Here is a 63,128-nt window from a genome sequence, read left to right as displayed (position 1 = left end):
TCGCAACTTCTGGAGCCAGCCACCTAGAAATTAAGCATCGTTTCTCACAATCCCAAAAATTCTAGTTCAAATCCACCAACACCACCCCCACCCACCACCATGCCACTATCTCTACCTCTGTGCACACATGATGGGCATTTCCTCTTTGAGTGGAAAGGAAGTACACTTTTGGGTAGACTGGTTTGACCAGAGGTAAGCAGTCATTGAGTTGACAGGAGAGAAATTATTTGCACTAAATGACTAAGAATCACTGCTCTTTCACAACTGGAAAGGATTGCTTATGTTTCTCACCAGACAGATTTATCAAACAATCTCAGTTATAAGAAGAAATCTTCCCAAAAAAATTGTGTATAAAGTTATTTCCAACACTTACTCTAAAAAGAAATATCAGAGTTATAAAACTTCCAGGATTTATTTACAATTTTGATAACTTTCTATTCTTGAGTTAAGAATGTTTTAGAGACATGAGAAAAACTCTACCATAAAGGATAGACTCACCAGGAAGAATGTCACTTGACAACGGCCCTAAGAAGTCAAGTCACTGTGAAGAGATATAAGGACATGGAAGTCACAAGTTCTACCATCAAGAAGTCTGTGTAAAAAATAAAACATAACCCTCATCCCCTAAAATGGGTATAAACAAGGAAAATTAGAACAGTGCCAAATTGAACACTATCACCCCAAGAAGAACCAATTTAAAGTATCAGAGTGATTGAGATTTGGTTTGAATTAATCATGAAGTGTGGATAAAAGAGTTAAAGGTGAATTCACAGAACATTAGGACTGAAGAGAAATGGCCAGAAAAATCAGTCAGATAAAAAAAGATGAGAGACTAAGCCCTCGAAAGGTTGACTGACTTACTTTGTAGTTGACTAAGTAATTAACTAGTTAACTACTTAGTCAACTGCAAAGTGTTGAGAGCGCCGAAGGATTGATGCTTTCAAACTGTGATGCTAGAGAAGGCTCTTGAGAGACCCTTGGACTGCAAGGAGATCAAACCAATAAATCCTAAAGGAAATCAACCCTGAGTATTCATTGGAAGGATGATGTTGAAGCTGAAGCTCCAATACTTTGACCACCTGATTCAAAGAGCCAACTCACTGGAAAAGACTCTGATGCTGGGAAAGATTGAGGACAGGAGAAGAAGGAGGCAGCAGAGGGTGAGATGGTTAGACAGCATCACCAACTCAATGGACATGAATTTGAACAAACTCTGAGGGATAATGGAAGACAAAGGAGCCTGGAGTGCTTCAGTCTATGGGGTCACAAAAAGTCAGACATGTGTACACCCATGGCTGAGTCATATTGATGTTTGACAGAAACAACGAAATTCTGTAAAGCAATTATCCTTCCATTAAAAAATAAATTAATTTTTAAAAAGTCAGACATAATTTAGTGACTGAACAACAGTAGCAAAGCTTAACTTTCAGTGACTTAGTAGTTGAAGTTGAGCCAACACTAGAAGTCAGTTTTGAGGCTCTCTGCCCATTTCTCCTTCCTCTACCTTCTCAAGCAGACTTAGGCAAGGAGGCTTTGAAAAGTTGGCACATAGGGTGAGTGGAAAAGGACCCCAGGCTTCCCTGAGGTGGCGGGAAAGACTAGAGGGGAACCTGAGCCAGGCTGCTTTGTTAACTTCTGATCCAAAGGGAATGACTGAGCCTCAGAGTCACTGGCTCAAATACCCGTGTGTTTTTTTGATTGGTTAGATGAGACTAGCTTGCATTAGATGGGCTTGCATAGAGTTGAATCAGCTTGACTGAGGGTCCCAGTTGTGCTGCATTTTCTCAGAAATGTGCTGCATCTTTCCCTTAATAAGAACCCACCTAATCAAACTATGGAAGAATCTGTCCTAAGTATTCATGACTTGACCTATAGGGCAAATCACCGCATGAAATCCATGTGTCTCTGAAAGGTTAACATATTTTTAAGGGACATTTATGGGGAATTCTTTTGAAAATGAAGGGCCCATCTACCAAAATAAAACATAAATTTGCCAAGTTGACAATGGGTATATTTTTTTAATCTTAAAGTGATATGAGCCTCTATTGGGGTTGACTGATTCTTAATGGAACCAGACATTTTCTATAAAAGTAGCAAAACAAATTCATAAAGCTCAAAATCAGAGCTTCTAGGGCTTCTTCCTTCCTTTGGATTCAATATCAGGTTGCAGAAGGAAGAGCCACAGAAATGTAAATGGAAGAGGGCTCCTCAACCTACTGGATTTGTATTTTTTTCTCTTTAAAAAAAAAAAATTGAGTCGGTCAAGACAGATCACAATGAATTGAATATCTGAGAGGAAGTCTTAGCCCAGAGAAGGCTGGATCCTTCACTCATAGACTGGTATGATATTCAATCCAAGACATTATCCAGTATGAAATGATCCAAAATATTTGGTCTATTTCAATTTTTATAAGTGAAACTCTACTAAAGAGAATGTTTTTGAAATTTATCCATTTCCATAACCCTAATACATCTATTATTTTCATTTCTCACATCATATTACTTTCTAATATTTATCTGTCTTTCATTCATACTGACAGGAGTAATTCACACTATTACCATAATTTTGTGTACAACTTCTTTCATTTGCTTTTATTTCCCAGCACTTCTGGTTTTTTCTCTTCTTTTTTATCTTTTAAATTATGAAAGTATGATAACACATTTACAGAAGACTTGGAAAATACAGAAAAAGGTTACATATAGTTCTACTCTATATTACAATTATTTTTAACGAGATAAATTAAGATTTTTAGTTGGAGTTTCAAGATCAAGCTCTCAAAAATTAATAGAATGAACATACAGAAAAGTAGAAGGATATAGTAGACCTGAAAAGCACCATGAACCAATTCAACATAATTAAGATCTGTACAATTTTCACACAACAATAAGGTACAAATTCAATTCAAGTTCCCATAGACTATAAACTAGGAGACACTGGAACATATCCAGGGACATAAAACAAGGTAAAAAATTTCATGATCTAAATGTATTGAAATCGATACAGAGTTGATTACATTAGAAATCATGATCAAAAGATATTTGAAAATAACCCATATATTTCCAAGCCAGCACTTCTGTTTTTGACTTAGATATTATCCTGATCATTTTGACAGATACACATCATTCTCTCTTATTGATAGTGTGTAATTTTACTTAGTCTTTTCCTTGTTGTTGGAACCCACGACCTGTGGCCTTGACTCAGGGTGGTCAGCTATGCTGGCGCACCGCTCTCCTTGAAAATCTGACTCAGAGACCATCACTGTGAGAATCTGTCTACTCTGGTTGGGGTATTTTGTCTCCAGGACAACAACTGGTCATGTCCTGACTTCAGCTGTTCTCTAATTGTTTCATATATGTTTATTTTGTTTCATTAAAATATTGCTAGCTTAAAAAAAATATTGCTAGCTTCTCAAGATCATGGGGCCACTTTTTTAGCCTCAAGGTCAATCAATAGCTAGCCCTCATGAGCAGAAAAAAATGTAAGTTATTATTTGACCCTAAGTGAACATTTTCGGAATGCCTAAGATGTGTCAAACACTTGCTAAGCAGGGCTACATCCTTTTTCTCATGTATTTAACACAACAATCCCATAAAGGAGGTATTACTATTCCTAAATTTAAAAAAAAAAAAAGGAGAATAAGACTCAAAGATTGATTTGACTTAGTCGCTCAGTCATTTCCAGCTCTGTGATCCCATGGGCTGCAGCCCACCAGGCTCCTATGTCCATGGGGATTCTCCAGGCAAGAATACTGGAGTAGGTTGCCATTTCCTTCTCCCAGGGATCTTCCCAACTCAGGGATTGAACCCAAGTCTCCCTCATTGCAGGCGAATTCTTTACCGACTAGGCCACCAGGGAAACCCGCCCTCCAAAAAAGAAGAATAAAACTCAACGATTGATTAGACCACCAGAAAAAATGCCATGGCTGTTTTATAAATATCCATTTCTTTTTTATAAACTTTTTATTTTGTATTGGGGTATAGCCTATTAACAATGTTTTCTGAGTTTCAGGTGGACAACAAAGGGACTCAGCCATCCATATATTAAGACATGTATCCATTCTCCCCCATATTACCCTCCCATCCAGGCTGCCACATAATATTGAGCAGAGTTCCACGTGTTCTAAGGTAGGTCCTTGTTGGTTTTCCATTTTAAATATAAGAGTATGTACATATCTAACCCAAACTCTCTAACTATCCTTTCCCCTCAACTTTCCCCTGGGATAATCACCAGTTCATTCTCTAAATCTATGAGTCTGTTTCTGTTTTGTAAGTATGTTCATTTGTATCACTTCTTTCTAGATTTCACATATAAGGGATGTCTTATGATATATAAATATCAATTTCTTAAAGTCTAATTTCTTAAGATTTACAAATTTTGAGAGTAATCTTTGACTCTTAAGTCAGAAAGGAAGAACCACTGTCATGGAAATAACCTTCCCTGATGTTAAATTAAATCATCCGTTGTTTTCTGTGATCCCACACATACACATGGAGATTTCTTCAAGGTTTTAAATGATGTTTGATCCTTGCTTTCCAGAGGGTTGCTGATACAGGGCAAGCGGGAAGACAAGATAATGAGATAACCTACTCTAACCACCAAGACTCATTTGCAGGCCCAGCTACTCCTGCTAGAATAATATTGCTGAGAAAATGAAACAAAATAAAGATGGTGAATTCTAAGATCTGGGCCCTCATCAGAAGCACGGGCACAGAATATCAAAGCTTGAAAGGGATCCTCAATGTTACCATGTATAAGCCCACTGTATTTAACAAGTGAAGATAGTAGAAATGTCCACTGATAAATGAAAGGTCTCAGAGAAGTTGAAAATGGCACAATGGAAAACAGATCATCATCATTTCATTAATCTGAACAACAGGTGAAGCAGCAAGGGGATTTCCATAGCACCACGTCAACATGGAACAAAGACTTTTATTTTAAGAGCCCAGCCCTGCACCTGTGCTATCCAGCTGGGCTTGGTAAAAGAAGAAATGAAAACAGGCTCTTTTCACTATTGAGCTGGAATGAGGGTCCACTCACAGGTTGCTTAAGCCACAATAGAAGAGCAAAGTGTTGCTGACATGTACCCCATGAGTGGGACCATTCCTCCTAAGATTCCCAATTTCAGTTACTACAAAGTTTGTCCTCTTAGTACCAAGGAAAAAGTAAGAAAAAGAGAAGTGAAGTATTAGTTGCTCAATGATGTCTGACTCTGCGATCCCGTGGACTGTAGCCCACCAGGCTCCTCTGTCCACAGAGTTCTCCAGGAAAGAATACTGGAGTGGGTTGGCAGCTGATCTTCCTGATCCAAGGATCAAACCTAGGTCTCCCACATTGCAGGCAGTTTCTTTACCATCTGAAGCACAGGGAAGCCAAGGAAAAGTCAGAGAAAGGGATTGTTTAATACCCTGGCTCCTGCAGAGTCCCCCTCTCCCACCCCCATGTGTGGATTAAGCAGGAGGAATGAGAAACAACAGAAGGTCTGGTCCAGCCCAGCCCAGCCATATGTCAGAGGCAGAGAAATTAAGAACCCACTTGTGTCCAGAAAAAGGAAATCATTCGATCTTGGAACAAATTGTCAAGAAAAGCAAAACAAAACAAAAAAAAACTTTAATCATAGTTTGCTCAGTATAATAATAAAAGTACAATGAAAAGATGATGGACTTCAGAGCAGGCAGACCTGACTTTGAATCCAACTCTGTTATAACTTGGGTGACTGGCTTTGAGCAAGTGAGTGACACTTTCAAAAGCTCAGTTTCTTAGTCTGTAATTTTAAGATATTAACAGACCACCTCTTTAAGGTTACTGTAAGAACAGTGACACCATGAAAGAACCGAGTCCAGGGCCTAGGTTAAAAGAAAGTAATCTTGTTCTTTTTATCAACCTACACACAAGCATTGCTTTACTATTTGCAAGTTTAGACAAAATACTTCCTGCAGTTTCTTCACTTTGGAACAGAAGCAATCAATCCCATCCTCAGAGCTCCACTAAGGATACAGCAGGATACACTCTACCATTCTCTTCCTCCTCCTCCCAAGAACCCGACACTCAAACTCAAAGGACTCCATAATTCTCAGTTTAAATCCTGTCATTAGACCTCCTGGTTCTATCAAAACCTGATGACTCAATATCTGTTGTGTGCCGTTATCAAAATCCACAAGCCCCATTTCTTTCACAGAAGTCGAAATTAAAACATCCAATGCAGGGCTAAGGAAATTGCCAAAATCTGTTAAGAAACCTCAGAAAATTCTCTTTTTGCTGCCTTACCTAACAGATGTGTTATTCTAGTTAAAATAAATTAAATAGATTTTAAAAGATCACGACTGAAATTAAATAAAACCAGGAAGGATAGGAAATCAGTAGATCTGGTTTCCTTTCTCTAGTAATTTTATTTCTTTGATAAAGCAAATGTCGCTTCAGAATCTCACAAAAGATTACTGTAGTACTATAAAGGGGCAAAATGTTGGCCAATTAAGAAACTATTTCATAAAATAGCAAATAAATTTGATTTTATGTATTCATACTTCTGAGTGTACAAGAGTTTTATAAACTATAAAGGGCTTCATTAGTAAGGGGTTCCTGTGATTTCTGAACTAGGGCATTTTTCTTTTTGTCTGCTCTCCTGTGATTCTGATGATTAGCTAAGATTAATACCAACCTAGTATAGTGGGTTGCCCACTCTAGTATTCTTGCCTGGAGAATCCCAGGGACAGTGGAGCCTGGTGGGCTGCTGTCTAAGGGGTCGCGCAGAGTCGGACACGACTGAAGCGACTTAGCAGCAGCAGTACAGTGGGTTAGTCACTCAGTCGTGTCTGACTCTTTGTGACCCCATAGACTCTAGCCCTCCAGGCTCCTCTATCCAAGGAATTCTCCAGACAAGAATACTGGAGTGGGTAGCCATTCCCTTCTCCAGGGGATTTTCCCAACTCAGGGATCAAATTCCGGTCTCCTGCATTGGCAGGCAGATTCTTTAGCATCTGGGCCACCAGAGAAGCCCATTCAAACGTACAATGTGTTCTGTGTGAAAATGCATGTGCCTACAAGCGAGGCTGGAAAACATGGACAAAACATTAAGCTGGTCTATTAAAGTGAAAATTTATGAACTTTCTTCCTTCAAAGTTTTTGTTATCAGAGTATCATTTTCCAATAAGTAATATTTAGCACAGGGGAAACATTGCTAAGATTGCACAGTGAAAGTCAGAAATAAACCATTGTTTTATTTTCCAATTTGGATAGATCAAAGGGCTTCCCAGGTGGCTCAGTGGTAAAGAATCCACCTGCCAATGTCGGAGACACAGAAAATATGGGTTCGATCCCTGGGTCTGGAAGATCCCCTGAAGAAGGAAATGGTAACCCACTTCAGTATTCTAGCCTGGAGAATTCCGAGGACAGAGAAGCCTGGTAGGCTATAGTCCATCAGGTCAAAAAGAGTTGGACACGCGCGCACACACACACACACACACACACACTCACGCACACAATCCCTCCTCTGTGTGAGGCCCTGGGCAGATCATTCTCCAGCCATGGAGACCCTGCCTAGAGTAAATACAGCACCATTATTTAACCTGACAAACATGGGAGTGTATTGCTTCCTAACAGTTTGAACTAAGTGATTTGAGAGGTTAAATTCTACCAGTTACAGAAATACTTTTCAGAATCCAAAATTATCTTTTATTATCAAGTGACACATGAACAATAAAAATAAGTTCAGCCATTCTGGATTGAAAGCTGAAAATACTTTACATTTAGACAATTGACTAAAATAAATTGCCATTGCATGCCTAGGGACAGATACATGCTTTAGTCAATTAAGTCACTTCTCCCTAACTTCTCACATTCATTTGCCTACTTCCACTCTGGAAAGTACTTAAAAAGGCAAAATTAGGTTAATGAAAAACACTGAAAGGCATTGAATATTTTACTGAAAATATTTCCACTTAAGTAACCCATGAACTTGGTAAAACGTTCATACAGTACAGAAGAAAAATCATGGGAAGTAAATCTCTCTTTACCACTCCATGTACCCCAGATTAAGAAATTTTTAACAAAGTGTTTTAGCTCTAAAGTACATTTTTAAATAAAAGTGGACTGAAACCAAAACCTGAAGTGTTAGAAAAACCATAACAAGAATCGAGACTTAGAGTTACACACTGTATAAGCTCTCCATATAGAGCAAAGTAATACTTCTACTTCCAAAACCAAAATTTTTAAAATTCTTTTAGAATTGTCCTTAACATAAAAATTCAAGTTATCAAAGTGTTAATTATTTAATTACAGAAAAGTATTCCAAAAATAAGTTCTAGAATTCAGTCTCTTATTTGGATAAATATTTGGGGTCATATATTTATTGCTGTCCAGATGGCTGGACATCATCACTGATGCAATGAACATGAACTTGGGCAAACTCCAGAAGATGGTGAGGGACAAGGAGGCCTGGCGTGCTGTAGTCCATGAGGTTACAAAGGGTCGGACACGACTGGGTGACTAAACAACAGTAGCAATTCATTGCCATTATTTATATCTGATATACATGAATGAGATGATCCACTGAGGTTCCTGTAGAAAGGGGCATGCAGAAAATATATTTTATCCTACTAAATGAATTTATAATTAATGAGAGGGGAGGAATAAATTAGGAATTTTGGATTAACAAGTACTATACATTACTATATATAAAACAATCAAGGACCAACTGTATAACACAGGGAACTAGATTCAATATTATGTGATACCTTCTAATGGAAAAAATCTGAAAAAGAATATATATATGTATTTGTGTATAACTGAACTAGTGTGCTATTCACCTGAAACACTGTAAATCAACTACACTTCAAATTTTAAAAAGAAAAAAATATAGAAGCAAAGAAAAAATTATAATTAACAAGTACTTGCCATAATTGAAAACAAAAGTCAATGAGATTCCTTAGAGAAAGAAGGAGTCCTCTTTTCTCCTCAAAACTTTTAAACTTAAATGTAAAGCTACTTATGGCCACATCTCACATAATAACCATCAATTTTAGGAAGATGAATTCATTGTGGTGAATTTTACTGCATGTGAATTATCTCAGTAAAAAATAAGAATGCATTAAATAAAACCCAAGAAATTGTACTTGAGGGAAAGAAGCTGATTTAAGCCATCAGCCCAAAGGACCCAGCTCTCAGCTCTGCAAAGGACCTCCAGAATTTCCCATGTCAAGGGGTATTTGGGGAAGAATGGAACATGTATATGTATGGCTGAGTCCCTTCACTGTTCACGTGAAACTATCACAACATTGTTAATTGACTATACCACAATACAAAATAAAAAGTTAAAAAAAAAAATAATTTCCAGATCCACATTTACAAGTGTTAGCAGCCTTGGTTCATGCTTATTCAGAGACTTAACTTTTCATGCTTAAAATAGTCTACTTTGATGAAACTATGCTTATTTTCTCCAATTAAAATTGCATCTACCTGTAAGGGAAAAGAATTTGAAAAATTATATATATATATATATATATATATATATATATATACACACTTGCTGTACATCTGAAACTAACATACTGTAAATCAACTTAAAACTTAATTTTAGTTGAAAATTTAGTTTTCAATTAAAATAAAACTAAAAAAAAAAAAAACTTGCATCTACCACCTCAACCCTTCCCAATTGTATTTTGCTTACACAATCTCTTTATTTCCACTTCACCAAAGCAATCTTTTCCTTACTCGTTTCCCAAATCAGAAAAGCATAAAGTTGTAAAGCATTCTGTACTCAATGAGGGAAAGAAAACCACACAAATGAAAGCACACTCTCTCAGCTGAGGAGTAAGTGGGAAAAGTAAGTGAATTGGAAAAGACCAACTACCCGGAATGATATGAAATATGTTTCCACCTCCCTGGGCTTCCTCTGGATTCTCCAGACCCACCCTCCCCCCCGCCCCGACCACCCACCCTCCCCACCACCACCCACCCCTCCCCCCCCACCCCTCCACACACACACAGCCTGGGTGAGACCCAGGGCCCAGCTCTTACCCGGGTTTCTGCACGGGCAGCAGATTGGCAGCACTCACTGTGGGAGCCCTAGTGGCAGCCCAGGGTGGCTCCTGCATGAGGCTGCAGGTGCCTTCTGTATCAGAGATTTGCTACACTTTACAGGGTCCACTATTCAGAGTTTGACTCTTTCTCCCCTAGTCAAGCTTCCCCACTCCCTAGAGCAATCTCCTGTGACCCCTGGGGACTTGTATGTAGCTGTCCAGGGAAGATGGTCTGCCTGAAGAGGTCATGGAGGAGTTTTGGCGAGATGGGAATTCCAGCCCAGCCCAGCCCAGCCTGCACTTCCAGTCATGGGAAAGCTCTGTGCATCCAGGGGAACAGATGGAGGTAAGGGTGAGATGAACAGAGGTACCTTTCTTGTCTTGACTGCAAAAAAAAAAAAAAAAAATCCCCTGCCACTCACTAATGCAGCTCAAATTACTTCTGACCCTTGGCTGGTTGGCTTGCCCAAGCTGGTTTATTAGCATCAGTCACTTTGGGTGAGATGGTTTGAAGAACCAGCAGAACCTGCACAATACAGAGGTTTGCACACAGCAATTTGAGATAAGGATTCAAGGAAAGCCTGAGATAGATTCAAACAGCATTTACTACTACGTGACACCTAGGACTGAGAACTCTAACCAGTGACTACTGGCACATCCGGGAAGGTCTCTTTAGGCCAGGCATTATCAGTACAGTGGGGCTCAAGCTTCAGTGGACACACGTGTCAAACACCTCAAAAGAAAAATTAAAGACCCTCCAGTTCCAGTGGGGCTTGCCTTGTCTTTCTCATGAATCCTGGCAATAACTTGTCTAAAATAGAAGGGACGGGCAGCTCTGAGATGGAGAACACCAGAGACAAACCTGTTGGGGCCAGGGATAATCAACAGGGCAAGCTCTCCCCTAGGGTCCCACTCAGCAAGGGCCACAGTGAATCCCAGTCGGCCAGCCAGCAGACAGAGCAAGCCTGGTGGGCTGGGCTGGAGCGCCCCCTGCTGGCTGTCATGAAGAGACAACACCCAGCTCTTGGCGACCCCATGGACTGTAGCCTCCTCTGTCCTAGGGACTTTGCAGGCAAGAATACTGGAGTGGGTTGCCATTTCCTCCTCCAGGAGGAATCCCCACCCAGGGATCGGACCCACGTCTCCTGCATTGGCAGGCAGATTCTTTACCACTGAGCCACCTGGGAAGCCCCAGGGCTTGGAGGATCACTCCCTAAACCCTAGAGATGAATGAAAGAGACTCTGTATCTAAAACCCCATTGTCTGGATGCGTCGCATCCATCCTTATATATGTATTACCTTTGTAAAAGTATTTGACATCTCCGCTGCACGTACTCACCATTTTTTTAGTTTAGTAATATTGTTTGGATTCTTTGGAAAATACAGAAAAACACTGGAATTCCCTGGCGGTCCAGTGATTAGGACCACTGCCAAGGGCTTGGGGTTCAATCTCTGGTTGGGGAGTTAATCCTACATGCCACACAGCATGGCAAAAAAAAAAAAAACACATGAAAATAAAACTCACATATGATCCCATCAGCAAAATAACTATTACTTTCAATACTATTTAATATGCATAATTTTCAATTGGTCGAGATCATGCTCCACCTACTCGAAGATGCATTTCTGCCCTTGGCACCATTGGTTAGTCGGCTGATGGGAGGCTCTGGCAAAAGGTTAGGGTGGGAAGAAGTCTTAAACCAAAGCGTTAGTTCCCCTCTGCTTTGGGGAGGAATTTTCCAGCAGTGGCTACATCTCCCTCGTGGTCCTAGCTTCCACCAAGTGCCCAGTTTCTGGGTTCTGATGACGCTACCTTTTCCTGCCCTGGGAGTGCAGTGGCTTGTGGCTGTCACTCATCTCTGGGTCGATTCAACACAAGGATTGCTTCTCTGCCCTTCCATTTCCTGTGAATCATTTCCCATAATAAATTTCCTTTGTTTGAAATGCCTAGAGTGGCAGGAAAATACCCTTTACATTCCTGACTAGGACTGACATATGTCACTCACACCTATATTTCTTGGTTAATTTATCACTCAGTATTATTCTATAAAGGTTTTTCAGTATCCTTTGTTCTTTAAAAATCTTTCTTAATGGCTGCATAATGTCTCATGACATCACACCTTAGTGGATTTGTATTGTTCAAATTTGTAATGTTTGCTAGATTATAACATTGGTATGAGCATCGTTGTAAATAAATTTTTATCTACATTGCTTTTTTCCTCTAAACATTCAGAACTAGGTTTTTTTTGGGGGGGGGGGGGGCTGTTGGTTTTTGGATTTTTTGGTTGCATCAGGTGATCTCTTAGTTGTGGAATGCAGGATCTTTCTTACATCACGTGGGGACCTTCCGTTGTGGTATGAGGATTCTCTAGTTATGGCAATCCGGCTCAGTAGTCGTGGCGTGCAAGTCTAGTTGCCCCTCAGCCCGGGGGGTCTTAGTTTCCCAACCAGGAATCAAACTAGAGTCACCTGCATTCCAAGGTGGACTCTTAACCACAGGACCACCAGAGAGGTGCCCCCTATCTACATTTCTAAGTACTTGATCAGACTAGATTCTTGAATGTAACTGGAAAAGATTGATTCAATTGAAGATTCTTGGTAAGTATTGCCTCCAAATCCCCAGAAAGATTAGACCAATTTACAATCCTACCAGAGGTCTAAATACAGTTTGTCTCACCTTGCCCTCTACAACATTGATTACATTATTTGCTAATTTTATAGATCAAAAAAAACGGCATCTGCTAGCTATTGTTTTAATTTAGGTGTGTTTTGTTTTCATTGTTAGTGAAGTAGAACTTTTTCTGGTGTTCACTAGCCACGTGCATTTTCTCTTTTGTAAATTATCTACTTTTAGATATCTATCTATCTTTTGTAAATTATCTACCATTTTACTGTACAGTCCGTAATGAGTCTCTTATTGACTGAGGTATCAGTCAAGGTTCTTAGATGCAAACAACAGAAATTGGTTCTGGCTAAATTAGGCAGAAATGGGATTTATCTAAAGGATACAATACATCTCCAAAATGGATCTCGAGGCTGGAAAGTTAGGTTTAGATAATAGTACGTCACTGGTGGTCCAGTGGTTAAGACCCCACCTTCTAACACTGGGGGTGCAGGTTTGATCTCTGGTCAGGGAGCGAAGATCCCACATTTCTCACGGCCAAAATACCAAAACATGTAGCAGAAGAAATATTGTAACAAAATTTAACAAAGACTTTAAAAAATGTCCATATTGAAAATAGAACCAAGAATACCTGCTAACAGTAAAATATGGCCAAGATCTAATCCTAAACTGATCTAAAAAGGTGCTGTATTATGGTTGCTTCCCTTAATGTCGTTCCTGGCCTTGCCGCCACCCATCACTGAATGTTGAATGCTACCACCAGCATGAACATGGTATGTATTTCTCCATCTCTGTGAATCTGGTCTGGCATTTTCATTTGCTTTGAGTAATATGAGTGAAAGAGATACTGTACAGTGTCTGAGAAAGGCTTCTAGCTTTCACAGAAATGCTCCTTCTTAGAATCCAGCCGTCATGCTGTTAGGAAGCCCAATATGGCCCACAGAGAGTGAGAGGCCCAGGTAAGCCCCAGACATGCCAACCTCTGCCACGTTTGCCCAGTTGAAGTCACACACTGTCATACGTGATGGTGCCGAGCCATTCCCAGCAAGCTCTGCCCAACTTGCAGGACTGTGAGCCAATGAATGCTGGTAATGGTCTTAAATTGAGGTGGTTTACTGCTGCTGCTGCTGCTGCTAAGTTGCTTCAGTCATGTCCAGCTCTGTGCAACCCCATAGACGGCAGCCCACCAAACCCCCCCCATCCCTGGGATTCTTCAGGCAAGAATACTGGAGTGGGTTGCCATTTCCTTCTCCAATGTGTGAAAGTAAAAAGTGAAAGTGAAGTTGTTCAGTTGTGTCCAACTCATAGCAACCGCATGGACTGCAGCCTACCAGGCTCCTCCGTCCATGGGATTTTCCAGGCAAGAGTACTGGAGTGGGTTGCCATTGCCTTCTCCAATGAGGTGGTTTACTACACAATAGATAACTTGAGATGTTCCCTTAAGGTTCACATCCTGGGCAGAAACAGCCCGTTGATCAACCATAGGTCCACACGCTGAGAACCAGGGAGCAGGAAGAAAGGACGCTTCAGGTGTAGTAGAAAGACATGCCTCACAGCAAGTTCCCACAGTGAGGAATTCCCCAGATAGAACTAGGGGGCTCAGATGCAGGAGAAGGGAAAAAAAAATCTGTTAAACTCAATACCTGCCTTTTATCTGCCTCTGCGTATCTGCCTTTTGTATATGGATCTCACTGGACAGACACTGATCAGTGTGCCTCCTCCCCCAAAATTCACTTTATATCTCACTGTGTGTGTGAGATTCCTAAACAATGGATTATTCTAATGGAAACACTTTGAAGGTTAACTGGATTTAGGAAGTGCCAAAGTTCCTGCCCCTAGAGTAACTAGTGGCACTCAGAAAAAGTACCCACATGAGAGAGTGTTTCCTAGCAGTAGAAGCAAGCATCTTTCACAACCCAGACTTGCTGTGTCCTGAAACTGAACATTCTACTAACTTTAAAAAAAAAAAAAAAGGCTTCAAATAAACTTTCTCAATCTTTTCTTTTTTTTTGCAACACTGTACGGAAGTGTTGCCAACACCCTCCCCTCTATATTTCTGAACCTTTTCCATAGACTTATAACTGATTTCTCTGGCCCACACTCTGCCTGATTCATCCCAGCCTCCTCCCTGCAGCTAGCGGTGGTGGATCATACCTCTCTACTGCCCAAAACCCCCACCATCAGGATTCAGACCAAAGTCCTTTGCTCTGATGAACATGGTCCTTCAGTAAGTGGTTCCTGCCTTTCCTTGTCTCAACTCCTCCTCAGAGTCACCACACCTTGTCCCCCAGTCACAGCTCCTCAGGGTTACCTGTACCCACCAGTTCCTCACTAACCCTTGCCTTTGCACATTGTTTCCCCTCCATGAAATGCTTGTCTCCACGTCTCCTTCCCCACCCACCCCTGCCTGCTGGTGGTCTTCTGCTCCTCCTTCAAGATTCAGCAGCTGGAGCAACCACCTTAGAAAGTCACTAAAATATAAACAGTAAAAAAGGAAACAAACAAACAAACAAAAAACCAGAAGAATTAGGACAGTATATTTTTAAATTTATTTAAATCAAAAAAAGGAAGTACAAACACACAAGGAGATAATGAAACCACATACATCCACACAGAGACTTGTGCATCAAGAGCAGCATTCGCCATAAAAAGTGGGAAAAACCCAAATGTCCATCAACTGAAGAATAAATAAAATGTGGCATATTCATACAATAGTATGAATAAGAAAAAATAAATATTGAGAAACTTTTCCCAAAGAGAAACTCCGTGTCTGTTAGCTGCCACTGCTAAGTCGCTTCAGTCATGTCTGACTCTGTGCGACCCCATAGACGGCAGCCCACCAGGCTCCCCCGTCCCTGGGATTCTCCAGGCAAGAACACTGGAGTGGGTTGCCATTTCCTTCTCCAATGCAGGAAAGAGAAAAGTGAAAGTGAAGTCGCTCAGTCGTGTCCGACTCTTCGAGAACCCATGGACTGCAGTCTACCAGGCTTCTCCGTCCATGGGATTTTCCAGGCAAGAGTACTGGAGTGGGGTGCCATTGCCTTCTCCGTGTCTGTTAGCAGTCACTCCCTATTTCCCCCCCAATGCCTCCCACCCCCAACCCCAAGTCCTAGGCAACCATGAATTCACTTTTTGTCTCTATAAATTTGCCTCATCTGGAATTTTACATAAATGCAGTCATACAATATATGATAACTTGTGTCTTTTATTTAGCATTATGTTTTCAATTTTCATTCATTCTTGTAAAATGGATCAATATTGATTCTTTTTATTAAAAAAGAATAAATTTTTTAATTAAAAATAATTTTTTTAAAGTTACAGCTAAATGACCACCTACACTACAAGGCTTTCCCTGCCTTTCCCAGGCAGAATACACACATATACTCACACATCTCAATAATCCTACATGGCACTTCAAAGGGGTATCTAAAATTACTGTAACAATTTTTTTTTCTTTCAGGAAATTCCAGAATAAAAGTTAGCAAGTCATTAAAAAAATTTTTTTATTACAGAAAATATCATACAAAAGCAGACAGCAGGGAACTCCCATTTACCTATGACTCAGTTCATGGTTTCCCCATCCAATGCCCCCCCCCAAAATTATTTTCAGCAAGGTTTTTTGCACATCCCAACAGTTCTTCATTTTTTGAGACCCAAGGAACTTCTATTTTCTAGAAGTCCACAGCAGTCAAATAAAAATATAAGATTGATTAGCATTTTATGTGCCAATAACTGCTCTAAGCACTTGGCATGAATTAGTTCATTTAATCCTCAAAATTACCTGAAATGCTAACATTTTTGCAGCCATTTTACACTGAGGAAATCAAGGCTTATGGGTGAAATAAACTTGTTTAAAAGTTAGCAACCAGAAGAATGGAATTCCAAACCAAGGTTACTAATCATACTTACCTCTCTCAGAAAAAATAGTGTACCTCAACTAAAATAGGGCTTCCCTGGTGGCTCAGAAAAGAATCTGCCTGCAATGCAGGAGACCCAGTTTCAATCCCTGCGTTGGGAAGATCCCCTGCAGAAGGGAATGACAACCCACTCCAGTATTCTTGCCTGGAGAATCCCATGGACAGAGAAGCCTGGTGGGTTAAGTCCATGGGATCTCAGAGAGTCAGACACGACTGAGTGACTAACACTTTCAGCTAAAATAATCATTTAACTTAGAAGCTGAAAGAATGGTTCTCTTTCCTAGAGTTAAGGCCACTTATAAGGTCAGAGAGACCATCTGCTTGAGACACAGACGCTCTCAGTTCAAATTAGGGCAACTAAAGAGAACCCCCTCGGAAGCCGCCTATTTGATTCCATGCTCTGTGGGTGTTAAGAAACATCTAGGGCCACAGTAGAAGCCAGGCTGGCTCCAGGAAATCAAAGGGGCTTTAAAAAGCAGAACAGGGATGTCCCTGGTGGTCCCCTGGTTAAGAATCCACCTTCCAAAGCAAGGGACATGGGTTGGATCCCTGGTCTGGGAACTAAGATCCCACATGCTGCAGGGCAACTAAGCCTGCACGTGGCAACTAAGATCCGACACAGCCATAAATAAATATTATTTTAAAAGCCAGAACAAGGACAACACCAGAGTTCCCCTTCAATTCTAGAACTGTGTTCCCCAATCCTGGGTCACTGACGAATGAGTACTTGGAAGATGCCTAGTCCAAAGCAAGACGTACTGAAATACAATACACACTGTATTATAAAGACTTAGGGCTTCCCCCCCCCAAAAAAAAACTTAGGGCTTCCCAGTCGGTGCTAGCGGTAAAGAACCCACCTGCCAACACAGGAGATGCAGGTGCGATCCCTGGGTTAGAAAGATCGCTTGGACAAGGGCATGGCAACCCATTCCAGTATCCTTGCCTAGAGAATCCTAAGGACCAGAGGAGCCTGGTGGTTTACAGTCCATGGGGTCACAAAGAGTCAGACATAAATAAAGCAACTTAGCACACACATGAAGCCTTAGTACCCCAAAAATGTAAACTATTGCTTGAATATAGTCAGAATAGTAATAATTTAGATCCGTTGGGTTAATTATTGAAATTAATTTGTTCGGTATTTTATCTTTTAACCTTTTCAGCGCAGCCTCTAGAATGCTTGAATTAGGTATGTGGCTCACAGTTCCATTGGGCGGTGCTATGCAGCCCTGGGTGCCAGCTCCCCGTGGGCTCTCACCTTGTGGCTGCCTCTCACAAGTTCACCAAGAAACCCGAGGCACACCACTGACCCGGGAACAGAGGCCAAGTGGAGCTAAACTCAGATCAGATCTGAACTGAAACCATCAGGGACTGGAGATTGGCCCAACACTCCACCAAGAACAGCTTCTGAAATAAAATGAGGATGAGTGCAACTCTACCTGCAACTCAGGTTGGAATACCCTTGAACCTGGGAACTCCCTCCAGTGTAGTTATGTAATCAGGAAGACATTTGGGGGGTGTCATGGCCAGTATGCTGAGGCGAACAGAGGTGCAGGTAGCCAGGGCTTCGTTTCCCAGGAGAAACTGCTTCTTCCACCTTGCTGCTAAAGCAGAGATGTTCTCAGTGAATGGAGTTCCAACACAGTTTATTTTATTCATCAGTAGTCTGCCTAATGTGCGTGCATGCTTAGTCGATTCAGTTGTGTCTGACTCTGTGCAACCCCAGAGACTGTAGCCCGCCAGGCTTCTCTATCCATAGGATTTTCCAGGCAAGAACACTGGAGTGGGTTGCCATGCTCTCCTCCAGGGGATCCTCCCGAACCAGGGATCGAACCCGTGTCTCTTAGGTCTCCTACATTGGTAGGTGGGTTCTTTACTACTAGCATAACCTGCATGGTGCACAGAACACTAGGGTGAACTTTCCCTTCCCCTTTGGGTTCCACCCCACCCCAAGACCCATATTAATCATCACATTTCCTTCCTTCTCAGAGCTTCGTTACAGATGTTTATCCGCAGAGGTCCACTAGGGCACAGTTGAATGCAAGACTATATTGGGGTGTTTTGCTGTCCTGCGCTAAAAACCTGGTTACTAAAAAAGCAAAGGCACTAAACCTCTCTCAAAAACATCATCTGATTACTGGATTAGTGGAGAGTGAAGATTGATGCAGTTCTAAATCTGGCTGCATCAGCTGCTAGGTGAGACAGGAAATAAGCCAACTACATGGAACCAGTGAAACCTTTGAAGGCCGGAGTCACAGCATAGGCTATCTGTGGCCTGACTCTGCCACCCCGGTGCCCAGCATACAGAAAGCGCTCAGTGCCTGTTAATCAAAGGAAAGGAAAGAGTAGATCATAGAACACTCAGGCCTCCAGTTCCTGGGGTCAGAGATTCTGAGAAAGAAATGACAGCCAGAAACTGGCCTGGCTCCATAGCCCAACTTTGGTGTTGCTACAAGCTAGCCTGGCACCCACGGCGAGACTACTGTGCTCTCCTGTGGATAATAAACAATCTCACAGACCATCACCAGACAGGGGCACTCTGTGTTATTTTTGTTCAGTTGCTAAGCTGTATCCAACTCTTCGTGACCCCATAGAATTGCAGCATGCCAGGCTTCCCTGTCCTTCACTATTTTCCAGAATTTACTCATACTCAGGTCGAGTCAATAATGCCATCCAACCATTTCATCCTCTGTTGCCCCCTTCTCCTCTTGCCCTCAGTCTTTCCCAGAATCAGGGTCTTGTCCAATGAGTTGACTCTTCACATCAGGTGGCCAAAGTATTGGAGCTTCACCTTCAGCATCAGTCTTTCCAATGAATATTCAGGGTTCATTAACTTCAGGAGTGACTGGCTTGATCTCCTTGCAGTCCAAGGGACTCTTAAGAGTCTTCTCTGGAACAATTTGAAAGCATCAATTCTTCTGTACTCAGCCTTCTTTATGGTCCAGTTCTCACATCTGGTCCAGTACATGACTACTAGAAAAACCAATGGCTCAAGAGGTAAAGAATCCACTTGCAATGCAGGAAATGCAGACGACTCAGGTTTGATCTCTGGGTCAGGAAGATTCCCTAGAGAAGAAAATGGCAACCCAGTTCAGTATTCTTACCTGGGAAATCCCATGGACAGAGGAGCCTGGTGAGCTTGTCCATAGGGTCACAAAGAGTCGGACACAACTGAGCACACACATGCAACCCTAACCTTGACTATATGAATCTTTGTAGACAAAGTGATGTCTGGGTCTCTGCTTTTTAATATGCTGTCAAGGTTTGTCACAGCTTCCGTTCCAAGAAGCGTCTTAATTTCATGGCTGCTGTGTGATGGTGATACAAACACCAGATGACTCTATGATCATTTTGTCTCCATAAAACAGACAAAACATGAACGTCATCCAAACCACAAATAGGACCAGACACCTCCCTTCCCTGGCTGTTGAGTGACTGCTGCTTCTTTACAATCCCAGCTTTACAGCCTTACTTTCTCAGTGAAAATTAGGATGCTGGGTCACAGAATTCTCCTGCTTCTTGATGACATCCAATCCAGAACAAAGCCATCCCCAAAGTCCCAGATAGACACTTAAGTCCTCTAAAGTCCTAAAGACCTTGGGCTGAGACTCCCCATGGCATGTGACTTCCTTCATTCAATGAATCAGTCAAACCAAGTTTGGGGTTTGCCTGGCGGCTCAGTGGTAAAGAATCTGCAGGCCAATGCAGGAGACACAGGTTTGATCACTGGTCCGGGAAGATTCCACATGCTGCAAAGCAACTAAGCCTGTGTACCACAACTTCTGAGCCTGTGCTTTAGAGCCCAGAAGCCACGACTACTGAAGCCCTCTTGCCCCAGAGCTGGTGCTCCACATCAAGAGAAGTCACCGCAATGAGAAGCCTGAGGACTGCAACTGGAGAGCAGTTCCCGTTCATCACAACTTGAGAAAAGCCTGAACAGCAACAAAGACTCAGCACCATCAAAAAGAAAAATAAATAAAAAATAAAAAAAACAAATAAAATCAACTTTGTTCAGTTATGTGTTCTGAAGGGTCTTTGACTACAGGCAACTAACAACCCTTAGCCATGAACATCCTTCCCAGGCTAGCAATGCCAATGGTTGCCACTGTGCCTGTATCCTGGAAAGCAGAGACAGGAAATAGGCACAGCAGGGGAGAAAATCGGTGGCAGCTAAAGGCTGACTCCTGCAGAGGGCCTTCCCACGGCCAGTCCTAGATTGTGCAATGTTCTGTTCCTTTCTCCCACTAAAAGAAAGCTCATTAGAAAAGAGAAATTTATTAATATTATAGGATTACCCATGAGCCTACACACATATACAATAAACCCGTTCACTAACTTCAGTACTTTAAAAATTACAAATTACTTGCGATTCAAGTTACAAATGATGGACACAGCATTAAAGAATGCAAACTCTTCAGAGTCCTACAACCAGCTGGAATGATGAGCCAGAAAAGTCTGTCCTGTTTTTCAGTGTCTGACCTGAAAAAGTTACTTAAACTGAGCCTGTTTCCCACAGGCTCCACAATAGACACCATCAAACTCCTGTGAGATAACAGACTAAAGGCCCGGTACACAACCTGCACACAGTTAAGTGGTGATGGGTAGGGCTCGGTCACCAGTCACTTGGTAACGTTTCCCACCTCACAGCCCCTCTTCCCTACTGAACTGACAACTCCTCTGTCACTCCGTCTCACCCAAAAGGCTGGAAACATCTGGAGCCCAGGAGGTGTCTTACTGTTCTCTGCTCTCTACCCTCTACTAGTCCCCACTAAGAACTGGCACATGACGGGGACTCGGCAAAGGCTTGATGATTGAAAAATATCAAAACTCGAGCGCTGGGGCCTCCCTGGTGGCTCGGTGGTAAAAGAGTCGGCCTGCCAATGCAGAGACAGAGGTTCGATCCCTGGTCAGGGAAGATCCCACACGCCGCAGAGCAATTCAGCTCTGTCACAACTACTGAGCCTGTGCTCCACAGTCCAAGTTCCGCTACAGAGAAGCCAGCGCAATGAGAAGCCCACACAGCAATGAAGACCCAAGACAACCAAAAATTAATAAAACTTAAAAAAACTTCTCAGCTGAAATCAAAATTGAATAGATTCAAATTCAAGTGATTTTTTTCCTCCCCTTTGATGCCTCCCAGATATGCAGCAGCTTAATTTGGATATAAACCTTTCCTAAACACCAGGTTTGCAGCTTGTCCTGTGCCCCTGGGACTGACCACAAGCCTGCAAATGGGATCCATCCAACAAGACCATATTTACTAATGACTTTATTGAAGAAACTTTAATCAACATTTACTTCTAGAACAAACTGCTGTATGTGTACCTGAAGCACAGCAGGTGTTTAAAGAAGGAAAACCTCACATTCACACTTAAGGGAACTGCTTGGCTCACAGGTGTGAAGGCCTATGAAACCGAGCATTTACTTGTGCTGTGGAACATGCAGGTGTTTTTCAGAAACGTACTTTAACTTTGTTGCTTATATTTATCCCTGAATTTAACCTAAGAGCTTTCAAGGATCATATCAAGAAGCAGTTTTATCAAGTTTTCTCAGCTAAGACCTAGTGCCCAGTTTGTGTAAAAACTATGTACCATCCAGACCAAAATAGTCTTGGAGAAAAATAAAGCACTCCTAACAGCAGGTTTCCCAACAATGTGTGAGCCAACTATTTTTAAAGAGCACCTTGAGAGCGAAAAAGAAGAGCAGGAATTCAGCAAGGAAAAGAAAGTCTCTTCAATGCTCAGTCCTGATTGACTGACTTTGATCCTGAAACTTGATTTAGCAGGAATTCTGACGCCTCTAGGTTTGGTAGCTATAATCCAAGCTTCAAAACAGAGGGCAAGGCAAGTGACATGACCGTCTGAGGATTGTGCGAAGTCAGCACTGGGGGATTAGGGCTCTCAACACAAACACCTTTACAGCAGGATGGATTCATGAGTCCCATCTAGAATCATCACTGAGTTGATCACGGCCTTTCTATTGCCATCTGTGAAGCTTTCTGGATGGTTCACTGCTCACTGGGCACACTGTGAAGATTACACACTGGGAGAATACAGGAAAGTCAGGTGACCCATTTTACTGCTTGTCAGCTTCCATGACTGGGGGTCTGACTAGCATAAAACTTGGGGATAATCTGTGACTTTTGTTCAGCTGTGTTAGTCTCCATAAGAAAATCGATGTCTTGTTTGACAAAAGTTCTATGAAATAAAGCTGCTATCAAGCTCTCTCAGAAATAAAGGAAATATTTATCTACTCTTTGGCTCAAGATTTGAGTGAATTCCACCCTTGATCAAAGATCCAATGTAAATTAAGTGAGCAAAACCGATTCCTATTTTACTGTAAAACTGACACAAATTCTGTAACAAAGACAAAGAGCCAAAATGGCACCATACTGTTTTATTTCAACCTTCAAACAATATAAAGAGGTAACAACTTCTGATGCCAAACCATGCAAAGGAACAATAAAGGAACGAAAAAAATATTCACAACAAAAGGACAGTCATTGAAAGGTGCTTCACAGCAGTGCTTTGGCAGTTCTGGCAAGTATTTCTATTCAATGGTTTCAACACAAATGGTCTGAATGAACCCATGACCTCAGCTGAAGAACTCCCACATCCTCCCTCTGGTAGTTTACAGATTCTGAGTCATCACACACCACACCCTATACTTGCCAGACTTTTATATTTTTATAGTTCACCTCTTAGAACACAGAACTACGTATTGTGCGTAATTGCAACAAAAACTAAAAAACAAAACAGTGTGGTAGAAAAGTAAACAAACTCCATGTTTCCAGTAAGGCATCAGGGAATCGCTGCTGGCTGTGCCCTTCATTTCACCAGTCTGAAGAAAAGTTTGACTTATATTCCTCAGCAAACCCAATATTCAGAAGCTTAACCAGCAGGCTCAAGTTAAAAGTTTAAAAGACAGTCCTTTTTTTTTTTTTTTTTTTTTTTGGTAAATGTTTCATATAAAACATGAAATCAAGTTCCACTTTATTTAAAAAAAAACTGAGCATTTTTAATAGTAAAAATATATATATGTTTATATCTCTCTTTTTAAAAAGACATTTAATAACAATACTTCAGAAGACTAGATTTAACCCTCAACCCCTCACCCTGCCAAGCTGTCCCCCTGGCAGATACATTAAGGCAAAGGCTCAGAGAGGCGCAGCCACCTTGGCGGTGGGCTGGGGACACGAGAGGAACACACTCCGCTCCTGCAGGACCCGTTCAGAATGGCTTCTCCCTCATGTTCACGGAGCCGTCCTGCATCCCAAAGTAGACTCTCTCCGCCATGTTGATGAACAGCCCGGTGTCCACCACGCCTGTGGGACGAAGGGCAGAAGGAAGTGTTAAGTTTCAGCCTCCCGAGGCAGTAAGAAAACCAGGATCACTGGGTCCATAGAAGTGACCACCGTCAACAGCACCAGACAAATGATACATCTTAAGACTTCCCTCCTGCATGGTGATGAAAACACATTCTGGTTATTTTTATTTCCTCTTGCAATCTCTCCCCCTCTGGGATCCTAGATTTCTCTCTGTACTCAAATGTGCAAGATTTTTCCTGCCTCAGGGCTTTTCCTCACGCGGTTGCCTTTATCTGGACCAGTCATCTTCTTAGAGAGGCCCTCCACCATGACTCTAAGTGCTCCCATTCCCAGTGATCCTCAATCACACCATCAGCCTTAGAAGCTTTTCCCACAAAGGGCTGAAAGATACTTGCAATGCATATACTATGTCAAAATGAATAAACTCTCCAGATCAGTAAGACAACAGACAATCTAGTGGAAAAATGGGCAAAAGACTTAAGAGATACTTCACAAAAGAGGTTCTTCAAAACGGCCAATAAACATAGAAAACGGTGCTCAAACTAGTCAATAGAGAATGCAGGGACTTCCCCAGCAGCCCAATGGTTAAGACTCTGCTCTGCCAATGCAGGGGACATGGGTTCTGTCCCTAGTCAAGGAACTAAGGTCCCACACGCTGCAAGGTATGGCAAAAAAATTGGAAAAAATAAATAAAAAGAATAAAATAAAGGGTACATTTAAAAAAAGAGAGAGAATGCAAATCAAGACACCACTACACACTCAATAGGATGAGTATAATAAAATTTGATTGGAACGTAAAGACACTCCCACACATTGACTATAGAAGTAAATTGGCAAAAAATCATGTTGGAAAATGTTTCTCAGTGTATCTTCTAAAGCTGAACATATTCATACCTGATGATCCAGCAACTCTACTCCTCAGTATATATCAGGTATATATATATGATCCTCACAAGATATGTAAGAGAATGTGCCCAACAGCTAAAAACTAGAAACACCCAAATGCCCATAAGAGTGGAATGGATACAGACGTTTTTCCACACACAAAAATGATGGTCTACTATTCAACAGTGTAAATTAATTACAACTGTTAGCAACCTTTACTGAAAATAGTTAATATACACACATACTCCAGTGAGATAATACTGTTCAAGTACTGACGGACCCAGTGTGTAGGGAAGCACACTGGCATGCACTTTGAGCAGAAGGTAAACTAACGCCATCCGTGGAAGGCAATTCCGCACTATCTGGCAAAATCAGATACACTTATTCTTTCAACTGGTAATCCCCTTCTAAGAAAGGATTGGAAACGAAAATCTGCTCACGCGGATCTGCCTAAATAAACCACGTGAGAGTCACAAGATGGAATGCCATATTATTATTAAGGGGAAAAAAAAGAATGAGGAAGTTCTTTTGTGAACCATTATATAATAACCTTCAAAGTGGGGAAAAAACAGGAAAATAGGAAGACAGAGAAAAAACAGGAAGCAAAACATGTGCCAAGTATGCTGTCAATTGTGTAAACAAAGAGATGGGGGTGGGGGAGTTGACTTGTATTTATGCAAGATCAACTCAAGGACACACACACACACACACACACACACACACACACACACACACACACACAAGGGCACACAACTCTGGAAGCACTGGCTGTCTTCAGACAAGGGGAAAGTGGAGGGGTGGAAGACAGAGACTTTTCACTGTTTATTCTTAACATTTAAGTATGTAAATTCAAAAGGATAAAAAAATTTTCAGACAGCCCCCCATACATAAATAAAATCATCTACCAGCACTGCACCTACACGACAGGGGCCTCCCAAAGACATGCCCAGTGGCCACTCAAGACCCAGGCTTCTCAAAAATTCTACTGAGTCAAAAAGTTCCTAAGAGTTTTTCCATAACATTTCAAGGAAAAATCTGAACAAACTTTTGGGCCAACCCAATATAAGGTGACAGTTTCCACCTGATTCAAGAGAAAGCCAAACTGAGTTCAGAAAAGTCTTGCAACGATTTAAGAGTACAGATGCAGGGCAGCTGTCAAAGGTCTGATCTCAAGAGCCACCTCTCTTCAGGTTATTGGGATGCTGGGAGTGACTAACCCATTCCTACACCCATCCCCAGATTAGTGGAAAGGGGAGAGGTGGCTTGGTGTGAACAAGCGGGAAAGCACCCCGCTGACTTTGGCCCTTCTCTGCTCCAGGTGCAGCAGTGGAACACCCAAGGCTGTGGGCAGCCAGGGGCCAGTTCTGCTGCCCTCTAGGTGTCCACATAAATGGACGTGCATGGGACACAGGCAGGTTGACAGAGAGAGACAGGGAAACTAACTTGCCCTCCTCTCCCCCCTTGACCCAGGTCCAGCACCATGTATTACAACAGACCAAAGAGGAAGAGAAAAAGAGAAGGAGAGAACAAACCACATGGATGACCCTGGAGGCACTGCGCTAAATAATTCAGCATCTAGCTTCTCTGTTTACACTGTCTTCACTTTAAGTTCCTAATGAAGCTCTGAACTTCTCTAGGATGTAGCTTCTGCTGACTGAGGTGGAGACCAAAGTATGGGAGAAATCTGCTCACAAAGGACATCTCAGTGTCTCAAATAGCCTCGAAAGGTCTGAGCAGGTGCACCAGAGCCCCCTAGTGGGCACTGCAAGTAATCCTCCCTCAGAGGAACAGCGCCCTCACTGGTGGGCGGTTTCCTACAGGGTCCTCTGCATTTGCTCTATCACTGGGGCTAATTCTTCCAGATTATCAAGTGATCTGGCAGAAGAACTCCCTGTAACACATGGCACATCACCTCGCCCACGGCAGGAATCTAATGAGCGTGGGTGAACTGAGTCATTCTTCTCCAGAGACAGGCCAGAATCAAAGAAGTGGCAGTCAAGCTCTTTGCAGAGAGGGTGGGTTTATTTCAAGGCAAGCCCCCTGACACTCCCATGCCTGCCCCAATTGAAACGGGTTGTGAAATGCCAACTAACAAAGCTCCTAGGTGAGCAGTAACTGTTTTCAGAAGGAAAAGGCAAAGGCATGAAGTTAGAAATTCCAAACATGTTATAAAGCAAATTCTTCCCACCCAAGTCTCAAAGCCACAGCCATTATGCCTCCCATGGCCAGAGGCAGGGGACAGCTATGAAGAGCCTGGGTGTCTACATTCAAGAATATATGTTACCTGGGATCATTTTGATGGCTGTGTTCACATCACTCCATTTGTGGACCCGGTCAAACTTCCAGTCCAGGATAAAGTTCCCATTATCTGTCACCACAGGACCCTAGAAGATAATTGTCCACACTGAGGAGGTGATGTAGATTCAGGCAGACAGAGGGGACAGGAGACTGGAGGTGATAACCAAGAACAAGTATCTTAAGCAACCCGCTCCAACCAGTACTCCCACCTGATGCTTTCTATTGCTAGAAGGCAGTGCTATGAAGCAGTAATGAGCAGCAGTCCTGAAGCCACCGAGGCAGACATCTCACAGGAGCCATTTTCCTCTGTGAGCCTCAGATTCCTCTATGGCAAGGAAGGGATAATGAAACCTACCTCCTTCGGCAGCTTATGCGTAAACCACATGGGTAAGCATTTACCACAGTGAGGGCACAGTGATGCTTAGCCATCATTAGAGTGAAAAACTACAGCAAGAAAACAGGCAACCGACACGGCTCAGTGCTCCCAGAGCTTCACACTGAGGACCATCAGTGATGCAACGAAAGACAACATTCCCCCCAGATCAGGCAGACCCAGCGAAAAGATGGAGCAGTGAGGGGTCCTGGGGTCACAGGGGCTGGGGGCAGTTTTGGTTAATTAACCCAGAATTCCACAGCAGCTTTGGGCACTAGAGAGCATATAGGACCACAAATGTTGCCAGAACACAAAGACTGCTCTGCAAAATGGAGGAGTGGGAGCCCAGTAAGAACACCCAAAGGCAAGATACTGGGCTCTTGTGTGGAGGAACCCCAGCTCTGAGAGAGAACCCTGACAATCTCCTCTTGAATCCTCAGCTACTCAGGGAGCCAGAGTCGGAGCTCGGTACAGATGGAGCTCCGGACAACGACTATGATTAAGACTGTGGTTTTTTTAAAAAGTCACAAAACGCCAGGAAGAAAACACATTAAAACAGAGAACTTCCGTGGTGGCACAGTGGATTAAGAATCTTCCTGCCAATGCAGGGGACTAGGGTTCTATCCCTGGTCTGCAAAGATTCCACACACCACAGGGCAACTAAGCACTTGTGCCACAACTACTGAGCCTCAGTGCTGCAACTACTGAAGCCCACGCACTTGGAGCCTATGCTGTGCAATAAGAGAAGTCACCACAATGAGAAGCCCACACTTCTAAAGTAGCCCTGACTTGCCAAAACTAGAGAAAGCCCTTGTGCAGCAATGAAGACACAGTGCAGCCAATAAATAAATAATGAACAGAAGCCACCTGCCCAGTCTGGGTACAGAAGACCTAACGGAAGCAGGAGGACAGGCCCTGAGAGCCGGGGACACCTTCCAGAAACCCAGCCACTCACTGCCTTGTTGACGGCCATGCGAAGTTCAATTGCACCCCCAAACTTCTGGGTAACAGTTCGGCTCACTGGGACATAGGCCATAGGGATGACCTCAATGGGGATGCCCTTGTGCCACTGATCCCCGAGGTTCTTTGAATCTTTCCTGGAAAGAAAAGAGTCAGAAGTATAACAGATGTCAATAAGCTCAACGGTGTAGACACGCCAAATTCAGGCACGGAGTCACTAACGAGGTGAGAGGGCAAGGGAAGCGAGCAGGGCCAAGTGTATAGGCTTCAAACGGACTGGCTGTGTTTGACTGTTTTAAAAAAACCTATGTGCAGTAAATATGACAACAATGTTAAAAGCTGGATATGACTGGCTTGTGGTTAAACAGGTGTGAGGAACATAATCATTTATGCTCTTCCTACAGCTGTAATATTTTTTTTAAATTAACATGCTGAGCACAAGTGCCTTCTAGTAGACTCTGAGAGTGGTCAGAGTGGTCAGTGTAGTGGTCAAAGACTGTCCACTACACAATCACAAGTGACACAGGGGAAGCAGGGGTGCTGGGTCACTGTCCAGGGCAGGCTTGACCTGCTTCCTCTGAGACTCCTTGCAGGGAGCGAAAGGAGTGAATGAGTGATAAATAAGGACATGCTCTGTTAACGAGTGTGACATCTGTTTCTTCCTTCCAGCGGACACAAGAAAGAGCAGTATCTTCCTTCAGCACCAAAGCAGAACATAATTGTCCAAGGCACTCTCCTGAGTCACAGGAAGGAGGAGCGCCCCTCCCTCCAGCTCTGTTTTCTCCTCCATAAAATGCGGGCTGGCGTCTGAGGCACCTCCTCAGTGGGCAGTTCAGAAACACTGAACATCATACCTGAAATCAGCAATCACGATGAAGCGACTGGCATTGCCGGCCACAATCTTCTCCTGGGTCAGGCAGCCTCTGGGGAATGGGGAAGAAGCAAAGGAACAAACACAGGGCTAAGTAAGACAAAATCTGAATTTGGGAACTAAAGTCAGATACAGGAAACCAAAATCCATTCAGTTCTGACACTTAGAAATTTAATTTTTAATTCTTAAAAGAACAGCCCCCCTAACTCTATCACACTGTGCAATAGACTAAATTGTGTCTCCCTACCCTCAGGCCCCCCAAATTCATCTGTTGAAGGCCTAACCCCTAACATGACTGTATGTGAAAGATGAGGTCTCTAAGGAAGTAACTGTGGTTCAATGAGGTTACTGAAGTGGGGCTCTGCTCTGATTAGGATGGGTATCCTTCTAAGATGATACCAAAAAGCTCTTACTCTCTCTCCCTCCACCACAGGAGGCTACACTGGGAAGGCAGCCATCTGCAAGCCCAGGGCTTCAGAACTGTGACAAACAAATTTTCCCCTTGAAGTCACCACGTCTAAGACTTTTGTTATGGCACCTGGGCTAAGACCTGCTGCTTCCAGTAAATGGACTATGGAAACAGGAGTCTGTGTCTGGGAGAAAGGGTTCCCAGTGGGGCCACAGGCATAACCCAACTAAGATGCATCTGCCAGGGAGCACGGTGCCTGGGGGAGGTCATGTGGCTGTGGCATGAAGGGGAGGATTAAGGACAAGCTTTGAACAACCTGCCCTCTCTGCCATTTGACAGCCAGAGTTATGAAGCAGAGAGAGCACAGTGAGACTTTAAGCCCATTTTGTGTCACTGCAGAGTCTGGTTGATTATAAGAACGAGGAGACAAGGACTTCACCTTCTTCAACCCACCACTTCCTAACTCCCCAAAATTAACACTTAAGAAACACCTAATAAATGTTTCCCAAAGGAACGAATACACACATCGTTCCCTGCTCAGAGCCCACAGACCTAGTAATCTAGTCCCAGTAATGTGTTTGCTTTAGGCTGTGCAATTTTTTTTTGTGGCTGTACAATTTTTAAAGTTGGAATCAGCAGAAGGCAGCAGACAGAGAACCCATTAAGATGAATCATTTCATTGACCAGGCTTGGGTCCCTGTCACCAGACTGCTACTAACAACCAAAAATGTCCAGCTGGCTCTACAGTCTTATGCTATCAACATCCGAGAAGAAAGACAAACTCGTGTGTATCACAGCGGCACTGTGCTTATCCTGCATTCCACTTGGCTTTGCTAAGGATTAACTGGCAGATACTTGGCAAAAAAAGGCCCCACAACTCACCCACCACCCTTGATGAGGTTGAGGTCAGCATCAACTTCATCAGCACCATCGATGGCAAGATCGATCTGCATTGAAGAAAGATACAAAAACCACTGAGACCCTTGTGAGGGCAGGCTCTGTGCTAAGCATGAACCTGCAACAGCTCATCAGACCCCAGCTGCCCTATTAGCCAAGCACAGTTATTATTCCTATTTAACCAGTTAGGAAACTAAGACTCTCAGTGGTTAAGTTATTCCACTAGGGTCATGAGGAAACACATATGGACCACACGTGGGTGCAGCTCTCATCCACCACTTTATAATTCCTCTACTCTTTGATGGGCTTCTCTCTGGACAAGCTGGAATTACTGAGCATGCAATCTCAGTGTAAGTAACTTCACCTCCAAGTATAGAAAGAGATATATAGTATATCTGTGGGATTAAAATTTCCTTGGAAGCAGGAAATAATGGAAAAAAAGTCTGAGAAGCACTGATTCAGAAATGTATGAACTAATATGGCAAAAACACAGGCATGCTGACACACATCTGATGTGATTTAAAATTGGAAAATTTCTGAGATCCTGCCCCCATGATCCCACTAAAGCACCTGTCTGGGCTTGCCCACTGCCTTTAACAGAAAGTTCCACTGCCAGCCCAAAAGCAGTGAAGGAGGAGAATAGGTTCATTCATGTTTCAAAATTTGAAATTAAGGAAGAGATATATTGATACTTCTCATCACTCCTGGTACTCTGCATGGACCATATGGGAGCCTCAGGAATGGGTTTTCTAAAAACATCAGTACAAAGAAGGAAATTGTAACCCACTCTAGTATTCTTGCCTGGAAAATCCCATAGACAGAGGAGCCTGGTGGGTTACAGTCCATGGGGCCACAAAGAGTTAGACAGGACTGAGCGACTGAGCACACATAAAACCTCAGGGTGCAAATTCAGTTCAAGCTGCAAGTCACAAGTTGCCTGATACGGAGCCACCAAAACTTCAGCGAGGCAGGCTCACTTCCGCCTTTTTACAAGGATGAAGTGACAGCCCACGATGCTCCTCTCCACCCTGCACTGACCCCAGCTGCACCACAGCCAGCTCTCTGGGGACTGGAGGGAGGCAATCTTTTCTGCGTGGGTCCCATGTCCACCTTCAGCCCAAAGTATTCTATCACTTGATCCTAGACACCCCAACCAGTCTGGGCATTGCCCGCTTATGCCCACATGCTAGCCTGGAGCTGTTCCCAGGGTTCCCATCCTCGCTGGAATGCTCTCTCCTGCCACCTAGCCATCACAGCTCTGCTCAAATTTTCACCTCTTCCCACAAAACCCCTCTAAGCAGCAGCACTCTAGAGTTGGAAGCACCTGAATTCATCCTCAGGCTCTGCCATTTATAAGAAGCAAGCCTCAGGCAAACACCTTGCCTTCTCCATGCTTTCTCACATTTGTAAAATTGGATGGTAACAGGATGGTAATAGTTCCTACCTTCCAGACTACAGGAGCTTAAATACAAGTGATCCTGAACAACAGGGTCGGGTTCGAACCGTGCAGGTCCACTTAGAGGCAGATTCTGTCCACCGCATATGCACTGCGGTACTACGTGACCCATGGTTGGCTAAATACACAGACACAGAACCACGAATACAGAAGGCCAACTATGGCATGCAAGCATCTGTGGATTCTGGTTTTCACAGTGGGTCCTGGAACCAAGCCCCTTGGACACTGAGGGATGACTGTGGTTTAATACAGACCAGCACTTAGTAGAATAACTAAGCCCTCACACAGTGAGGGCTCGGGAAATGCCAGCTATGAGGATGCTCCACACTCTCCTCAACTTCAGTCTCTGGATTGCTTGTGCGTTCAATCGTCTTAATCATAAAACTTCATTTTAATCTGTTTTCAAAGGCCCAGGCTTGCCTCAGACAATTGCTTCTTATCTCCATTTAGCGGTAAACTCCAAGGGCCAGCCTGCTCATATTACATGTCTGTGTGAGGGCTGCAGGAAGTCCTGGGTCCCTGAGCCCCGTCATTTAAACCACAGGGAATGTCCTGGAAATTAACAGCCTTCCCACTTGTGACCTCAGCCAGGATTAATATCTAAAGTCCCAGGAGAAGAGGTAGTATGGCTGGTTGACTTTCCTCCTAGATTTGATCAGATATCCTGAGCCCACGAACAAGTGACAGTCATAAAAAAGGAGGCAGAAAAACCCAGCAGCCTCTCTTACCTCTGGGTGTCGGTCCAGGTCACTGAGAGTTAAGCCATGCTGCAGGATGAGCTGACGGGCCTGTGGAGAACAGGAAAAAGCACCCGTAATCATCATCTCTGAGCGAGGGTGAGGATTCTCAGAAGCCACTTGGATCTAAGGGTCAGACACTCAGTGCCACCAAGGCCCCTCCCAAATCCAACCTGTACCACCAAGAGATAGGGATCCAGTACCGAGAATGGCAAAAGTTGGCCCATCCCAGGAACTGGAAGAAGGCAAACAGCACCTACTGAACATTCTGCTCCAGAGCTAGACAGAGTCCCTCCTCTGTGACCTGTTACTTAAGATGATGTCACGGCCTCTGAAAGCCTCTGTAATACACTACAGTTGTTGCTGTTTTCCTCTCTGAGTTGCGTCTGACTCCGGGCGACTCCACGGACTGTAGCCCACCAGGTTCCTCTGACCACGAGATGGATTCTCCAGGCAAGAATACTGGAGTGGGTTACCATCCCCTTCTCTAGGGGATCTTCCTGACCCAGGGATCGAACCTGAGTCTCCTGCATTGGCAGGCAGTCTTTACTGCTGAGCCACCCCGGAAGCCCAATACAGTACAGAGGTAGCCCTCATCTATGGTTGCAGTTACCCACGGGCAACCTCAATCCAAAAATTTTACATGTGACATTCCAGCAATCATGAGTTTTAAACCGCACACCATTCTGAGTATAGCACGATGAGACCTCTGCTATCTGCTCCATCTGGTCCAGGATGTGGATCATCCCTTTCTTCAGCACACCCCACCTGGTAGTCACTGAACAGCCATCTCAGCTATCAGCCTGATGTCACAGTATCACAGTGCCTGTGTTCAACCGGCCCTCACCGCACTTCACACAGGCATTCCTCGGTTTACTGCGCTTCGCTTTATCGTGCTTTGTTACCAGCTGAAGGCTGCGGCCACCCTGCCCCCAGGGAGCCTAAGGGCGCAATTTCTCCAACAGCGTTTGCTCACGTTGTGCGTCACATTTTGGTAGTTCTCACAGTATTTCAAACTTTTTCATTATCGTTACTACATTTGTTATGGCAGCCTGTGACCAGTGAGCTTTCATGTTACTACTGTAACTGCTTTTTTCAGCAATATTTTTTAACTAAGGTATGTCCATTGCTTTTTTAGACATAATGCTATTGCACACTTACTAGAATATAATGGAGTGTAGACATAATTTCTATATGCACTGGGAAATTCAAGCAGCTCACTCTGTATCATACTATACTATGGTGGAATGGAACCAAACCTGGAATATCTCCAAGGTAAAGCTCCAAAGCACAATAGTGACGCTGGCAATTCAGATACACCAAAGACAAGCCATAAAATGCTTTCTTAAGCACAACAGGAAAAGTTGTTAACTTAGTAAGGAATGGAAAAATGTTATACACTAAGGCTGCTAAGATCTAAGACTCTAAAGAACAAATCTTCCATCCATAAAACTGTAAAGAAGGAAAAAGAAATTTGTGCCACTTTCACTGTTGCAACCCAAACTGCAAAAGTTATGACTACAGTGCGTAAATGCCTAGTTAAGATGGAAAAGGAATTAAATTTTACAATAGTGTATTTTGAGAGAGAAACCATGACCACATAACTTTTATCAGTGTCTTGTTACAATTGTCCTATTATTAGTTGTTGTTAATCTCTTACCATGCCTAATTTACCAACTGAATGTCATCACAGGTATCTATGTATATGAAAAAATATACATCACATTCAGTTGTATCTGCTGTTTCAGGCAGCCACTGGGGATCTAGGAATGTATTCACGGATGAGGGGGCAGGGGAAGGGGGAAGACTATCATTACTTTTTAAAACTTCCTAAACTAAGATTTTGGGCTCCTAAATCACTGCAGATGGTGACTGCAGCCATGAATATAAAAAGACGCTTGCTCCTTGGAAGAAAAGCTATGACAAACCTAGACAGCATATTAAAAAGCACAGACATCACTTTGCCGACAAGGGTAAAGCTATGGTTTTTCCAGTAGTCATGTATGGATTTGAGAGTTGAACCATAAAGAAAACAGAACGCTGAAGAATTGATGCTTTTGAACTGTGGTGTTGGAGAAGACTCTTGAGAGTCCCTTGGACTGCAAGGAAATCAAACCAGTCAATCCTAAAGGAAATCAGGCCTGAATATTCATTGAAAGGACTGATGCTGACGCTTCAATACTTTGGCAACCTGATGTGAAGAACTGACTCACTGGAAAAGACCTTGATGCTGGGAAAGACTGAATTTGAATCCTGGGTTTTTATTTGATCCTATGAAAGATTACTGCTTAATTTTTAAAGTACTGTGGAGATGTTTAAAAGTCTCCCTACTTTTCACAGAGACATAATGAAATACAAACAATGAAATCATATTATGCCTAGGATTCACTTCAAAATAACACAGACAGAGGAGGAGAAGGGGACAACAGAGGATGAGATGGTTGGATGGCATCACCGACTCAATGGACATGAGTTTGAGCAAGCTCCAGGAGTTTGTGATGGACAGGGAAGCCTGGCATGCTGCAGTCCATGGGGTCACAAAGAGTAGGACACAACTGAGCAACTGAACTGAACTGAAACTAAGAGCCAAATCTACAAAACATAAGAAAAGTTTTTTGTCTTAAATAATGTTGTAAAAAAAAAATGACAGAAGAAGATCACTATAAATTGATACACAATGACAATTTCCAGGCCACACTGTTGAATAAAAATAAGCAAGAGAATACCTACACTCAGAAGAGGATATAAAAGCAGGACACCAGAACGGCTGCTAATGAGAAGCATGGCAAACTGAGAGAACAGACTGGGAAAAAATCAGGATGTTTGTGGCCAAGTCAGCACCACTGACTATATGCTTACAATATATGGAGCAACCAAATATGGAAACCTTTTTACCAAAAGCCAGGTCTAGAAAATATCTTCTGCCTAAAGTCAAAACTACCTGAGATTAAGAATGAGAAGGTCTTGGTTCTAATCTTAATTAAACCAGTCACATGACCCCTAGCAAGTTTTCTCACCTATAAAAAGATGAGGACAGATAATGACCAATGTCAATCTTCAAATCCTAAGACTCTAACAATAAAACACAAACACCCTAGACTTTGCAATGTATGGGACCTATTTGGATCCTGATTCAAACAAACTGTAGAAAAATATTCTTAAAGGATAAGACAATAGGGGAAATTTGAATCCTAGATTTTTACTTCATCCTATGAAAGATTACTGCTTAATTTTTTAAGTATTGTGGAGATGTTTTAAAGACTCCCTACTTTTCAGAGAGACATAATGAAATACATACAGTGAAATCATATTATGTCTGGGATTCACTTCAAAACAACACAGGTAGAGGAGAACAGGGTACAGATGAAAGAAAACTGGCCATGAATTGATCACCGTAGAACCTGGGCGATGGGTACACAGAAGTTCACTGCATTATTTAGTATCTTTTTTGAAGTTTGAAATTTTCCATAATAAAAAGGTAAAATAAAATGCTGAGTGAATCAAGTTCAAAAGAAAAAAAACCATGATTCTGAAAGAGAAATACATAATGAAGGGAGAAAACAACAAGAAAAAAGGTATTGCTGGTTCATTGCTCAGTTCCTAGGTTTCTCCCAACATGATATTGGAGAAACAATACTAATCACAGACCCTTAGGCTATAAAAACATTTGGAAGATGAACCCCCAAAGCCCCCCACACATTGTGGTATTCATGCCTTTGGGGAATCCCTGTCCATGACATCCCGAAGTTGTCCTATGTTACCAACTGCACATAGTAGAGGTGATGGCAAGCCCCAGCTGAGATTAGTTTATAAAGAAGAAAGGGTGTGCTCCCCAAAAGATTCCTCCCTCCCTTCCTCCACTCACCCTATCACACACACTAGGGAAAACCTGCTGCCAAGCCCTGAAGACACTAAGAGCCCTGGGGACAAGGCCCACTTCACAGCCTGTGAAGAAGTGAGGCCACAACATCCACGTGACAGAGCAGGGAAGCAGATCCTTCAAGCAGAGCTGAGATGCCTGCAGGCCTGTCCAACATTCAGCTGCAACCTCACCAGAGACTCAAGGCCAGAAAAACCCAGCTCAACCATTCCAGATTCCTGACCCCTGGAATCTATGAGCTTACAAATGTTTGTTGTTCTAAGCTGCTAAGTTTCGGGGTAATCTGTTCCAGCAACAGATATCTAATACAGATGCTGCTGGAATAATGATATGAACTGAGCCAGAAACACCCAGCTCAACCATTCCAGATTCCTGACCCCTGGAATCTATGAGCTTACAAATGTTTGTTGTTCTAAGCTGCTAAGTTTCGGGGTAATCTGTTCCAGCAACAGATATCTAATACAGATGCTGCTGGAATAATGATATGAACTGAATGCAGTTCAGTGTGATATCTATCATATATAAAACTGTGTTACATACTATTGGTGCCCAGTTCCTCAGCTGTGTCCAACTCTTGCAACCCTATGGACTGCAACCTGCCAGGCTCCTCTGTCCATGTCCATTTTTCAGGCAAGAATACCAGGCTGGGTTGCCATTTCCTCCTCCAGGAGATCTTCTCAACCCAGGGACTGAACCTGTGTCTCCTGCATCTCCTGCACTGGCAGGAGGATTCTTAACCACTGAGCCACCTGGGAAGCCCATTATATAACTGTATACTTTGGGTTGGCCAAAAAGTTCGTTCAGGTTCTTCCATAAGATGATACATGTGATGTAAACCTGAACAAACTTTTTGGCCAACCCACTAGTTAGAAACAATACTAAACTACACTCAAATGTATTACATGAAAGCTGATGGAAGGAAACAATTCTATCATGATTCCTATGGGGGAAAGAAATCTGTATAAAATATATCATTTTCATTTAACCCGAAGTTTAAAAACTGCCTACACCACTTGCCAGTGTTACTGTTTCATGAGGCTTTTCTGTTTGTCCACCTAGATGGTAATCAAAGTATGCGAGAGCACATTTTATATACACTTTTCACCAGTAGTTAGGATGAGCTGAGCCAATAGTTGAGTAAGTAACTATTCTGAGTTCATTCGGAAAGGAGTGACCGAGTACAAACTCCTGCTTTAAGAAAAAAAATGATGAGACTTCCCCGGTGGTTCTGTGGCTAGGACTCCATGCCCCCAATGCAGGGGACCTGGGGTTCGACCCCTTGTTGAGGAACTAGATCCCACACGCCTCTTCACCACTGCCGCCAGCTGCCTGAATCAATGCCTGTCCAGAGTCTGCATGTGAAAAGAGCCCAGCAGGTAAGTTCAGCCTGTGTTATGTGGCTGGGAGGCCAACTGCTCTCCCTTTAAACAGTCTGAATCCCCAGTCACAACATGAAGGGCCCTGTACAATGACCCAAGGATTCCACTCAGAAAGGACCCTTCAGGCCTGCTTCCATCAGCAGGTTCTCCAACACTCGCTTCTCCCCATATCTGACTGGACTCCCACACAAGGCCTCTGTGCACAACCCTGCACATGGACAGAAGCATCATCATGGGTGGCATGAAATCCTTCCTCCCTGGGTGTGATGCGTTGTACTGTGCTCCCCTCAGAAACAGATATATTGGGGCTTCCCTAGTGGCTCAGTGGTAAAGAATCCGTCTGCCAATGCAGGAGACACAGGTTCAATTCCTGGGCCAGGAGATCCCACATGCTGTGGAGCAACTAAGCCCATCCTCCACAACTATGGAGCCTGTGCTCTACAGCCCAGTGGCTGCAGCTATGGAGCCTGTGCACCCTAGAGCCCATGCTCCACAAGAAAAGCCAAGGTAGTGAGAAGCCTCCACGTCAGAATCAGAGAGTAGCTCCCGCTCTCCGAAACTAGAGAAAAGGCCCATGTAGCAACAAAGACTCAGCACAGCCAAAAATAAAAAAAATTTTTTTTAAAAAAGGAAACATATGTTGGAGTCCTAACCCCCAGTACTTCTGGCTGTGACTTTACTTGGAGATTGGGCTTTTACAGAGGTAATCAAGTCAGTCATGAGAAGTGAGCCCTAATCCAACACAAGTGGTGTCCTTAGAAGAGGAATTTGTGCACACACAGAGAGGCACACAGGTAGAACGCCAAGTGAACATGAAGACTGAGAGTGAGGACACGCACCGCAAAGCCAAGTAATGCCAAAGACTGCTAGGAAACCACCAGAAGTTAGGAGAAGACAGCATAGTTTCTCTTTCACAGCCTCTGAAGGAATCAACATCTAGCCTCCAGAACCTAGAGACAATGAATTTCTGTTTTTTAAGCTGCTCAATCTGTGCTTCCTTGTCACGGCAACCCTGAGAAACCAATGCAGTGAATCCAGCACCACAGCCCCACTGTGGGGATACGGACCCATGGCTGGCTCAGCCACAGGTGCTCAACTGAGATTGGTATCTATTGACACCATATACTCCAGGCTCATGTGCTGAGAGGCTCCTGAGAGTGTAATGAAACAACTCCCCTGGCTGTCTCTTCCAGCTCTTAAAAGTGCTGGGAACAGGAAAGCTAATGATTAGTTTACACTTCTGGAAAAAAGACAGGAAGCAATGCCTTCTCAATGCAGTTCCACAGCTGGTGCCTGCAATGCCTCATGTGATCAAGGACAGTGGCATGTGGCAGGCAAGCATTCCTGTTTTTCATCAGTTTTACAATAAAACCTGAAAACGTTGCATCTTCCTTTCTATCACCTAACAGAGGGGGACTAAAGGCCATTGTGAATAAACGCTTTTTTTGCTTAGACCAGATCTAGCTTTTAAATACAATTTTTATTTTCTTCTCCCCAAATCTTTTAACTTTGAAGGGAAAATCTATAAAAATCCTTTAAGTCCCTATAGGTTTACTTTTTTAAAGGATAGAGCACAAAATATTTTGGCTTCCTTTCAGTCATTTCAGGAGACTACAGCTGGCTAAATGTAACACAAAATAAGTTTGAATTTAAGGGAGGGAAAAAAACAAACCTCTGAACAAGTTTATTTTTTAAAGTCCTGCGAACTGTGAATGACTTTTCTAACCGATCAACTGGAACTGGCCATCATTTTCCAGCTTGCTATTAATTACCATCATGACACACAGGTGCGCTGGGAGGCTGCTATCTGAAAAACACAGATCACACTTCCTTCCAATTAAAGAAGTTTAATTGGAACTTCTTGAACATGAACACCTGTATTTAGCTCAGCTCTTTCCCCAAACCTCTCTAAATTTATGATAAAGGAATTTTTCTTAACGGCATAAACCAAAAAGAAGAGAAAAGAGCAATCAGTTTTTAAAAGTTAGACCACTGACGGACAGTGGTAAGTGGCAGAAATGAGGAAGAGAAATCCTAAACCTGTACTGGAGAGAGCTAAGAAGCAACCTCCCAAAAGGTTCCAGGACTCAGTGACACTGTGAACTTCAGAAACAGACGCAACAGTGGGAGTGAGAAGGGAAAGCTGGTTGAAAGGCTATTTGAGAAGCTGTTACAGCTTCTCATCTTTCTCCACTTCTTCCAAAGTAGCATGTTTGTTCTCTGAAGAAGGTCAAACAGCAGGGCTCAGGACTGGGCTGCCAGGTAGAGCTGAAGATGGGGTACTCCATCAGTGAGCTTTTGCTGTGGAGTAGTTACCCTAAGACTCAGAGGCTTAAACGAGCAAATGTTTTCTCATGATTTCATGGACAGACTGAAAAGTCTCTAGTATGACCTCACTCACATGCCTCTTACCCTGCAGGGGAGTTAGCTGAGGCCTGTTCACAAGGCAACAGGAAAGGTTTCAGGAGCAAAAAGGCCGAGCCCCCAAAGCAAAAGCACTTTTCAACCCACTGATGACACGTTCCATTGGCAAAACAAGTAATATGATCAAGCCCAGAGTCAAAGACACACTGCACAATGTAGCAGGCACTTCTCTTCCATCTAGCACAAGAGCAACACTGAAAATGGGAGAAATCAGAAGCAGGTTTATGTCTTGAATAACAACAGATGTCTTCTCACCCTCTTCTCCTATTTGGTTCCCGGGACATGGCAGCTATGCATACCCCTCCTAAAAGGGCACTGGGCAGTCTACTCTGGGAAACCTGACCAGTCAAAGGAAAGGAAAATGATCTGACTCCAGAAGTTTCCCCCAAGATAAGGGCTTGGCAGACTAGTCGAGAGCAAGGACTACCCTCACCCTGAGAGCTGCTTTCCAATCAGCTTCTTAGTCTACTAGTGTTCAAAACAAGCAGAAAGGTAAAGAACGCCAGAATTAAAAAAAGAAAAGACCAAGCATTCTAACAATATTTGTCTGTGTTGGTTGTGACTTGACTATATCAGTCAAAACTCAGAATTACATGCTAAAAAAGGGTAATTTTTCTTTTTTTTTGACCGCACCACATGACATGCAAGATCTGAGTTACCCAACCAGGGATCAAACTCATGCTTCCTGAAGTGTAAGTGGCTTCTTAATCTTAACCACTGGACCATCAGGGAAGTACCAGAAAAAGAGTAAATTTTACTGTATGTAAATTATACTTCCAACAAACTGTAAACAACAGCAACAAAAAAGTTCTGAGGAAAGATAAGAGGGAGAAGATACCTTAGAACAAAAACAAAAGCATTAATATCCTCAGGGAGCTTAGAGAAAAAACTGGAAAAATTGAACCCATAAAACAAACAAACAAAAACCTACTCAAGAGAACAACAAAAAGAGTTCTTACATGAAATTAAACATATGAAAGCAAAGAAAGCTCAATAGAAGGGTTAGAAAAAGATAAAGCCGAAAAGACAAAAGGACAAAACAGGCCATGAGCACCAAGAACTGAACAAGGGTCCCAAAAGAAAGAACAGAGAAAACAAAAGAAAATCAAAGGAATAATAGGGAAAAGGAAAAATCCCCCAAATTGAAGATCGTGAATTTGTAGAATGACATGTCCCAGCAAGCGCCCAGCACAGTGGACAAAAATAAACCCACACCAAAGTGAAATTTCAGAACACTGGAGATAAAGATAACATAAGGGTGTAAGAGTTCAGAGAGAATGAAAAATAGACTTCATACAAAGGATCAAGAATCAATGGCACCGAGCTCCTCAATAGCAAATTGAAAGCCAGCAGACAGACAGAACCAAGAACTAAGAAATGATTTAGCATAGATGTCTATACCCAAGTACCTGAGTTCCAGAGAGGCTAGAATAAAGACATTTTCAGACATCCAAAGCGCCGACAAGTTTGCACCCCATGCACTTGGGTAGCTACCTGAAGCAGCAGTCCCCAACCTTTTTGGCACCAGGATGGTTTTTGTGGAAGACGATTTTTCCACAAGGGTGGGGAGGTGGTTTGGGGATGATTCAAGCACATTACATTTACTGTGCATTTTGATTACAATGTGATATATAATGAAATAATTATACAACTCACCATAATGCCGCCACTGATCTAACAGGAGGAGAAGCTCAGGTGTAATGCAAGCAATGGGGAGCAGCTATAAATAAAGATGAAGCTTCCCCAGTTCGTAACTGGCCACAGACAGGAACCAGTCCATGGCCCAGGTGTTGGGGACCCCTGATATGACAGATGTGTTTCACTAAAATTGAAGGAAACAAAACTAAAGGATATGGGGGAGTAGTGAGGAAGAACAAGACCAAGGAACTAGATGATCCAAAACGAGACAGAATAGGTTAAGTTCCTGAGCATGAAGGGAGACACCTCCAAATCCACAGCAGGGTACAGCTGCTAGCAACCAGAGAACTCAGGCAAAAAGATGAAAGTCACAGAGTAGAATATCCACTGGCCAGACAGGTGAGACTTTCCATGTAGCTAAGAGTTTGAGGCTGAATTAGTAAGAAGTATGTAGATAACCTGGCAAATGAAAAAAAAAAACCAAAGGCATGATTTACTTAACTTTTGGCAGAACAAAACAATGGGCAGGTAAGGAAGCGTAAGCACAGCACACTGCACAGCTCAGCTGTGGTTTGGTCATCACCTTCCTGTAAGCACTCAGTAAGCCTCACCAGAATATGACTGTCCTGAAGACTGGGAGAAGGATGTGTAAACTGTGGGAACAAGGAGGGAAGAGATAATCAAATGCTCATCTTCCTTTCACCCATTCAGTGTAGAATTATTACCTAAAGTTGAAAATAAAATGTAAATAGCAAGAAAGTATGTAGTTTCCAGATTCTGGAGCAAACATCCAATGAACTAAAGTAGTTTTAAAAGTATGTCCACCTATGGGACTTCTCTGGCAGTCCAGTGGCTAAGACTACGAGCTCCCAATGCAGGGAGTCTGGATTCAATCCGTGGTCAGAGAATTAGATCTTGCATGCCACAAAGATCCTGCATGCTGCATTGAAGATCAAGGATCCCGACTGCCACAACTGAAACCCAGAACAGCCAAATAAATAACTATTAAGAAAAAAAAAAAATTCTTGCTTAAAGAGCAAGAAAAAAAAAAATTCTTGCTTAAAGAGCAAGAAACAGTTGTGGTCAGAGCGGTGGGGGGGGGGGGGGGGGGGGCAGGTGGGGATTAAGGGAGTGTTTTGCTTTCTAATAAAAAAACAAACAATTATTTGACTCTTCAATCTACATGCATGTGTAACCATGGGCTTCCCCGGTAGTTCAGATGGTACAGAATCTGCCTGCAATGCAGGAGACGCAGGTTCGATCCCTGGGTTGGGAAGATCCCCGGGAGAAGGAAATGGCAACCCACTCCAGTTTTCTTGCCTGGAGAATCCCATGACAGAGGAGCCTGGCAGGCTACAGTCCATGGGGTCACAAAAAGTTGGACACGACTGAGCAACTAATGTCATATACAACTTTAAAAATGAACACCAGTATCAAATAACTTATTAAATAAGAAAAATGCTAGATGATCAATCCACTTGGAAAAACGACACACTTAGACGTTTTCAAAAGATCAAGGCAACCCATCACAACCCTTCTGACTCAGAGTATCTCCTCAGGACAGCCAGATTTCAAAAGCAAGAAAGGCCAGGTAAAACCACTTCCTTCCCAACCCGACATAAGAATTATGGTACTGTCTTCAGTCCCCTGGGTGCCCACCTAGCTGGTCAGAGTCTCCAAGAGATTTAACTTCAAGGAAGCTCTGGCAGGACACACTATCCTAACTTCCTATCCTGTCTCCTCCTCCATTCCCCACTGACAGGCAGGGGCACACACCTGACTTAGAAGGAAACTTTTGCTGTTTAATCGCTCAGTCATGTCCAACTCTGAAACCCTGTGCACTGTAACCCACCAGGCTCCTTTGTCCATGTGACTCTCCAGGCAAGAATACCAGAGTTGGTAGTCATTCCCTTCTGCAGGGGATCTTCCTGAGCCAGGGATCAAACCTGAGTATCCCACATTGGCAAATGCATTCTTTACTACTAAGCCACAAGGGAAGCCCAAAAGGATATCGTCCTCTACTTCAGCTCTGTCCCTTCACCAGAGCTACCTGCAGTGCTGAGCCTCCAGGATTGACAGTTTCTTTACCCAAGTCCACAATGTCACAGGAGCACCAACCGCCAGCAATGCCAACCTTTAACCCCAGCTCACAGTACCTCCTCAATGAATTCAATGAGAGATAATACACAACCTCCCCACAACGGCCAGGTGAGGAAAGGGGCTCTATCTGGACACCTCCTTCCCCTCCCTTCCTGAAGCCTTCTTCCCATATCTTTCCCTATATTTAATTGGCTCTGTTGCTTTCCTTCACCTACCCCTACTATTTTATGGTCAAACAGCATTAGACATGGACTCAAAATACTATCCCTGTATTACTAACACATCAGTTAATGCCCCATAGCCTGTTTTTTCATCTATAAATGGAGATAATACTTCTTGAGGATGGAGACCATGTGGTTATCTCTATATACTCCACAATATACTAAAGATATGCTAAAATATTCAGAATAAATAAAGGAACACCTCTAAAACCATGCTTCTGAGGAACAATCTCCCATCAATTGACTACCCTCCTGCTCCTGGCTCTCTCACCCGGAACCACCCTAGTGCACAACCCAGAGCCACACCCCCTGTCCTCAGCAACCTGTGTGATTCAGTGAAATGCCAAGATGGAGAAGGGAAAGCAGGACATACCTGGAAGGAGGTGGGAATACAGACGAGGTTCAGATTCTCTTGTTTCACTCTTTCAGCTGTGAAGACAAAAGCCATGTCAGTGGTTTTTCACTCTCCTCCCTTTATCTTCCTTGTCATACACACACTTGCTCAAAGCCAACAGTAAACGTCTAATCCCCACCACTGACAGGTGCCTTTCATTCCATGTCCCCTCCCTTGGTGACAAGTTGGTAAACAGACTTTGCATGTCACCAGACAAGGACAAAAAATGCCTAAAGAGGTTAAGTACTAATCACGGAAAGAGAAACATCAGTGTTTGCTAGAATGTGTTTGGCATTATTCAAAGAACTTTGTACATATGAACTCTTTTAATCCAGGAACCCAAAGGTAACTTACAATTATTATTCCCACTTTACAGATGAGGAAACAGGTGCAGAGAGACAAAAATAACTGGTAAGCAACTAACAAACAACAGAACTAAGATCTGATCCCAGGCAGTCTAGTGCCACAGTCTTAACTACTTCCCTATATTGCCTTTTACAGAGAAAAGCTAAAACTTGACTTCTGCATTTAGTAAAAAAAATATAATCATTTATAGACCCCAGAGGGCAGTTAAAAGAGGGTTTATTTATTCACTTAAAATTTGCACCTTTCCAGAAAGTTTGATTTAAACAAAAGGAAAAGTCTTAAGAACTCCGTGGTGGTCCAGTGGTTAAGACTTGGCGCTCTCACTGATGGGGCCCAGGGTTCAGTCCCTAGTTGGGGAACTGAGATCCTACAAGCCACATGGGATGGCCAAAAACCAAAAAATCTCAAGGGATGCAGACAAAGAATGCCTCCTCTCATTTCAGTAAACAAAGGATGTCATCAAGTCATGAGTCACTGCACCCACCCTAGGCAGTGCACCCTGAGAGGATTCAGGATGGAGAAAAACAGGACACTGGCCCCAGATTAAGGTGCACATCAAAGGGGTAATTTCATTAAGCCCAGACTCTTGCATCTTCCCATACACAGAAGAGCACTAAATTTATTAACTTGTGATGTCTGGTTTTTCTTTAAATAGCAGTAATCTTTTGACGTTCGACTACTGGAGTTTTGTGTTGTTGTTTTTTTTTTGCAAAAACTCCTCCATGTCCTGGCTTCTCAACAGTCCCTCAGAGCTATCTGAAAAGCTGTATCCCGGGCTTAAGTCCTCAGTAATGCCCCAACAGGGGAAAACTGTCTTATGAAAAATATCAAATCTCTTCAGTCACTGAATGTGCACCTAGGGAGGTTTAGATGCCACTAGTACAAACTCTACAGTAATCCTGTGCCCTAAAAGCCCCCCACACGCACACAGTGCTGAGGCACAAGGGTGTACCACGCTGAGGCCCTGTTAGGCTAATGAGAAGGCTTCCAGAAGCCAGCATGCCTGCACCACAATCATTCCTTCAAGACAGAGCATTCCTGGGCTTTGTCCCCTGAGCACAGCCCCTTGGCACCGGGCAGAGGAGAGCAGCATTCAGGAAAGCCTCTCCTCTGGGCTGTTCTCACAAACAAGTGCAGGGCCGTCAAACCTGTTGAGCAGCCACCGGGGTTGATAGTTCCTGAGCCTTTCCTGAGCCCAGAGACACCCAAAGCCAAATGAAGTCAGCACCTGCGGAGCCAGCAGCCACCAACTGCAAGGTCACATCCATGCCATGATCACAAATAGGACAAGCCTGGTCTGACCTCTATTTGTGTGCCTGAGGGACCTCCAGCTTGAAAGGGCTTGCCTGCCTCAGGATCCATGAGGCCACACACACATACACATACACCCCAATGATGACAATTAAGGTTCCATGGAGAACACACACAGAGACACAGACACCTGACCTCAAGTCAGCTCCTCAGCTCCTCACCTGCAGCTCAGCAGAGCAAAGAAAGCCAGGGTAACCCCCAGAGTTGGGTGACAGGGCCTAAGAATAGCACTTAGAGGAGGACAGAAATACTCACCTGACTGCAGGCTCCACACAGCTGGCACCAAGCAGGGCAGATGCCAAGCCAGTGCCCGCTTCCTACTTCTCCTCTATATCCCCTCCCCCACTGTCCTACACAAAACATTGAGTTGGCCCTTAGAACATACCTATTCGCTGCACGGCGTGGACAATTGTAGAACCGCTCCCGATTCCCAGCACTTGGTTATTCTGCAAAGATAAAAAAAGAAGAGGGAAACTTTATTAATACTGTATTTTACTCCCTCTCCAGCGCCCTTTCTAGAGCTATAAAATTATAAGGAATAGCAATTCACTGACATGGCACAAAGCAGGTACTGTGCCCACAGAAATACAATCACCGAACCTCCAAGCTGGACTCTGTTCTGGTGCCTAGTGGCAACTTATCAGCAGAGCCCTCCTCCTTCCATCCTTGACAATGCCGCTACCATTTCCTCCTCTTCGAAGATAAACTGAGGCAGATTAAAAGTTTAGGATTTTATTTCCGCAAAAATCAACTCGAACTGGGCAGGATTCAACCTAGCAAACAGAAAGGATCTCTAAGAAGCTGTATAAAATTAAAGACTTTTATAGCAGGAAGGGAGCAGGAAATAAAGAAGCTACTGTGGGCTGAAAGGGAGTTGGTTTCTGTCAGGTGAACTCCCTGCAGGGGATGGCAGGGGTCCCCCCCGGCAGACGGCCTCACTAGTGCTGACCAGGCGAGCCTGGATTGGGTGGGCTAAGATTCCATTTCTGGGGGAGCCAAAAGCATAATTAAGTATCAGTTTGGTGATGTGGGGCTTGGCATAAGCAACTCCCTTTGGGGCCTGTTATCTTATTTTTAACACTCCTCATATTCTACCACACAGAAATGGCCTAAAGATGAACACTGGAGGATTTTTGGTCAATTCCAGGAGAGGAATCAGAAAGACCCTAGGGAAAAACAGAGCCTCGCTGTACATTAAGAGCAGAAAACAGAGGTTTCTGACTTCAGTGACTTTTCATACATCTCCCCACATTGTAGATGCCAAGTTTTAACATCCACAAGGAAGGGGGCTGTCCTTCAAGTTGGTGGCATCACAGCAAACCTCAGAGACACATCAAGTCTACCATCCAGAGCTCCAACCAAAGCTAACAGAAGAGAGGAGAGTCTGACGCAACCTTGAATATCAAATCACATCAAGGGATCCTCATTTGATACAAGTTTGTTTCAGAGAATATGGGGGAAGGGGGAAGGCTGAGCTGGGAACATGAGAAACAGTCTTCATCTGGTGGCCATGTCGGAAATCATGCATGAGTACAAAGGAGGAGAACCAGGCATCACACTCCCGAGCCTGGCATAGTAAGAAAGGGGGAAGGGAACTGAGATATAGCAGGGGCCCAGCCGAGGTCGGTTAGACCACAGACAGCAGAACGAGGCCAGGGTACTAGCAGGAACTAATGTGGAGTTTGGTTCCTAAGCAACTTCCTGGGAGTAATCTCTCCCCTGTTTAGGGCAGAACAGCTACAGGCCAAAGCAGCAGCTATCATCTACTAGGCACCTACAAAGATTTACAAATGTTGATAAAAGGTGAATCTCACAACAATCCCTTGTGATCTCAAAGGCCTTCAGAGGTAATTCAACACCCCAAGGGAAAATAGATGGGCAAAGAGTGGAAACAGTGGCAGACTTTATTTTGGGGGGCTCCAAAAATCACTGCAGATAGTGACCGCAGCCATGAAATTAAAAGACACTTGCTCTTTGGAAGAAAAGCTATGACCAACCTAGACAGCATATTAAAAAGCAGAGACATTACTTTGCCAACAAAGGTCTGTCTAGTCAAGGCTACAGCTTTTCCAGTAGTCATGTGTGGATTTAAGAGTTGGACTATAAAGAAAGCTGAGTACGGAAGAATTGATGCTTTTGAACTGTGGTATTGGAGAAAACTCTTGAGAGTCCCTTGGACTACATGGAGATCCAACCAGTTCATCCTAAAGGAAATCAGTCCTGAATATTCATTGGAAGGACTGATGTTGAAGCTGAAACTCCAATACTTTGGCCACCTGATGCGAAGAACTAACTCATTTGAAAAGACCCTAATGCTGGAAAAGACTGAAGGTGGGAGGAGAAGGGGATGACAGAGGATGAGATGGTCGGATGGCATCACTGACTCAGTGTACATGAGTTTGAGGGAACTCCAGGAGCTGGTGATGGACAGGGAGGCTTGGCGTGCTGCAGTCCATGGAGTTGCAAAGACTGACACGAAAAGACTGTCGCTTGGACACGACTGAACAACTGAACTGAACTGACTGAAGCGAAAATTTAAGACTTAGAAATGAGCAAGATATTATTAGATTCTTTCAACAAAATGCTGGAATCTGCAGGCATTATCTGATCCTACAGGGGAGTGTGCCCCTGCAAATTCTTGCCCAGTGAAATGCAAACTGTTTTGTGAAATCCAACTAATTATCCTATAGCTCTTGTTCAGTCTTTCTAAGTCTGACTCTATGTGACCCCATGGACTACAGCATGCCAGGCTTCCCTGTCCTTCACTATTTCCCAAAGTTTGCACAAACTCACGTCCATTAGTCAGTGATGCCATCCAACCATCTCATCCTCTGTTGCCCCCTTCTCCTGCCCTCAACCTTTTCTAACATCAGGGTCTTTTCCAATGAGTCAGCTCTTTGAATCAGGTGGCCAAAGGATTGGAGCTTCAGCATCAGACCTTCCAATGACTATTCAGGGTTGATTTCCTTTAGGATTGACTGGTTTGATCTCCTGCTATCCAAAGGACTCTCAAGAGTCTTCTCCAGATTTATAAGAGTTCTTGTAAATTTATTTTAACATTCCCTGACTGTATATAATTTTGTGGTTCTTTGGGTTTTCCTGTGAACAGTCTGGGCTTCCCAAGTGGTGCTAGTGGTAAAGAACCCACTTGCCAATGCAGAAGACGTAAAAGAAATGGGTTCGATCCCTGGGTTGAAAAGATCCCCTGGAGAAGGCCATAGCAACCCACTCCAGTATTCTTGCCTGGAGAATCCCACAGACAGAAGAGCCTGGTGGGCTACAGTCCAGAGGGTCGCACAGTGTCAGACATGACTGAAGTGATTTAGCAGTGAACAGGTTATAGCATCTTTTCCAGTTCCCTCAATTCAATGAGTGAAATTGGGGGGGGAAAAAAAAAACCTCTGATAATGTTATTTTATATCTATATTAAGTATCATGATTTTACCTTTAAAAAGCAAGTCATTTTTTGACAATATTAATTACTCCCCTACACAGCCTCACCTTAAATAAGCAACTTCAGGAAGTTCAATTTGCTGAAACATTTCAATTAAAATTTCTTAGGGTTCCAGCGAATGATTAACAATGAACTCATATGGTAAGGGGCAGGGGGGCCCCATTGTAGGAGGAAGAAACGTCCTGGAGGCCCCTCAGGACAAACTCCCCATGGGACAAATGCCACAGGAACCTCCAGGGCGAGCCCCATGGACCCCACTGCTGACACAGTCCTTCTCAAAGTGAGAGGACAACTCTAGCAAGAAAAGACTGTAAAGAATGAAAGGTGGAGGGAGTTACAAAAAAAAGAACAAATCAAACACTAATGTCCCTGCTTCTAACTGGGCCTCTCCTACCTACAGAGGGCGCTGCCCATCAACCCCTGTGTTCCTGATCTGATGGAAGTCACTTTTACTGGCTCAAACGTTACCAAATAACACCAAGAGGCCTTAAAATGGAGCTCGTGTTAGGTCAGGAATCCACCCATGGTGGTGCCCTCACGAAGGTAGTGCATCCACCAGCTGCTTAGCTACCTGGGCAAACCTCAACACCAAGGTCTTCAAGACCAGTAAGTGCTACACTACCACACAAAACAGATGAACATCAGAAAAATGTAAAAATCTTCAAGTAACAGGAAATGCCTTAACTAGGGGGTTTCCCTGAAGGTACAGTGGCTAAAGTATCTGCCTGCAATGCAGGAGACACAGGACACGCTGGTTCGATCCCTGGGTTGGGAAGATCCCCTGGAGGAGGAAATGGTGATGCACTCCAGTATTCTTGCCTGAAAAATCCCAAGGACAGAGGAGCCTGGTGGGTTACAGTTTGTGGGGTCGCAGAATCGGACATGACTGAGTGCATGCTCCCAACAAACTAAGCAAACAGGGAAATGCCTTGACTAGGCAGGCTCCACGTGACCATCACACCTGACCTGAAGCTGACAGCTCCAGCTTCACAGTAACTCAACTGCCGGATTCCTCATCTCCCTACTCTCCTGTCACCCAGCAGGCAGGTGGCACACAGATGAACTTGGGTGAGTCACACAAGCTTTGTGCAAGGCTCCTCCCTTAGCTGTTTTTTGGTAGAGGCCAAGAATTGCGCAAACCTGTCAGGCCCAAAGCTCTTCAGCCCTGTGGTCTTGCTGCCATGGAATCCAGTGACTGGCCAGGAATCAGGGTAACAGCCAAAGCTATACAGAGCTGGTCCAACAGTAGCCAGGCAGGCTCCACCGGAGGAGCAGGCAGCTCCTAAGGGCAACACTAAACCACAGGCCATATGTGATACATCACAACTTGGCTCACCATGTCCAGTGGGGTAACCTCTTCTGTTGACCTACTGGAACTATTGTCCACCAACTTCTTCAAGCTCAGCCAGCCAAAAATCAAAGGCCAGGCTCCAAAGAGAACAAAGGAGGTTATAGACCTTCAGGAGAACGTGGCCTTGGGTGGTGACCTGTCCTGTACCAGCAGACCTGAGTCAAGGGTAGCTACCTAATCCCTTCAGTAGAGAACTCTCCAAAATTTCCATTTACCCAGGAATGGAAGTAGTCACCACACTAGAGCACCAAGGGGCTCGGGAAGGGAAACACCCCAGTGATTCACCCTATAACCTCCATATTTGTGTCCACACGCCACACAGCTCATCAAACATTTAGTAGGCAGGTCCCACTGTGACCAACGTCGAATGAAAATCAAGTTTACTACCTTCCAGAAGTTTACCCTTCATGGGATTGGGATACACACATAACTAGACCATAAAATGTAAAGCACCTACAAGGTATGGAGGACTACAGAATTTAAGGGAAGAATTCCTCCCCTTACAAGGCTAGGGAAAAACTGAAAGGAAGAATGGCCTTTAAACCAAATCCTGAAAGACAGAGTTTTAACAGACAAGAGCAGCAGACAAGAAAGAGCATTCTAGGTAGAGGGTGGTGACATTAAAACACAGCCACGCCAGCAGTCTGTTCCTTCCAATGTTCTGGTCCCTGGGAGAGAGGAGAGCAGAGAAGGAAACAAGACTGTGCGCTTAAGGACAAGAATCAGAGCCTCTTATCCGTGTATCCCTTCCACCTGGCTCACTGTTACTGGCTCGTAACAGATGTCATACGGAGGTTAGGATGAGGCTAAGAGCAGAAGGGAGCTTCAGCAGATGACAATGCATCACTTGGCCGGTCAGAAGAGGAGACAAGACAAGGGCAACTGCAATCTTCTGGCCACAGGGAAAGCCTAAACAGGGCAAGTTGGTCCACAGGAAGGGTCAGTTCTAAGAACATTCCAAAGGTGGAACCAATAGGACCTGGCACATAAGCTACCTTGATAAACTTACACAAACTTACACAAAGTATGAAACTGAGCAGGCCCTTGTCCCCTGTTTGTTGTTTGTAGGAAACAGGCTTCATACAGCCTCCTTGACCTTCCCTGAGTTCCAAAGGACAGATACAAGCAGTCACTATTCAGGTAAGGGAAGGAATGCAGAAGCAACGGAGGAGCAGTCAAGAAACAAAGTGCTGTGAGGCAAGGTCCCAGTTCCTCCTCAAGGAATATACATGACAACACATCTTTGAGTTCTTCCACAGGAACTAAGGCCCCACCTAAGTAGAAAACTGCTAACCACCACAGAGTTACCTCACCATCAGCCAATCAGAAGAAGGTCTACGCACAGTGGAAGATAAGACTCTGACCCCCTCCCTAAATGATTAACTGCAATAAACGTCCCCTTTCACCTTAGGAGTAGCTTCTAGAAGTCCGCCTTCTCTCCAGGTTGCCAGCCTCCAGAACAAAGCAATCTTTTCTTTCCAGCCAACACTTGTCTTTCAAGGGGTGAGCAGTCAAATCTGAGTTGGGTAACAAGGAAACCATTTCAAGACACAAAGTGCTAAAGGAAAATTTAGCCTTAGATGGAAAAAAAGGATAACCCTGGAGAGGGCTGCTAAACCTTGACAATCAGGTACAGGACTATGATCAATAAACTTGTCTTGGAATTAAGTAATCTTGTTTGCAAAATATCCGGGATCAGCATCTCCTCCCTTTAGCCACATCTCTGGCCTCCACACCAACTACCTGACACCTAGCAGGCTCTCAACAAGTTCCCAGCAGCAACAGGAATGAAATGAATGAATCAGTGGTAAAACGTGCTAAATATAGGACCTCCCCGGTGGCTCAGTAATAAAGAATCCACCTGCCAATGCAGGACATAGGTTCCATCCCTGGTCCAGGAAGATCCCAGTAGAGCAACTAAGCCCGTACGCCCCAGCTATTGAGCCTGTGCTCTCATACCCGGGAACTGCAACTACTGAAAACTGTACCCTAGAGCCCATATCTGCAACAAGAGAACCCACTGCAATGAGAAGTCTGCACACCGCAACTAGAGAGCAGCGCCAGCTTACCACCAACTAGAAAATCAGCTGGAGCAGGGACAAAGACCCAGCACAGCCAAAAATAAATAATAAATAAAATCATTAAAAAAAAAAAAAATTCAAATAGTGTTGACATCTCAGGAAAGAAGTCTGCAAAGGAAAATGGTATTAACTGAGACTGGGGTGAATGGCAAAAGGCCAATGGAGATCTCCCCAGGATTGTCTGGCAACTTCAGGGCAACAGGTGGCTGGGGGCTCTGGCCTAAGGTGGCAGCTTGCAATTTTTTATTTAACCAAATAGATCATTAAAAAAAAAAATGGTAGCCAGTGCATATGCAAACTGGGGGAATCTCCTCTCCCTTCTCTCCCCAGTGGTGGCCCTGGCCAGGCCATGCTACAGTAACCTCACCTCCCCTTCTCACTCTTCCTCCTCCTTCCCCCCTTCTCCTGCCTCCGTCCCTCCCCTCACCTCCTTCTCCCATCCCCTGACTTCCACCCAGGAGGGGGAAACTTCACATAGCTGTGCTCACAGTTAATTATTTTAAATAAATTTGGTTGGCTCCCTGAGATCTGAAGAAAACTTTTGATGCTTGTCCTCATTACCTTCCCTCCATGTCCTGCCCTGTCTCCTTTCCTCCTCCTGGGTTCATGTTGTAATAAAAGAAGATTGTTGGTGTGTTTAAAAAAAAAAAAAAAAAGGTCAGGAAGATATAATAGTAATGGGATAATAGGAAATCTAACATACAGGTCTTTTCTATTTGTATAGATTTCATTTGCCCATTACCATTCACTTTATCGAGGCATTTGAAATCTCAGCTGATTGTCCCAATGTTGCAGCTGAGACACTAAATCCCAAAAGGAGAGCCAGATGACACATTCTACATTATCTCTGTGAATTCCCATAGAAATTCCTATTGCTAACCAGACTATTACACCAGAACAGGGCAGCTATGTAACTGGGGGAAGGGCACTGGAACAGGAGTCACTGGGTTTGGGTCTGGGAGGATACTCGGTCATTCCTCCTACAGAACACTCTGAGCCACAGGTTACCACGCAGGCCCCTCCCATTTGGCCAGGCTGTAGGAGGATCCAACAAATCCAGGAAAATTACTTCGTACACGAAAGCATTACCAAATGTAAAGAATAAAGAACCATTATTAGAGAAAATAGAATCTGATACCACTTTCCAGAAAGCAGAAAACACTAAGAGCCAATGAAGCCCAGGAAACTCCACCTAAGAGCAGAGATACTCCACTTGGCTCCCGGCTCCCAAATTCTTACAATTAAGATAATTGATTGTTGACGGCAAATCCAAAAGACTCCACCAAGAGGGCCACACCCGCCACTTAGCCAACAAGTGAGGTCACGACCTCACTGACATTACATTACGACCTCATATTAACAGCTAAACATCTCCACATCCCGACCTTAAAGAGGATCTCCAGACTTCAAGTGTCCACCCGAGCCCTGCCAAAAGAAGGAGGTTTCAAGTCTTTGGCACCTCCGCTTTCCTCCGGCAAGTACACTCAGGAGCCGGTGCGCGACCAGCTAAGCACTTCCTTGGAGTTAAATTTCAAAATACTTTTCAAATCAACTCCCCACCGACTTCCCTGGGCAGTGAAGCGAGGTGAACACCTCTCGGCAGTCCCAGGCTCTTATCTGTTGATAAGGAAGCCACTAGCTAAGTCCCTCCTAACCCCACTCCGAACATCAGACACACACCACCAAGCTCCACTTGGCAAACTGTTATCTGGCCTGACAAGCAGTCTTTAGACATCTCAACTTTAGGGGGCTCGGCCCCAACCAATTCCATATCTCAAAGGCCTTGAAGGAGCAGGTCTCAAGGCAGGTCAAGTGAGTACTCTCTCCCCTCTCACGCAGCCCCCGCTCTGCCAGGAACTTGGCGCACCTGGCAGCGCTCAGAGCCCGCAGCAAGAGCCCATAAGGCCGAGCAGGGCGCCCAAGACCTGAACTGCTCACCCTCACGTGGTTCTCCACGGCCGCGCGCCCAGCCCGCTTCTTGGCCTCCTCGGCCTTTGACATCGCGGAAGGGCCCGGACAGACGCTGTTAACCTCCCTGGCTCCGGTACTTGTGCTGCCAGCGCCGAACTGCGAGCGTCCCGGCAACTGCACGTGGGAACCCGGAACGCCCCAGCTGTTCCCGCCTCCGCCAGAGGCCGCGCCCCCGGCCCGCCCGGGCAGCGGGGCCAGGACCCGCCCGTAGAGGGTGCTGAAGGGCCCGGGGCGCTGCATCCCGCCGCCTCGCTCCAGCCTCTGCCACGGTCCCGCCCCCCGGCTCCGCCGGAAGTATTGAATCCCACGTACGAGGTCCGTGTCCGCTGCGGCGCGGTACTTGCTGGGAAATGTAGTTCTAGATCTTCAGTGACCGGAAGCCGCGCCCCAGCCTGGACCACCAGCCCCACAATGCTCCGCGACCGGGTGCGCAAATCGAAGACGAACTTTGGTGTGACGGCTGGTACGGAGCAAGCAGCCCCGGATGGATCGAGGTTAGAGTGATTTCTGTTTGCACCCGCGTCTGAGAAGGGCGTGTTGGATCTAATCCTGTTGGATTTTCTAGAGTTAAGAACGTGGTGGCGTACGAGGCCTCAGGGCAGTCGCTCATATGGAAATGTCCTTTTGGGAGTGACTTCTCTAGACGGACTCCACGGGGAAACGCACCTGCGGACAGTGGCTCACGCTTTAGTCCACCTTTACACCTCCTTCCACAGGAGCAGGGTACAAATTTCGAACCCCCAGCCTTAGATGTTGTTCTGCCCTGCGCAGCATTGGATGGCGCGGTTTCCTCCAGATGGAGCTCGACTCGACGCCTGTGTGTGACCTATAGAAATTATTGACTCAAAAAGGACTATCGTTGAACTAAACAACTCTCTCTTTTCTTCCTTACCTATAAAGTGTCTTGCTGTGCGTGTCAACTGAAAAAAAGTACAATGTAAGAAAAGTGAGTTTCAGTTTTATTCTGGCAGCTTTCTAGGGACTATAACTGGGGAAATAACATTTCAGCTCTGTGGAACTATTCCAAAAAGATAAGGGAGGAGCCAATACATACGTGTCTTTTTGGTCTTGGAAATGTATTAAAGCGTTGTTGTTCAAGGAGCTCAACGGTGTCAGGCTCTGCTACCCGATGAACTGCAGCCTGCCAGGATTTCCTGTTCTTCACCATCTCCCAGAGTTTGCTCAAACTCATATCCCTCCATTGAGTAATGCCATCCAGTCATCTCCTCCTCTGTCCCCCTCCTTCTCCTCCTGCCCTCAATCTTTCCCAGCATCAGGGTCTTTTCCAATGAGTTGGCTCTTCATATTCAGGTGTCCAAAGTATTGGAGCTTCAGCTTCAGCATCAGTCCTGCCAATGACTTTTCAGGGTTGATTTCCTTTGGGATGGACTGGTTTGATCTCCTTGCTGTCCAGGGGCCTGTCAGGAGTCTTCTCCAGCACCATAGTTCAAAAGCATCAATTCTACACACAGCCTTCTTTATGGTCCAACTCTCACATGCATATATGACTACTGGAAAAACTATAGCTTTGACTATACAGATCTTTGTCAGCAAAGTGATGTCTCTGCTTTTTAATATGCTGTCTAGGTTTGTCATAGCTTTTCTTCAAAGGAGCAAGCGTCTTTTAATATGGCTGCAGTCAGCATCTGCAATGATTTTGGAGCCCAAGAAAAGAAAATCTGTCACTGTTTTCATTGTTTCTCCATCTATTTGCCATGAAGTGATGGAACTGGATGCCATGATATTAGTTTACTGAATGTTGAGTTTTTGATACAGTCAAGCATACATCTTAGTAAAATAAGACTGCTAATCACACACACACACAAAGATTCTCAAGTTAATGATTTTCGTTCTTTCCCAAGTACAGGAAGATGCAAGAATCTAGAGCCATTAAAATTCTTCCTTAGATACACATCTTAACTATCTAGGGGCCTTGTATCCATAACACTAAATGCTTCATCCTTTTTACTCCATCCTGAATCACCCACAGAGAGCACTATTGGTGCAGGGTTGAGTATAGCTGGATGATGAGTGAAACTCTTTGTCCTTTTTTACAGAGGGAATAGTTAGTGTCAGAGGATGCTTGTGTACATGTGTGCTAAGTCACTTCAGTATTGTTCAACTCTTTTGTAACCACATGGACTGTAGCCCTACAGGATCCTCTGTCCATGGGATATCCCAGGCAAGAATACTGGAGTGGTTGCCATTTCCTCCTTCAGGGGATGTTTCTGACCCAGGGATCTAACCTGAATCTCCTGCATTGCAGGTGGATTCTTTACCACTGAGCCACCTGGGAAGCTCAAGCAATTTTTAAAAACAAATCTGATCATGTAATCCCTGTCTACATCTTGATGGCACCCCATCAGTTTCAGGATGAGTTCTAAACATCTTAACAAGGCATGCAGGGCTTCCCAGGAGCTGACCCTGACCTTTCCCTGGGCATCCTCCTCCCTCATAAGCACCAATCACAGCCAGCAACAGTTTCCCAGTGTACCTTGTTTTGTCATGTCTTCATGCCCTTGCTAGAGCTGGTGCCTCACCCTGGAATGTCCTCCACACATCCTTCCGCAGCCCCAGCCCCCAACTTCATCTTCATCTGGCTAATGCCTCTTCATTCTCTAAGACCAGACTAGGACCTCACTTCCTGAATAAACTTACCACAGTACTTTTCATGCTGATATACATCTGTTTTCCCACTAGAGGGCAATCTCCTTGATTCAGAGCCTGGAGCCTGTCTGTGTCCACAGGGCTTTACACTAGTACGAGGTAGGTGCTCAGTATGTGGTCTTTAGATGGCTGAACAGACAGATGGATTGGGTGATGCATGGACAAAATGAGCATGTCAAGATTATGGTACAAACCAGAAATTGTTTAATGGCTTACAGTTTATCAAAATATGATTTAGCATAGACAACATATCTGATTGAATTCATATCATATAGAAACAGTATGATGGAATGGAAAGAATAAAGAATTAGATTAAAACACACTACCATATATAAAGTAGATAAACAACAAGGACCTACTAATGAGCAGCCATGTTTAAAAACAACTGGACTATATGATAATCTTTTATCTAGTTTGTTTCACTTTTTCTACTTCATATTCAGTGTTCCCATTTCATTTATGTTTTCCAATTTCTACATCTCTTTTTTTGTTTGTTTGTTTTTTGATGTTCTTTCTCAAGCCTTTATCAAGAGTAGTAGAAAAGCTTTTGTATACATATATATAAATAATTTAATTCAGTTCAGTTCAGTTGCTCAGTCGTGTCCAACTCTTTGCAGCTCTATGAACTGCAGCACACCAGGCTTCCCTGTCCATCACCAACTCCAGGAGTTTATCCAAACTCATGTCCATTGAGTCAGTGATGCTACCCAACCATCTCATCCTCTCTCAGCCCATTCTCCTGCCCTCAATCTTTCCCAGCATCAGCGTCTTTTCAAATGAGTCAGCTCTTCACATCAGGTGGCCAAAGTATTGGAGTTTCAGCTTCAACATCAGTCCTTCCAATGAACGCCCAGGACTGATTTCCTTTAGGATGGACTAGTTGAATCTCCTTACACTCCAAGGGACTCTCAAGAGCCTTCTCCAACACCACAGTTCAAAAGCATCAATTCTTCAGCGCTCAGCTTTCTTTATAGTCCAACTCTCACGTCCATACATGACTACTGGAAAAACCATAGCCTTGACTAGACGGGCCTTTGTTGACAAAGTAATGTCTCTGCTTTTTAATATGCTGTCTAGGTTGGTCATAACTTTCCTTCCAAGGAGTAAGCGTCTTTTAATTTCATGGCTGAAATCACCATCTGCCGTGATTTTGGAGCCCAAAAAAATAAAGTCTGACTCTTTTTCCACTGTTTCCCCATCTGTTTGCCATGAAGTGATGGAACCGGATGCCATGATCTTAGTTTTCTAAATGTTGAGCTTTAAGCCAACTTTTTCACTCTCCTCTTTCACCTTCATCAAGAGGCTCTTTAGTTCTTTTTCACTTTCTGCCATTAGGGTGGTATCATCTGTATATCTGAGGTTATTGATATTTCTCCTGGAAATCTTGATTTCAGCCTGTGCATCATCCAGCTCAGCGTTTCTCATGATGTACTCTGCATATAAGTTAAATAAGCAGGGTGACAATATACTGTCTTGATGTACTCCTTTTCCTATTTGGAACCAGCCTGTTGTTCCATGTCCAGTTCTAACTGTTGCTTCCTGATCTGCATACAGATTTCTCAAGAAGCAGGTCAGGTGTTTTGGTATTCCCATCTCTTTCAGAATTTTCCACAGTTTATTGTGATCCACACAAAGGCTTTGGCATAGTCAATAAAGCAGAAATAGATGTTTTTCTGGAACTCTCTTGCTTTTTTGATGATCCAGCAGATGTTGGCAATTTGATCTCTGGTTCCTCTGCCTTTTCCTAAACCAACTTGAACATCTGGAAGTTCACAGTTCACATATTGCTGAAGCCTGGCTTGGAGAATTTTGAGCATTACTTTATTAGCGTGTGAGATGAGTGCAATTGTGTGGTAGTTTGAGCATTCTTTGGCATTTCTTTTCTTTGGGACTGGAATGAAAACTGACCTTTTCCAGTCCTGTGTCCACTGCTGAGTTTTCCAAATTTGCTGACATATTGAGTGCAGCACTTTCACAGCATCATCTTTTAGAATTTGAAAAAGCTCAACTGGAATTCCATCACCTCCAATAGCTTTGTTTGTAGTGATGCTTCCTAAGGCCCATTTGACTTCATATTCCAGGATGTCTGGCTCTAGGTGAGTGATCACACCATTGTGATTATCTGGGTCATGAAGATCTTTTTTGTACAGTTCTTCTGTGTATTCTTGCCCCCTCTTCTTAATATCTTCTACATCTGTTAGGTCCATACCATTTCTGTCCTTTATTGAGCCCATCTTTGAATGAAATGTTCCCTTGGTATCTCTAATTTTCTTGAAGAGATCTCTAGTCTTTCCCATTCTATTGTTTTCATCTATTTCTTTGCATTGATTGCTGAGGAAAGCTTTCTTATTTCTCCTTGCTACTCCTTGGAACTCTGCATTCAAATGGGAATATCTTTCCTTTTCTCCTTTGCTTTTGACTTCTCCTCTTTTCACAGCTATTTGTAAGACCTCCTCAGACAGACATTTTGCTCTTTTGCATTTCTTTTTCTTGGGCATGGTCTTGATCCCTGTCTCCTATACAATGTCACTAACCTCTGTCCATAGTTCATCAGGCACTCTGTCTATCAGATCTAGTCCCTTAAGTCTATTTCTCACTTCCACTGTATAATAATATGTATAATATATATATTTTAGAAAACTTATGAATTTTTGCCTAACTAAAAAATTTATGACATTTTGATTCCACTTGTTTGACTAAGTATGAATAGAATGCTAGATTTCTAATTTAAAAATAGATATGCAACAAGCAACAAAGGTTTACTGTACATCACAGGGAACTATAGTCAATATATTGTAATAACCTATAATGGAAAATAATTTCAAAGACAATATATGTGTATATGTATAACTGAATCAGCTTGCTGTGTACTTGAAGCATTGTAAGTCAGTTATACTTCAATAAATATACATTAAGAAAAAAAAAAAACAAGGACCTACTGTATAGCACAGGGAACCATATTCAGTATATTGTAAGAACGTATAATGGAAAAGAATCAATCTATCTGTCTATCTATCTAAAATAGCATCACTTTGCTGTACACCTGAAATGTAAATCAACTATGTGCCTGCGTGCGTGCCTAAGTTGCTTCAGTCGTGTCCAACTCTGCGACCCCATGGACTGTAGCCACCAGTCTTCTCTGTCCATAGGATTCTTCAGACAAGAATACTGGAGTGGGTTGCCATTTTCTCCTCTAAGGGATCTTCCCAACTCAGGGGTTGAACCCATCTCTTATGTCTCCTGCACTGGCAGGCAGTTTTTTACCTGGGAAACCCCAAATCAACTATACTTTAATTAAAAAAAAAAGAAGACGAGGTAGAAGAATCAACTTTTAGTCCTGACTTTGTTACTAGCAGGTAGAGGCTGCCTGCATTCTTGGCTTATGGCTTCTTCCTTGGTTTTGTGGTCACATTTCCTACTACTCATCTGATCTCCTCCCTCCCTGTTATGAGGAGCCTTGTGACTATATCTGACCCACATAGATAACCCAGGATAATCACCTCCTCTCAAGAACCTTAATTTAATCACACCCAAAAATTCCTCTTATCATACTTGGATGTGTGGTGGTAGTTGCTTAGTCATATCCGACTCTTTGGGACCCCATGGACTATAGCCCACCAGGCTCCTCTGTCCATGAGATACAAGGTAACATTTCACAGGCTCCAGATATTAGGATTTGGACACCTTTGAGGGACCATTATTCAGCCTACCACAAATAATAATAAGAAATGGCAGGTGTCAACCTAAACCTTTTAGAAGATTACTGAGAGGAAAAAAATCCCTTTTTCTTCCCTGCTCTACTATTACTATTAGAGAAAGTATTGACTGAAACAGCTTGCCCAGCAGTAAGGCAAGACTGTAGCTGATTGCATGAGCTATCTTAACAATCTTGTTGTTAAGATCTTGGTCCTGGTTGTTAAGATCCTTACCAGGTCCTGATAAGCAATGCAGAACCAAAAAGCTATCAGCAACCAGATGAATTCAGGAAAGGTCAAAAGGAGAGAGGATTCACCGTTCCATATGTCCTACCAACCTCCCAGAATCCTCACTGGAATCCATCTTGGCTGAGTAATGCACACACCACTAGGAAAGACCCTAAATTAGGGAACTTTTGAGTTAAGAGTACATGTATGTTCATGAAGGGGCTTGGGCAGCAGAGAACTCAGCACAGAATTGGGGCAAAGATTCAGAGTCTAAGCTTCAGTTGATTTAGTCACCCCGATCAAAAAAGGTCAGCATCATTATTGTACCCTCCAGTTGAGTTCCCGAAGAACTGAAAGGTAAGTATCAGATTGTGATATATATCCCTTGAGGAGGAACTAAGGCTTTGTTTCATCGCTGAACTATTGTTTCTTAACTGCTTTTCCTTTGTTCCTGAATTCCTTCATTTCCATTTGTTGCTCAGTCGTTAAGTCATGTCAGATTCAGCGACCTCATAGGTTGCAGCATGCCTGTCTCTGTCTTTCACTATCTTCTGGAGTGTGCTCAAACTCATGTCCATTGAGTTGCTGATGCTATCCAATCATCTTGTCCACTATTGCCCCCTTCTCCTCCTGCCCTTAATCTTTCCCAGCATCAGGCTCTTTTCCAGTGGGTCAGCTATTTGCATCCGGTAGCTAAAGGACTGAAGCTTCAGCTTCAGCAGCAGTCTTTCCAATGAATATTCAGGGTGGATTTCCCTTAGGATTGACTGGTTTGATATTTTTGCAGTCCAAGGGATTCTCAAGAGACTTCTCCAACACCACAGTTCAAAAGCATTGATTTTTTAGCGCTCAGCCTTCTTTATGGCTCAGCTTTCACATCTGTACATGCATGACTACTGCAAAAACCGTAGCTTTGACTATATGGACCTTTGTCAGCAAAGTGATATCTCTGCTTTTTAATATTCTGTCTAGGTTTGTCATAGCTTTTCTTCCAAGGAGCAAGCATCTTTTCATTTCATGGCCTGTTCAAAGGCAAGCATTGTGGCCAGACTTAGGTCACAAAATGCATGAGGCCAAAATGAAAGAAAGCCTTGCCTGCTTCTCTTTCTCCAGGACCGTTACCCTATCTGCTTCCACCAGCACCTCCACGGGTTCAATCTGGAAGCTTTCCAAACTCCTTACTCTAAGAGTTTTTATGAAGGCT

The 63,128-nt window shown here is 43.6% G+C and overlaps 1 protein-coding gene and 2 long non-coding RNA genes across 4 annotated transcripts; 1 reads left to right on the top strand and 2 right to left on the bottom strand.

Moving 5' to 3' along the window:
* The first annotated feature begins 10,059 nt into the window (after positions 1–10,059).
* On the top strand, positions 10,060–21,692 carry LOC133064832 (uncharacterized). The gene is made up of 3 exons (XR_009694732.1): positions 10,060–10,360; positions 17,715–18,001; positions 19,920–21,692. It is a non-coding gene; the product is annotated as an uncharacterized LOC133064832 (long non-coding RNA).
* A 1,235-nt stretch (positions 21,693–22,927) lies between these two features.
* On the bottom strand, positions 22,928–55,601 carry RPIA (ribose 5-phosphate isomerase A). Of its 2 annotated transcripts, XM_061155311.1 has the most exons (10): positions 55,302–55,601; positions 46,863–46,923; positions 44,780–44,835; positions 42,697–42,738; positions 32,756–32,815; positions 30,557–30,621; positions 29,249–29,317; positions 28,390–28,531; positions 27,048–27,147; positions 22,928–23,875 (listed from the first exon to the last, which is right to left on the bottom strand). In XM_061155311.1, exons 1-10 carry the CDS (start codon positions 55,572–55,574, stop codon positions 23,781–23,783), a joined length of 963 nt encoding a protein of 320 aa, XP_061011294.1. In that variant the 5' UTR covers positions 55,575–55,601; the 3' UTR covers positions 22,928–23,780. The 2 variants fall into 2 exon arrangements, with proteins under 2 accessions (XP_061011294.1, XP_061011295.1); XM_061155312.1 differs by lacking the exon at positions 42,697–42,738.
* Positions 47,127–54,853, bottom strand: LOC133064828 (uncharacterized). Its single transcript, XR_009694730.1, has 4 exons — positions 54,749–54,853; positions 52,689–52,799; positions 51,072–51,225; positions 47,127–47,183 (listed from the first exon to the last, which is right to left on the bottom strand). It is a non-coding gene; the product is annotated as an uncharacterized LOC133064828 (long non-coding RNA).
* Positions 55,602–63,128: the final 7,527 nt, after the last annotated feature.

Source organism: Dama dama, chromosome 11, assembly GCF_033118175.1.
Source record: "Dama dama isolate Ldn47 chromosome 11, ASM3311817v1, whole genome shotgun sequence".
Lineage (NCBI taxonomy): Eukaryota > Metazoa > Chordata > Mammalia > Artiodactyla > Cervidae > Dama > Dama dama.
Note: the sequence above shows the minus strand (reverse complement) of the source record. Positions and strands in the feature narration are given on the sequence as shown.

Excerpts from the sequence above, each read along its gene's own strand:
- RPIA (XM_061155311.1), bottom strand. The coding sequence starts at position 55,574 with ATGCAGCGCCCCGGGCCCTTCAGCACCCTCTACGGGCGGGTCCTGGCC. Across the intron at positions 44,836-46,862 it reads CCACGCCGTGCAGCGAATAG|CTGAAAGAGTGAAACAAGAG; the intron begins GTATGTTCTAAG and ends TTGTCTTCACAG. Across the intron at positions 30,622-32,755 it reads ACCTGGACCGACACCCAGAG|ATCGATCTTGCCATCGATGG; the intron begins GTAAGAGAGGCT and ends TCTTCAATGCAG.